The sequence below is a fragment of the Pinus tabuliformis genome, chromosome 8 (genome assembly GCF_031772625.1).
Source record: "Pinus tabuliformis cultivar Carrire ecotype Pingquan chromosome 8, CPIR1, whole genome shotgun sequence".
Taxonomy (NCBI): domain Eukaryota; kingdom Viridiplantae; phylum Streptophyta; class Pinopsida; order Pinales; family Pinaceae; genus Pinus; species Pinus tabuliformis.
This window is the reverse complement of record NC_142294.1, coordinates 1890907790-1890979878: the sequence shown is the minus strand read 5'-3', so window position 1 is coordinate 1890979878 and position 72089 is coordinate 1890907790. Positions and strand designations below refer to the sequence as shown.

Genomic DNA, 72089 nt, shown 5'->3' with positions numbered 1-72089 from the left:
AACCCTATATATAGATCTCTCTCATGAGGTCTAGGGAGGCTGGAATTTTGTGCAAGTAAGGAAGTGTTGTTGGTTTGAGTATAGAGCTATTGGGTGTTTTGCTTGAAGGAGGTGAAGAGGAGATTTCTTTCAGCTGGGAGGTGTTGCTGGATTGGGCCTACTGTGGTTGTAACTCTCTCAGAACTTTACTTCTTCTATAATAAAGTATTTGAGGTTCTTCTATATGCATGTGTCTTGATGATGAATTGATGCTTGTATATTTGGTTTATTCTAATCCTTAAATCGATTATGGATGTATGCTTCTTGTAGTTTCCTTTTCTTGTGCTTTTACAGGATCTGTGTGTAGCTGGGCCGGTGAAAGAGCAAGGAGCTAGGAGAAAGCAGCAAGGAGTGAAAACTGGATCGACTATTAGCGCAAGATAACGGTTAGTAGATCATCCTTTTCTTCCCTCTCTCATCTCATAAAGAAGAATTCTTGAATAGCTTTGCATTCAGTTGTTGCTGAGGTACTATCACCCTTAGAGTGGGATAGGGGCATTCTGCATTAGATACTTTTCCCAACAACAAATTGGAGACTCCGCTGGGGATCGTATATTGTTGATTGGTTGTGTTTCTTGCTATTCATTTCATAAACAAAGGGAGTATCGAATCGAACTGTATTTGGATCCATCAAATACAAAGTAGAGGGCAGCTACTCTAGCTCAGTTTCTGGGCAAGTTTATGATTTGAAGAGCTGATCCACAAGGACTCTAATAAGCTCTTAGTGATAGCTTTTCATCCTCCTTTACATCCTTTAGTGTGTCCTTGACTGATAGCTTCTGATTTGAGCAAAAACTGTGAATTTTTGAGCAATCTGTGACCCGGAAACCAAGACAGACGAAAGTCTCGTTCTTCAGTGCAGGCTGTACAAAGGCTGTCTGCATTTCAGCGCAGTTCCCGAAGGGGCTACCTGCGCTGAAGGTCAAACAGGCAGTGTTCCACCTGCGCTGGACCAGTCTTGGCTTGAGCTACTGGGGTTTCCTGCTGTGTCTTGCCTTGTTTTCACTATTGTTTTTGCTGTTTGTTGCCAGTCAATGGGCCTATCTGAAACCAACCTCCTTTGTCATTATTCTACCTCAGTTGTATAAAGAAATTGTGTTTGTTCTTTTGTATTTCTTGTGTCATTTACAGTTTCCCATAAAGAAAGTGAACCAGTCTTGCTGTGGCCTCTTAGATCTAGACTTGTGATTAAGTGTCGTTTTGATCTTAAGAGTTAGTTTGTTTGCTGTTCATAGCTGATTGAGCTTGTCGCTTTCGTTATATGGTTTGAATTTACATATTTCTAGTGTCAAAACAAGTAAATCTTAAGGTGTCTTTCGATTTTGGACAAACTTGTTTGCTTTCGCTTGAAATTGAATTCAAAGTTATACAACAGCTTTCTTTTTGCATTTCATCAACATTAAGAAAGAGAAAAGAAATACTTGCATTGTGCACGTGCATTATGACGATTGCATGTTGATTTAGGAAAATGCATTAGTGTGTGCTCTATGATCTGTGTGAAAAGGTGTTATCTTCCTTCTCCCTCAGTAGTTAAGGTTTTCAAAGTTGAAAGATTGAAAAGCTTGCTTATCATCTTAGATTGCATTCAGGAGTGTTACTATACATCTTGTGGTGATCCATAAAGGCAAACTGCTAAACAAGATCAACCTTAAAATAAATTGAATTTACATAACAATGCATTGAAACATAACGCAAACATCTAGAGGTCTAAGCTAGAGACGTGTTCCGGCGTCGTTAAACGTGATATCTTAGCGTTGAGTGGTTGGGTGATTCCTCCACAGTGAAGCGATAAGTATCAATACGGACTTGTGCTCCCACGTACTGTCGCGTATATATTGGGAGACCCCTATAGGATCAAATCCTTTATCCATAGGAAACCGTGTCGGCCGCCCTACTGATCGCAATGCAGTGAACACACATTCACGAAGATCGACCACTCGTACCATAAAACGTATTCTATGGTTTTGCGAAAGGTTTGGCACACCCTCTGCCTAGAACTCCAGAGCAGTTTCTTTTGGCCTTTTTCAAACTCTATAACTGAAAAAGTCCATCCAAGCATTTGTCACTTCGGGCTCATTAAAACATCGAAGGAGACTAGAGTCATCTTTAGCTTTTTCTCGACTCTTAAAAAGTGAAAAAGCAAGTTGTGTCTAAGCGTCGTTATAAAATTTATTTAAACGGAACGTAATCACCTCCTATTCCCGCGTTGATCTTTAAGTTGAGAACATGGAACGCCCCGACCAAGGAACTCCACATGATGGAAATCCTGGCCCTTTCTCCTCTTGGGGAGAAGTTGGTGCGCCCCACATGGCCACATTGTCGCTTCCAGGACTGACAATTGGCCTGCCTGTTTGGCTATTCTCAACTAGTGTAGTTCAGAACACCATGGTTCCTGAGCAGTCGAGTCAACAGTTAGATGAGTCTAGAGCCTCCCACCAGCCTTCTACTTCCTCTAACCCTTCCTCCAATCCTTCATCTTCAAAAGGTGGAGCCGGCAAAAGCCAAGCTCCCACGGAGAAGAAGGAAAAGAAGAAGAGAGAAAGGAAGAAGAAGGAGCCTAAGGCGACTGGGGGCAAGCAAAAGACATCTAACAAAAACCCACACACTGCACAGACCGGGCCTAAATCGCCATGTGTCATATGTAGAGGAGACCATTTCCATAGAGATTGTCCCTGTATTCCCCGGATACTAAGGGACTGGTCCCCTCGATTGCACAATTCGGGAGCTTCAACCTCTGATAGCCAGGTTGAGTGCTTACCGTCAACCAGCGAAAGTGAAGGATCAAGACAAAAGGGGGGAGCAAAATCCCCCTGTAGACTGTGTGAAGGCGATCACGCCATCCACCGTTGTCCCTTCTTAGATGAAGCAAAGAGAGTTTTGGAAGATCGTCCGGTTTCACCGTTGAGACTTCCTCCTGGATACAAAAAACTCGTGCCAAGTCCTTCGTTAGTTGAAAACACAGCTGGCCCGCTCAAGTGGTCAGCTGAGGCGTCAGTCATTGAAAGTGAACCTACTGAATCCAGACCAGACGAAAGTCTAAAGGTCGATACGGCAGTTGACCCGGTTCTTCCTTCAGAGGTTTCATCCTCAAATGACACCGTCACTGAAGATTCATCTTCAAATGACACCCTCACGGAAGAGAATAAGGATGACACCATCCAGATTCTTTTCATCAACACAGATTCTGATGAGCATCAGGGCAATGCGCCCATTCCTTTATCGCAGGAAGGAACATCGTCAGGATCGTATCCGGCCGTGTATTCGGTCCCACCACCAAGCAACCTGGTTGTGTCCTTTGATTGGAACCAACTGGGCAGACCCCGGTTACCAGCCAGTATACCATTTAGAATCATAGTCCAAATTTATAGAATGGTGATGGCTGGAACTATCATTGATGAAGGGGCATCTGTGAGTATCTTTTCCTCTATTGCTTGGAAAGCACTGGGTTCCCCGGCGCTTTTGCCTGAGATAAGAAATCTCTCGGGCTTTGATAAAGGAACCATTCGACCGTTAGGGATCCTCCCCAATGTGCCTGTTACATTGAAAGGGAAGACCGTTCAAATGAACGTGATGGTCGTTCAAGGACCCTTGGATTATAACCTACTCCTTGGACGAGACTATATATATTGCATGGGAGCTATAGTCTCCTCACTCTTTAGAGTAATGTGTTTTCCACACGAAGGAAGGGTGGTCAAACTCGTAGACCAACTTTCATTTCCGGGATCACGCATCGCAAATAGTCAAATACCAATCCTCAATGGTCTATTCACTCAAGAAATGTCTCCACCCCCAGTCCTCCTTCCCGATGAGTGCGAGTGATTCGGAAAGATGGGACTGGAACCCAGGGGGCATGCATCCTGGTCTGCTTCGGGCAGAGGAAACCTTGGGTGTAAGGTAGAATTTCCGCGAAAGAATATGACTAGTCCGTACCCCGTCCGTATGTGGAAGAGGGGTTGTTCTGGAATAGGATTCTTTTGTTAAGGTTACTTGTTTGACAAAGGTCATTCACCATTGTCTACTATGGGAGACAGTGCCGAAGAAAGAGATTCATTTGCAGCAGCAAATAGAACCATCTTTGGGTAACCAGAAAGAGGCAAGCCTCACCCTTTAGAACAAATGTTTTATCGGATAAGTAGGGGCAGCCTTGAAATTTTACCTTATACCTGGGGGCATGCAACCTTTTGGAATGCAAGCAAGGGACGACTATTTATTTTTTAAATTTTTAGGTCCTCCCTTTAAACCTGTAGGTCTAACCCTTTAAACTCGTAGGATTAGCCGTTTCCGAACTTGCATAAAGAAAGGATGAGAGGGAGCATAGCTTTGGTAAGGCGCAAGCTCTATAAAAAATGGGATCTTTCGGGAGACATTCTTATCTTATGACTGGTATATTCAAGCAGTTTTAGCATAAAGTTCATGCTCGTTAAAAAATAAACGCAAGTTCGAGCAGTTTTACCGCGGAATTTATGCTCGTTAAAAAATAGAAAAGCGTGAGCAAGGGTTCCACCAGAGTTCAAGCTCATTAAAAAATGAACCTATCCCGGTAAATAACCATTGTGATCGTAAATTTATTAGCCATAAAAGCCTTGGTCGTGTTTGCACCCGCCACCTCCATTTCATTTGGCCAATCGTTCACCTCCATATGATTGTTTACCTATTTTGAGGAACAGCTGCGAAGAGTGATTTCACTTAGCCATCCTTGTGACACTGCCGTGATTGGAAAATTCCAACCTGTACCTGGAATCTGCTGCTATCCCTGTTTATCACTCGTTCCTCAAAAAATGAGTCTTCTTTGAGCTCTTTTCATCTGACTCGTAAAATATGAAAAGTTTGCCGAGTTTTGGCCTTCCAGCTCATTAAAAAGGACCGGAAGAGCTATCCCTCCTCTAGATTTTAATCTTTTTGGACCTGAGGGATTATTGCACAAAAAGGTCGAGCGCTTGTTTTATTCGGCTCGTTAAAGTTATCGAAAATTCATCCCTTTTGTATTGTTTTATACTTTTTCAGACTTAAGGGATTAGATGACGAAAAAGGAATTTTGGAGTTAACTTTCTGTACCTTTTCAGACTCTCTAAAAATGAAAAGGACCGAGATGTCTTTGTCGCTAGACTCGTTAAAATGATTAAATAGCGACAAACTTGTCTTTAGACAAGAACGAGTTTCCCTATCGCTAGGCTCGTTAAAACATAGCAATGGGCTTGCCCGAAGGGCAGGTTATAGAACAAGCATATGTTATCCTCCTCAAGCTTGACAAAAATAAAGAGGTACTGGTCAGAATTGACTGGGGAAAAATTGGGAGAACCTCAAAGCTTTAATGGTAGCAAGTCGCTCTTGAACATGACACTTTGTCCTCCGTACCACATCGGGTTGGGTTGTTTCATTCACCGGTCTCATCACCATGGTCTTCGCCAAACCATCCGTATTTGGGGTAATGCTACCGATCCATCACATCAGTGTCGTTATATGTTCAAGAGATGTGTTCAGAAAGAGTCAACCGTGTCCCATCCACTGCCATACATTATCCTTCATCCACCCATGATCGCCACCCTGAATCATATCTCACAGATTGTTTTCACCTCCACTAAAATCATTAGCTCCGTTTCGCGTCACTGATGTGGGATTCATTAAGGCCCTCCTTCGACGGATCGCTTCTTGTCGACTTCAGCTCATTATCCAAGAAGTTGATCTAGGAACACCCCCCCCCCAGTACTTTGAAGCTTGCATGTCTCAATGGCAAGCTTCTCACTTCCGGTGACAGGTATACATCAATGACCTTCGACTAGAAGATTTTGCGTGGTGTTCGACGCCAAGTCCTTTATTCAGACCACGTGAAATGTACTGCAGTACCTTGAGGGTCATTGTCATTATTGGTGACTCCTCTCGCGCTTGTTAACGGTTTACATTATTGACCGGTAATCAAGCGATGTCTTTCCATGTTCGACTTCAACGCAATTCTCACATGGATCGACTTGTACTTAGAGTGAAGATCGAACGAGATTGAAGACCCCGGATCTAGTTTCATCCATCCGGGCTGCGATATATATTCAGGAAATATAAAGACATTTGATATGTACATCGTTGTAGCAGATGATCATCCTACTCAAAGGATGATAATTTCAGCAGAGAATTATCAGTCTATCATCAGATGGTCGTCTGTTATATGTACCAAAATGAATTTATAAAGCTGAGCATGGGAATGCCCGCCTCAGCTAGATCATGAAAGCAGAATGAAAAATAATGTATTGTATTGTATTTTATTGCAGGGCACCTCTTAGCGATTGAATGAACTTTGGATCCTCCTGATAAATCATTTCACCCGATAAACGACCTCATACTTTAGGGGGCAACTGTTATAGACATTTTTGTTCCTAACAACATGGAGCATGAAATGTCAATAATCTGAGGGATCCAAAGTCCCTAAACATGTTGTTGTTACCCTTAGAGGAACAAGGTCTACAAACCACAGCACTGAAAATCAGTTCTCCACCTGAAAACACTCAGAAACAGGCTATTTCTGGATCATGTCAGCTGCTCCACTGAGCATCTGCGCTGAATGTCAACTGCTCCTCTCTGTAACTGCATTGAAGGTCAAAATTAATGAAGGCTACCTGCGCTGGGCGAGATTGGCCAAGTGGCACAGTCATTCTGCAAGGTTTCAACTGCCCAGGAAGCTTCCAAACTGACACTTGGGTCAAGGAATTCGCCTAATGATGAGTAAGAGGGTCTTGATCTCCAAGTGGAAGCAAGAATCTCCAAGTGGACTCAAGAACTGAAGATTAACTAAAGTGGGAGAGGACACTAGTCAGCTTTATGCCAGTCTCAAGATGACTCATCCTTTCTCCAAAACCCTATATATAGATCTCTCTCATGAGGTCTAGGGAGGCTGGAATTTTGTGCAAGTAAGGAAGTGCTGTTGGTTTGAGTATAGAGCTATTGGGTGTTTTTCTTGAAGGAGGTGAAGAGGAGATTTCTTTCAGCTGGGAGGTGTTGCTGGATTGGGCCTACTGTGGTTGTAACTCTCTCAGAACTTTACTTCTTCTATAATAAAGTATTTGAGGTTCTTCTATATGCATGTGTCTTGATGATGAATTGATGCTTGTATATTTGGTTTATGCTAATCCTTAAATCGATTATGGATGTATGCTTCTTGTAGTTTCCTTTTCTTGTGCTTTTACAGGATCTGTGTGTAGCTGGGCCGGTGAAAGAGCAAGGAGCTAGGAGCAAGCAGCAAGGAGTGAAGACTGGATCGACTATTAGCGCAAGATAACGGTTAGTAGATCATCCTTTTCTTCCCTCTCTCATCTCATAAAGAAGAATTCTTGAATAGCTTTGCATTCAGTTGTTGCTGAGGTACTATCACCCTTAGAGTGGGATAGGGGCATTCTGCATTAGATACTTTTCCCAACAACAAGCCTGCAGTAAAACATTTAAGAGTGTTTGGGTCTAACCCATCTTCCCATATTCCAAAGGAAGACAAAAGAAAACTAGATTCAAAAGCCATTAGATGTACCTTTATAGGGTATTGTTCATAATATAAAGCTTCTAGATTATTTAATCCCTCTACTCATAAGATTTTTGTTAGTAGAGATGTCATATTCTATGAGCAGGATCATGAAGAATCTGATAATTGCAATGAGGAATGGGATATTTCATTCTTGGTGGAAGAAGAAAGCGAAGAAACAGGAAACAATCAGGATCAACAGACAAAGGTAGAAGATGAGGAACAAAAGCAGAAGCAGGAAGGAAAAGAAGATGATGTAGCTATCAAGCCAAGTCTAGAAAATGATGATCATACAATGTTTGAAGCTACCCCACCACTCAGGAGATCATGTAAGAAAGCTTAATTTCCTGCAAGATATAGGGAAAATTCTTTTACAACTAGTATGATGAATGTTGTTGAACCTTCTAGTTATAAGGAAGCAAATGAATGTAGTGAATGGAAAACAACTATGGAACAGGAATATGAATCTATAACCACGAACAACACTTGGGAGCTGGTTGAACTTCCTAGAGGGAAACAAACCATAGGTTGTAAATGGTTGTATAAATCAAAGATTAAGGCAGATGGAACCTTAGATAAATTAAAAGCTAGATTGGTAGCAAAGGGGAATTCACAAAAAGAAGGCATTGACTATGAAGAATTTGTTTCCCTTGTAGCTAAACTAAATACCATCAGAATGTTGATTTCCTTAGCTACTAAGAAACATTGGATGATTCATCAACTAGATGTAAAGTCTACATTTTTAAATGGAGAATTGAAAGAGGAGGTTTATTTAGAGCAACCTGAGGGGTTCGTCTAGAAAGGGAAAGAACATTTAGTCTATAGATTAAATAAAGCTATTTATGGACTAAAGCAAGCACCCAAGTCCTGGTATGAAAAGATTGATTCATTTTTCCTACAACTTAGCTACACCAGAAGTAAAAGCAACCTTAATCTGTATACCATGAAAGATGAAAAGTGGTGCATAGTGTTGATTTCTTTGTATGTAGATGATTTAATTATTACAGGTGATGCTAGTGCTCTAATCAAAGAAATCAAGCAACAAATGTCACAAGTGTTCGAAAAGAAAGACCTTGTTGAATTAAGATATTGTTTGGGTCTTGAGATATGGAGAGATTCAGGACAAACATTTATGTCCCAGGGTAAGTATGTCAGAGGTCTGCTGGAAATATTCAGGATAGATCAGTGTAAGCCTGTAGTAGTACCATTACAGAAGAACATTAAACTACAGAGTGAGGATGGCTCTAAAGAGGCAGATGTGACACTTTACAGACAACTGGTTGGGAGCTTAATATACCTAACCACTACTAGACCAGATTGGCTTATGCAATTAGTGTGCTAAGTCAATACATGTGCAAGCCACTTGAGAGTCAATGGAATGTAGCAAAATGTGTTTTGAGGTATCTACAAGGTATGGTGAACTATGGTATTATTTATACTAATTCCTCTGATGTTAGATTGACAGGATTTACAGATTTAGACTGGGATGGAAATGTAGATGACCGTAGATCCATAACATGCTATGCATTCATCATTGGATCTGGGGTGATTACATGAAGTAGCAAGAAACAAAAAATAGTTTCCTTGTCTTCAGTGGAAGCAAAGTATCAAGCCATGTGTGCAACAACATGTGAGGCAGTTTGGTTGTGGAGACTTCTCTAGGATGTTGGGAAAGAACAGAAAGATGTAGCAACAATCAGATGCGACAACTAGAGTTCAATCAAACTTTCTAATAATTCGGTGTTTCACAAGAACACTAAACACATTAATACACAATTCCACTTTGTTAGGGAGAAAGTGCAATCAAAAGAAATCCATTTGGTATATTGTAATACATGTGATAATGTTGCAGAAATTTTCACTAAGCCTCTTGGCAGGATTAAGTTTGAAATATTTAGGGAGATGTTAGGCATATTTGTGAACCCATTCTCTGTTAAGGGGGAGTGTTAAAGATAATGGATAATATCTTAGAATAGTGAGTTGGTTCATGAGACCTCAGGATAGGAATTAGTTTCTATTTCTTAGGTTATGGTTCTAACTTCCCTAAATCTATGATTGCTATATAATGTGTGATGTACATGGACAATGTAGAGTGTTCTGCAAAGCCAAACTCTCCTGTTTCAGACTCTCTTTTGTAGAGCTGACCAATGGGTTCTTTTTTTATTAACTCCAACATCACTTTTTAACAAAATTCCCTACAAGAAGCCAACCCTCCTGCATTGGCTTCAAGTAATATTCATGCACGAATAGCTTTTTTTATGGTAAAACAACACCCCTTGTCATCAAAGAGTAGCAGTGGAGATTAATCTGGAAACAACGGTTGCAGACCTTTACATCCAAAGCAACAATGATCATGTATTGTTAAAAAATTTCAGCATCCCTGTGGGAAGCTATCAAGGTAGAAATCAATCCTGGTGTTCAACTAAACATATTCTTCATGCTTACAATATTGAAGCAACTTCTTTCCACCACTCTTAAATCAATTTTACTGGGTAACCATAAGTTAGAAGCAAATTTGCAGTGAAATTTTGGTGACAGATCAGGGAACATTTATGGGTTTGGGAAAAGCGATTTGAACATGGCACAACTCCAACAACTACGATTCCATGCTAGTAAAAGAAAATTTCACATATATCATGCCAACTGTTAGATATAATTTTCCCCGTGCCATCATGCCAGAAAACCTCAATTGATAAAAACATATATTCTGACCCGTTAAATCTAAATCTAATCGAATTGCACAAACCAATGTGGTTGATATATTAAGATTACTATTACATTTATATCATTAATGCTTATGTGTTTTATAATCATATTTTCTAATGTGGATGGGTTTATAATATTAACAATTTGTAAGATTTATTAATATTTGGGATTTATAGTATTAATAATTCTATGGGTTTATTAATCTTTTGGGTCTACAATATTAATCATTTAGATTTAAAATATTAATTCCTGGGTTTATAAATCGCTTCTGTCTTTAATATTGATCCCTTAGAATTCTTGATCGCTTAGATTTATACTATTTATTCCATGGGTTTACTATAAATCCTTTATTACTCCCTTCATTCCTCCCGCTTCTGTCAGTAGATAGCGATGAGATCTGGATTTTTTGCAGCGGTTTTTTCTCAAATGAAAATTTCATCTGCTGCGGGTGTTTTTTCCTCTCAGCTTTTGTGAGGATGTGAATCGATTCCTGTCACGGGAGGGGTCTGCTCTCCACTGTCATCACCTTTCATATCTGTCACCTTGCCTTCTATTCCATTTGCCTTCCGATCACTAAAGACCAATAGTCTTCTGATATACTCCCTACTATCAGCTATTGTTATTTATGGCCTGCATATGATTCTAGTTTTTCTTGGGGTCTGGAGAAAATGCAGGTGGCTTGCGAAGGGTGGTCTGTGTGTTCTCGGGGAGGCTCGAAGTCGGCATCACGAGTGAAATGAGGTAAGAAAATTTCTCAGAATCATTTCTATCAGATTTCTCTGTGAAATTTATCTCAGGGAAGTATTATTAATCCTCTGCTGGTTTTATCTGCATTATATTCTTAGTTTTTGGGTCTCTGTATGGCCTATTTTGCCTGTCAAGGACACTGTATGATTTTCTAAGCCTTCTTTCTGGAATAGAATATAAAGTTATCATTATCTTTCTATGCTCCATAGAGCCATTAAAAATTAGTGTAGCTGTGGGGTTACTAGGACGATTCTAGTAAATGTCTTCTTTTTGCCCTTATAGACTCTTGGAAGGTTTTATTGCATCTATTGTTCTCGTGTGTCATCTTCTTGCATTCTCCTCTGTCCTCTGGTTTCTGGTTTTTCCGGGACGGAAAAAGTCCTACCCATCTCTCTGTTTCTTTTACGGTTGGTGGTGTACTTGTAAGGGGTGTATATGTTGTTGTATAAGTCTATCTGGTTTCTCATGAATCTATATGGGTCTTTTGATCTTTGAGAGCATTTCTTAATCTATTGTTCTCGTGTGTTATCTTCTTGCATCCTCCTTTGTCCTCTGGTTTTTCCGGGACAGAAAAAGTCCTGCCCATGTCTCTGTTTCTTTTACGGGACCGGACTTTTCAAAATCTTGATCATTGATTTCCGGGACAGTCGGGGGATTGATATTTTGGAAGGATATGTTAGGTTTTTTATCAAAAAGAAGTTGCCGATTTTTGAACTTCCATATATTAGCTCGATCTTTCCTCCTACAGACGTCATTCCTCTTTAATTGTCTGACCGCCTCTGTCCATTTTTGGCCTTGATTTTTCTTGGAAAAGCGTTTTTTACCTTGTCGAGGCTTCATCTGTTTCTATTTAAGGCTCTAGCTCGTGGAAATCAGCGTTGGATCTTTCTTTCTCCCATTTGAGTCATACTCCAGATCATTAGTTCTTAAACCAGCTTGTGGATCTCGGCACCAAAAACCTACTTGGCAAGTCAGGCTTTAAATCAACTGTCCGCTGAATGGCAATGAGAGAACCATCGGCTGCTCTTATTCCCAGGACAGCCCTGGAATCCCCAATATTCCCAATGAAAAGGTAATCTCCCTGAGATCAGAAACAAATAACAACCCTCAAAATTTGACATTGAAGTTTTGAATTGCAGGCCTGAAACATGAACTAATTACTTATTATTAGAAGGATTAAACATGAACTAATTACTTAACTCTTTAAAATTTAACAACATAAGAGATATTCATTTAGGACAGACATTTGGGTGCACTCAATATTTAACTTCTCCAGAATACAAGTCCAACTGGGATTCACAACAGAAGACTGCATCTGGCTTTGTTTGCTTGCTTGCTAGGACATTATGTGCCAACAGGTCTTATAGTTTTTAGATGTTAATTTTTTGGGCATTGAAAATGTACCATACTTTGCTTATAAATCTAAAACAAAAGGTATGTAGTTTTACCTCAGTACAAGGAACGTATATATCTAATTTCAAGTTAAACAGCAAAAAACAGGACAAAACAGAAAGAAAGGAAATTTCATTCATACCTAATACATATAAAATATATCGACTAATTGCAAATTACCTGTTTAACAACTTCAACTGCAGTGCTTCCACTGCAAAAGCAGTCTATAGTCGGATGAGACCTCAATTCTTTGTCCATTACTTTGTACGCTTTCAGGTAGGTATCTTTCCAGGCAGAAAAAAGACTGGACTCCTTTGTTGAACTGACTTGGCCATCACCACCCAGGTCATTTTGGCCATTTTTTGTCTTCTTTTTGTTATTGTATGTATCGGTAGCATTGATGTTGTTTGCTTTATCCTTGAAGGATTACCAAAAAGAATGCAATTTCACTGGTAATGAATCCCTGACCCTACGGGCAACAAGATGACCATAAAATACACTATGGAAATCAAATGAAGCTTTCCAACGATCCATCTTGGGCCGGGAATGGCGGCCTGAACTTTCGAGGGTGAGCAGAGGTGAGTGCTCCTAGGGTTCCTTCCCTACACTGTTCGATTCTCCCATCAGCACTGGCAGCACACCAACCTCGATTCGAGGTTCTCATACACAGAGGCCGGGCTCTGGCCCAACAGATGACAGAAGGGGGGTCCATGGGGACCCCATCTTACAGAAACGCAGTCATGCAAAAGAACAAAATAGCTGAAGGTTTCAAGATCTCAGGTTATGAAGCCCGGTCAGAAAGTCCTGGTACTAGCATTGGAATGGCAGCCCAGGGGCAGAAAGATCCAAATCATGGATCAAAAACGCCAGAACAGGACAGCAACAAAAAGAAAAAGCATGTGAACAAATCTGTAGCAGGAAAGAGCAGCTCGGTTCCAATCCTTGAACTGTCAGACGAAGATAAGGACCACAGAGAAGGAAAATGAACTACAGAAAAGGAGGATAATGTGGAAGCCCCCAACCTCAGTTCCAAAAACAACCTGCAAGGCAACTGCAAACCAAAAAAGAAGGAAGCTCTTCGAGTGGTCTTCTCCGACCCAGATATCCAGGTCTACAGAGACCACATGATGAAGCATGCAATCATATGCAAGTTCATGGGCCTGTGGCCAACAGAACGAGCTCTTTGCATCTGGATCAAGAAACACTGGAGACCAAAAGGTGATGTCAAACTCCATCTTGGAGCTAAAGGCTTTTTCACTGTTGTTTTTGCTAACCTAGAAGATAAGGATAGGATCTTTGAGGGAGGTCCGTACTTTCTCTCCTTCGCAGGCCTCTACATGAGGCCCTGGAAAGCAAAATTTGCTCCTGAAAAAGAAACTTTCACCCGGGTCCCCGTTTGGATCCGGCTTTTCTCCTTACCTATAGACTACTGGGGTCTAGCAACCCTCAAGAGCATCGGAGACCGCCTCGGCACCTTCATAAAAGCCTCAGAGGCAACCATGCAAAGGAAGTACACCTCCTGTGCCAGGATCTGCGTTGAAATAGATGTCTCAGGCGCCTTGCATGAAGGGTTGTGGCTAGAGTTCAGAGATGACGATTATTTCCAAACCATTGACTACGAACAGATCCCTTTCCGATGCAGGAAATGTCACGAACACGGCCACCTGATCAGGGAATGTCCATTAAACAAACCAGTAGAAGCGGCCAAAACTGAGCAGCCAGCAAAGGACCAAGAGGTCTTTAAAAAGCCAAAACCTCGCCAAAGGGCATACAGGAAAAGAAATAATAAAGCAGCAATGGATCCTAGCAGAACCCTCAATCCGTTCATCATTTTAGATTCAGAAGCAGACTCAGAAGGCAACCAAAAAGAAACTACGCTGCCGGAAGCTCCCCAACAAAATAATACCGACCATGGAATCACGGATGCTGAGGAGTTCACTGAAAACACAGAAACTCAAACTCAGGAAGCAACAGAGGACAGAGACGAAGACATAGACATGCTAACAAGCGATGGGGGAAGTGAAGACCTGGAACTCAACGAAGTTCTAGAAAAAGAAGGAGTAAATTTACCAGCTATGGAAAAGCAATGGAAAACCCACGGGCTGGACAACATCCCCGAGGAAGAAATCAGGAAAATCAGAGATCTCTTCATTGCAAAACAACAAGCTGCATTGGACAAGCAAAAGAAAAGATTGGGAATCATGAAAGGCACAGGTAACCATCCTAAAACCCTGTTTATTCACTCATTAGGACGCAAGCAGAATAAAAGAAGAGGAAGAAGGACAAACGGAGAGGTCCTCCATGACCTGGGTATTTTCTTGATCAATTCAGGGAAAATGAAGGACTTGCACTCCTTCCTATCCCCCCAATAACCTCCTTGTTTCCAATGAAAATCACCTCCTGGAATGTAAGAGGGCTCAACAGCCTCAACAAGCAACGACTCCTCAAAAGGAAGTTACAACAGGAAAAGCCAGACATCATGTTCATTCAAGAAACAAAATGCACCTCTGCCCAGCTAGAGAACATATCCAGGAAGCTAGGAAACTCTGTCAAATACATAGACATTGCAAGCCAAGGATGGGAAGGAGGCATCGCAACTCTTTGGGATTCCAGAACCATCGAAATCACCTCTATGGAAGCTACCAAATCATACATTGCTACAGAATTCCAACTAACAGGTAACTCTGAAACTTACCTCTGTATAAATGTATATGGACCTCAACGCTTAGAAGATAAAGTATTATTTCTGAGCATGTTAACAAAATTAAAGCAGAGATACCAGCATTCCAAGATAATTATGGGAGGGGATTTCAATATGATTACTTCCCTTCTGGAAAAAAAAGGAGGTCTCAGACGCCTCAATAAAGATTCAGAGCTCTTTGTCGACTTCATGGATTCGGCCAAGCTCGTTGACATCCCCCCTAACAATGGGCTATACACTTGGAACAACCAAAGAGGAGGAGAGCACAGGATTGCCTCTCGCCTGGACCGTTTTTTGATTTCAGAAAACATCCTACTGGAAGGAACAACAGTCGCCACTGACATTCTCCCCAGTGGGGGATCAGACCACTGGCCCATTGCCCTGGAAGCTGCGTTCCTTGAGACCCCCAAAAACAGACCCTTTAGGTTTGAGAAATTCTGGCTCACTCACCCAAATTTCCAAGAATTGATAAAAAAATGGTGGGACGAGCCCAGGGCTATCAGAGGGACCAAAATGTTTAAACTTCAGTCCAAACTGAATTTCATCAAACTCAAAATAAAGGAATGGAATTCAACCGAATTTGGCAATATCTTCAAGGATAAACATAATATAGAGGACCAACTAAGTGAAATTCACAAGGATTGGGCCTCAGGGATTAACAAAGAAAGCTCCATCGAACAGGAAAGGACTCTAATGCAGAAATGGCATCTCCGTTGCCAACAGGAAGAAATCCTTTGGAAGCAAAAATCCCGCATCCAATGGTTAAAGGAGGGAGAGCGAAACACAAAATTCTTTCATAGATCGACAATGGATTATAGGGGAGCAAACAAAATCCTCAAGCTCACCAACGCTGCTGGCGAAGTCACTCAGAATCACAATGAGATCTCTTCTCTCCTTACCACCCACTTCAAGCAAATTGCTCAGGAATCTCAAGAAGATCGAGTGGCAGCATGTGAGGAAATAGCGCAGGCCATTCCCCAACTCATTACTCCAGAACAGAATGCCTCTCTGTTAAGAAAGATCTCACTGGAGGAGGTAGAGGAAGTAGTTCAAGACATGCCAAATGATAAAGCCCCTGGCCCAGATGGATTTACAATAAATTTCTACAAAGCATGTTGGAAAACTGTCAAAACTGAGATTTGGGAAGTCGTTGAAGACTCGAGGCGCTCTGGCTCAATTCTCAAAAGCCTGAACTCCACCTTCGTAGCCCTGATCCCCAAAGAGGAGGATGCCCGAACTCCTGAAAAGTTCCGCCCCATAGCTCTGTGCAATGTTATTTATAAAATCATCTCTAAGGTCATCGCCAACAGACTTAAATCTATCCTCCCTAATATCATCTCGGAGGAACAGTCGGGCTTCGTGGAAGGTAGACAGATCCTGGACAACATCCTCCTGGCTCAGGAGATGATTCACACTCTTCAGTAAAAAAAAATCCCTGGAATGATGATTCAATTAGATCTTTCAAAAGCTTTTGATAAAGTTAATTGGAATTATCTGGAGGCCACATTAAAGGCCTTTGGTTTTGACAACAGGTGGACCAACTGGATCCTCGCTCTCATCAAGTCAACAAATTTCTCTATTCTGGTTAATGGATCTCCCTCACCAACCTTCTTGCCATCTCGCGGCATAAGGCAAGGTGACCCCTTATCCCCTTTCCTCTTCGTGATTCTCATGGAAGGGCTTAGCAGATATATTCACAAAGCCAAATCAGAAGGAAGCATTAAAGGTTTGCGCCCTTTCCCTTCCACCCCCGCAACTACTCATCAGCAGTTTGCCGATGATACTATGTTGCATTGCTCTCCCACAGTCAAAGAGGCCAAGGCTGTCAAAGCTATTCTCTCTCTTTTCAGCAGAGCGTCAGGTATGGAAGTCAACCATTCTAAATCAACTATCTTTTTCTTTAACACCCATGTTTCCATTCAGAACCATCTCACGGGCATCCTAGGATTTCGCAAAGGCTCTCTCCCCTCGAAGTATCTAGGAGCTCCGCTCACCACCAAGCCGTGGCAAAAGACCCATTGGGAAAAGCTCATAGCAAACCTGGAAAAAAAGAGCAAACATTGGACCCACAGGGCCCTAAACTTTGCGGGGCGCTTAGTTTTAACTAAAGCTATCCTCCAGGCTATCCCTCAGTACATGCTCTCTATCCTCCCGGCACCCAAAGCCATCCTTCAGCAAATCCGATCCATTCAAAGATCTTTCCTCTGGAGTGGCAGCACAGAAAAAAGGAAATGGGCCCTCGTAGCATGGGATAAGCTCTGTCAATCGAAAAGGGCAGGAGGATTAAACCTAATAGACCCTGATATCAGCAACAAAACAGGAGGTGCCAAGCTGTGGTGGCGATGGATCAAAGAGACCAGCCTTCCCTGGGCCCGGCACTGGAAGGAAAAATACACCCCCAATTGCAGGGACCAGGACCTCATCAGACTCCAGGAGTTGCCCGAAGGATCTCCAATCTGGAACCTCGCTAAAAGAAACCGAAACATCATTCAGGATCACAGTTTCTGGGAGATCCGTAATGGGGAATCAGCCCTCTTTTGGGAAGATGCATGGCAACAACACCCAAAGCTTGAAAATCCAAATCTTGAAAATTACAAATTACACTGTCAAAACAGGGGACTTTTTACAGTACATCAATATTGGATCCCCAATGGTCTCGACCCAACCTGGCGTGAATGGACTCTTCCAGACTCAGGAAATCCCAACGAGGAAGACAACAGTATTCAGGATCTGCTCCGAGTTATACAGCAAAGAAAAATCAGGAAAACTATAGAGACAGACAAGCTGAGATGGGGTATGAAGGGCAATGGAAACTTCACTCTAAAAGAAGCAAGAGAACAATTAGAACACACAGTGCAGGGGGAGCCAGTCCCGTGGCTCAACAAGGTCTGGGATCCCCTATTCTGGCCAAAAATCCAAACCTTCCTCTGGCTCCTCATGCGGCGAAAGACTCTCACCTGGGAGAACCTGAGGAAAAAAGGCTTTGAGGGCCCCTCCTACTGTCCAATGTGTAAGCAAGCTGAAGAAACAATGAATCATTTATTCAATACATGTGATTGGGAAAATCATATTTGGCTAGAGTTTGAGGCCATCATGCAGCAACAGAACAGGGATTTAGATTCAATACAAAGCACCATCACCAATTGGCCAAGCAACTTCTCAGAAAACCCTCAAATCAATAGTATTTGGAAAATCTTGCCTGGTTTCATCACATGGACAATCTGGAAAGAAAGGAACAGGAGAATATTTCAAAATGATCATAGGGATCTCGAGCATTCGAAAATTACCCTAATTGAGAACATTCGTCAATTGATTCTAGTTAAGAGTCATTTCGACCCATCCAACAAACCCTCTGAGGAAGATCTAAGAATTCTGACCTCTTTCAACATTCGCTCCGAGCAAAGTCATCAAATCCCTGCCAATCAGCCGCACTCCAGAAACACGCCTAATAGATGGTCTTGCCCTCCTGATGGATTCCTGAAACTGAACTTCGATGGGGCCTCACGAGGCAACCCGGGACCAGCGGGCATCGGAGGCCTCATTCGTAACCAGAGAGGAGAAATTCTCCACATTTTCAGCCAAGCGTTGGGAGAAGCCACCAACAACGAAATGGAATTTGCCGCAATGGAGACAGGTCTAAAAATATTGCAAAGGAAGCAGGCAGACAACGCAATCATTGAAGGCGACTCTGAAATTGCAATTCTGGTGGCAAGGAAAATCTATGGAGGCACTCCGATTAGCAAAGCAACCAAACACTGGCGTCTGGCCATGGTTACTGAGAGCATAGGAAATTTGCTTCGGAAAATGAAGGGCCTCGTCTTTCAGCCGATAAGAAGGTAAGCAAACTCGGTAGCAAACCACCTGGCAAACCATGGGATTGATAGCCCAAACGGAATGGTGGACAGTTGTTGGCACCAGGTCACGCATAATCAGCTCAAGGAGAGGTGCTCTCACCTCGCACGCTTGGACTTGGTGGCAGATGACGCGGCAGAATGACTGGCCGCCCTTTTCCATCCCTCAAAATTATGGAGAGGACGACGGGACGCGACCTTTCACTACACAGCAAGTCTCAAAGGACCTTGTGGTTGAGGGCAATAATGGAGATTGCAGCTCACACAATTTTGTACAGAATCGGGATCCGGGGTGACATAGGCCACCGTCGTTCCACAGGACAGTGGGACACTTGGCGTGCCCTCAGCCGCGCTGGAAAAGGCCACCGAAATCTTTCTCACTCACCTCACTCGCCTCCCACGACCCTGAATCACAGCATTTATGCCGATCGGACAGGCAATTTGCTTGTAGCGATCCGTTCCTTAGCCCGACATCCTCCCGCCTTCATCTATATAACCCCGCCCGATCTCCATTGGAGCTCCAACTCTTCGAAGACCTCTACTCTGCATCCTTCGAATTCCAATATCTCCCAGAACATTTCCCTCCAGGAGCGTGCTATAATGGCGGGAGACGGGTGTCGAAACAACTCTGCGAATAAGGAGTTGCAGCTTGCTAAAGAAATGTACGAGCGCAGAACCTCTGCGAGAAACAAACGCAAGATCATGGATCTGGAAACTTCGGCCAGAGAGGAAGAAGGAAAGCTCACAGACCAGCAGCTCAGACAGGATGTCGACTGGCTGCAAGACCCTGGGACAGCTAGTACTCGGGCGACCCAGTTCGTCCGCACTCAAGCCGAGGCCTAGCGCACGAAAACCATCCTGGCGAAGGCCATGGATGTGCAAGAAGATCATGCGGAGCAGCTGCGGACTCTTCAGCGTTTTGCTGCCACCATGACTCATGACCATATGGCCGTGGTTGAGAGCAACGAATTTAAGCTTTCTGCAATTCACCAGGAGCTGGGCACAGTCAGCACCAAGCTCACAGAACTGATTAAGCTCCTCAAGAAAGTCATTCAGTCTGACAGCAAGCCTCCTGCGCCTCAGCAGGGTGGCCCGTCGAAGGCCTAGCAGGAATTTACGCTCCACAGCCAAAAGAGTCTCTCAGTGACCTCGAAGCGTCCTCTGTTTTCGCTTCCTCGTCCTTCTGTCTTGCCTATGTCGGCTCGGAATTATATGCCCACTGTCTTTTATGTTCTCTGTCCCTTTCTGCTTTGCCTACGATGGCTCAGTCTTGTATGCTTGAATCACCCTGCGTGGTGTTCCTTTTGGCAGTTTCTCGTCCTTCTCTCAGTCTATGTCTTTTTTGGGGAGTACCTCTTGGCAGCTTTCTTCTAGTCTTTTGCCCCAATTAGTTTCTGTTGGTAAGGCCTGCTTCATAGCGGCCAGTCATCTGCTTCGGCAGACTTTTTGTACTATATATTATTACTGTTAATACCAAAGCTTACTTACACAAAAAAAAAAAACAAGATGACCATAAGGACCATGGCCATCAAAAACCCCACAGAAGATTGAATCATTTGAAACAAAATCCTGTGAATGATAACAAAAGAATAATGAAAATATGAACTTTTTATTTCCAATTAGGACACAACAAAATTTTGCTAAAAATTGAATATCATTTGAGCTGAAAAAGAACGCTGACCCATGAAAATTTGAAAAAATTTCATTTGTGAACTCATGAGAAAAGAAGATTCACAGCATAAATGGCAATGTCCAAGAGTCACATAGTAGCCCTTGTTCCATTCATTACTAAGGGCTAGGATCCTTCTCGCACTAAATAGTGCATGCACATTGTTGTTACAGCATACATGTAGATTGCATATGTTACATTCTACATTCTAAAAAAATACCCTCTTGCATGAGGCACAGAGTGCTATTTATTTTCTGCTGCTGTTTAGGAAGAGATTAGTGGAGAACAGTAAGAGATCAAAAGATACAAACAATTCTCACTAAAACCAAAGACACATATATGAAAATTTAGAAAACTGAAGGAAGTTCTTATTTTTTGAAGAGCAGCATTGTTGGCTTTTTGTGAAGTGCATGGTGAAATTTTTCTGCCTTCCTTGGAAATCCTTGCATGGTTTCGGTTGCCTTAGCTGATAGTTATTGGTAGGTACTTCAAAGAATTCAACACTACAGGAGTTCCCTATTGTTCTCCGTCATCTTCTAACTAGATATTGCCAAAGTTGTGGTTTTCTTTGTAAATTGAGCATTTACATCTCAAACTGCCATGGGGATTAATCTCCTGACTCTCTCTTGATGATTAGAATTATAACATGTGGGCATTCATGCCTTCAACGACACTGATTGAGACTGATCTATATCATTCATATGCAGCATGCCCCCATGGAGATCGATGTAACAACCATCAACCTCAACCTACATAGTGTATGCACATTATTTTTTCATGGCGATTGATCCTATGATTAACTCAAATGCCTCTGTCATTGTCTGCAGAAGCTAGCTCTTATGGGGGTTACCTTCTGAATTGTTTAGATTCCAAACATCATATCCACAGAGGATTGGATCTCTCACAATGGTGATTTCTTCAGTATTTACATATAAACGTCTTCACTGCAATTAACGCCATGACCAAATCAACAAAAGTGACTTCCCCAAGTTGTTGGCAATTTATGTCATATGACAGGACAGAGTGACAAACCTCGCAGCCCACTGGATATATGGACTCTTAGTTCGAAGCAAACCTCAAGAGGACAACAAGTAAAAGGAAAAGGTCATAAAGGTTGCAGGGAAAACGCTAAATATGTAAGCAATTGTGAATCAGGAATCAGGATAGCATAAGTTTATTAATCTTTTATTAAAGGAAGCCTCTCTTTGCACTGCAGCCCCTTGAAGTATGTTTCTGTGAAGCATTCCAATATATATATATATATATATATATATATATATATATATATATATATATATATATATATATATATATATATATATAAACTGTAGATACTAAATTATCTTTTACCCCATTACTAGGTTTAATAATTACATATGACCAGTAATGGAGAAAGCAAATGCAACACCTAAAGCTATATCATTCAGCCATGAAATTTTCTTTTGTGGATGGAATCCTCCGAGAAGACTTAGAAAAAAAGTTCTGGCCCTTTTAAAGGCATCGAATAAGTGGCTACTAGAAAAATTGAGCATAAAGAACAGTCCTAAACCTTGGAAATACTTCAACGTATTAAAAAAAAACTTGTCTCATCTAACGTCTTCCCTTTTTTGAGGTTAGAGACATGAATTAAATGCCACACACACACATATATCTTAGTCGAAGAGGTTAGTTCAGTTGGCCATGGCCAATGTTTTTAGGCATTTATCTAATTTTGTGATAGCAGGTGCCGGATTAAAGCCTTTTTGATCAGGTGTACTAGTCTATGTTGATGGGTTTATCAAGAATGCCATCCAAAATGTGACAAAGCATTCCTCAGGTTCTCATTAAGTTTTGCTTGGAAAAATATATAGATAAATACCTCAGGCTACCAAAACAGTGCCAGAACAAGAAAAATATAACTAATCACATAGTCTAGAAATCATTATGTTATTAGACAATAACAGTTAGAATTTATATTCTAAAAAACTGTGGCTAAACCATATAGCGTAGGTTTACAAGAAATATATAGTTTTAGGCAGACATACCCTAGAGTGCACAGATAAGTATAAATTATCCAAAAAATATTGTGGAGGCCTATCCATTTCATTCTACTCTGAATTCTGCATGTGTGCTGCTTAACATTTCATTGAGTATATATCTACAAATCAGTGATTTTGGGATCAAATCCCTCAAAGCAATTCTATACCTGCTCTTCAAATTCCTTCAAGCTTTTGAAAGCAAAACCAATGAATTATCAATATAATTTTACCATAATAAAAAAACAATTAGAAGGCGTTTAACCAGCTCAAATTGCTCATCCATTAGGCTTGAACCAACATCTCTTCTAGAGAAATTCAACAACTCTAATTTAATAATCCTATCGGCCTCTCTTTGTACCTTTTGGGACAATTGCTAGTTTAATCCCTACTATTTATAATATTAATCCCAAGAGATTATTAATATATTGGAATCAATATTTAAAACATAAAATATTAATACACTAGAGATTAATACACCCCAATAATTAATAAGCCATATAATTTAATAGGTGAGTGTTTAAACCCTAAAATTTAAATTTTATAATATATTATTTTTACATATTCTATTATTAAATATTATATTTATTAGGCCTATATTATTTTGTATCCATCCAACAATTATTGGGCGTCTGCAGTAGGTCGATATTCGTTATCTATCCCTTGAACCAGCTATTGGGTTCACGCAATAAGCCGATATTTATCGTGTATTCATTGAAAGGCTATTATTTTTCTGCAATAGCTTGATATCCATTGTGTATCCATCCGACCAGATATTGGGTGTCTATAATAGGCCGATATTCATTATCTACCCATTGAACCCAATAGCCGATTCATTATCTACCCATTGAACCAGCTATTGGGTTTCTGCTATAAGGTGAAATTAACTGCGCAGCTATTCATTCAGGTTTTGGGTTCTTGAGCACACCCAAGAGTTCGTTTGGTGCTGTGTGGAGATGGCTTACAAAGTCGATGATGATTATGACTATTTGTTTAAGGTGGTCCTGATTGGGGATTCTGGTGTCGGTAAGTCCAATTTGCTCTCCAGATTTACTAGAAATGAATTCAGGCTGGAGTCCAAATCTACAATTGGTGTGGAGTTTGCAACATGGAGCATTAATGTTGATGGGAAAATGATCAAGGCCCAGATATGGGACACTACTGGTCAGGAAAGGTCTGTGTGTGGGGGATTTCTTTTTTCTATTCCATCAAAGATGCGTCATAATAATAATTTTTTCCATGATTTTGCATCATATCATTAATATGAAATATATTTCCATAGCTTTTGCTTTTTTGAAAAAGATGCAAATTTATTTGTTTGCCTGCCTGCCCCTCTCTGTGTAATATTGTGTGTATGCATGTATGCTTTTGTCTGTCCTTAACCTTAGGGATCTGTATTGTAGATATCTTCATGTTTTAATCTATCTTCAATACCTAGGATCTGTGGGTTAAAATTACTGTTACATCTGTATTTGTCTGAGGTGCAAGGAATTGTTTGCTCTTTGGTTCATGCAACAATAAGATTCTAAGATTAAACTGTATTGATTTTGATTTTGTGCTGGGGAAGAATAGGTCTTAAACATTATTCCATGCTTAACAAGCACAAATGTTTTTACTTGTGGCTTCGGAGGATCACACCAGGTGCTTTGTCTTCGATATCTCAGATCTGTGGCATACTACTGTGTCTCTTGATGGGTTACGTTCATTTCTGGTTATTTGTTTGTTTATGGGTACGTTTTGTTGTTGGTGTTGTTTTCAACCTTCTTTCATACTTTTGGCTTATTGGACTGTGAAGTAGCGAGATTACTTTGTTTCCAGTATATTGTATCTGTTGTCTAGAATATTTTTTATGAATTTTCTAGACCCATTAGGAATCTCATTTGTGAAGAGCTAATGGATTCGGCATGCTGCTGTTGTTCTTTGTTCGATTTTGACGTTCATTATTTAACCCTTTGGTATGCTTGAGCATAAAATGGTGAGATTAGTTTGCTTCAGTGTCTTGAATTGTGATATTTATGCAGTTGTTTTTACATTGAAAATTTCTTTATATTCCATATGAGGGTTATGGATGTTCTTGTTTTTTACATTGAAAATATCTTTATATTTCATTGAAAATATTTTTATATTCCATATGAGAATCATGTCTTGTTTTTTACAATGAAAATGAATTATGGATGTTCCTGCCCTTCTATTGACTATATCTTTATATTCCATTGAAAATATCTTTATATTCCATATGAGGATTATGTCCTGTTTTTTACATTGAAAATGAATTATGGATGTTCCTGCCCTTCTATTGACTATATTTATTCTCAACAACAAGTCTCGAAGTCATTACATCAAATCTCATCATGTTCATGTTTCTTTCGAGAATTAAATCTGGATGGGGAAGGCTCTAAGTCATTACATGAAATCTCATCATGTTACTTTCCAGAATTAAATCTGGATAGGGAGGATCCCAATCACCCGAGATAAACCCAATTGACAAATTATTACATCAAATCTCATCGTGTTACTTTTGAGAATTAAATTTGGATAGGGAATGCTCAAAGTCATTACATCAAATTTCATCATGTTACTTTCCAGAATTAAATCTAGATAGGGAGGATCCCAATCATCACTACAAATCAAATCACCCGAGATAAACCCAATTGACAAATTATAAACAGATAGGGAGGATCCCAATCATTACTCCAAATCACCCGAGATAAACCCAATTGACAAATTATTACATCAAATCTGATCGTGTTACTTTCGAGAATTAAATCTGGATAGGGAGGGCTCAAAGTCATTACATCAAATCTCATCATGTTACTTTCCAGAATTAAACTGGATAAGGAAGATTCCAATCATCACTCCAAATCACCTGAGATAAACCCAATTGACAAATTATAAACAGTTAGAAGGTTGTAGGTTTTTTTTTTTTTTTTTTTTTGGTGTAGCCGGTATTTTTATTTTTTTCCTTTCTCTCGCCTAATAAGTTACAGGTGAGAATATATTCCATGAAAATCACATGGCTACCAGCTTATTCAGGAACACCTGTGTCGTTAAGCCTTATGCAAGGGTTTTACTTTCTTTTTTATTCTCTTTATATGTGGGTTTGAATCCCAAATTATGGGGTATGCACAACACAACCACATATGCAGAGACCCATGCATATGTAAATAGATTTGGGTTTCATGGCCTCTCATCATGTTGACAATCCATTACGTGCACACGATGTCTAAGAAGGCTTCTATATTCTTCCTTTCTATATGTTTTTAGGAAGATATGTTTTCTTTTAGGTTCATGAGTTGCAGACATGAAATATCTTTGGGTATTGTTGTCAATGTTTTTCTCATAGATTTAATAGTCTTCTTTTGTGTTTTTCCCTTAGAGTTTCTATATTCTTCCTTTCTATATGTTTTTAGGAAGATATGTTTTCTTTTGGGTTCATGAGTTGCAGACATGAAATATCTTTGGGTATTGTTGTCAATGTTTTTATCATAGATTTAATAGAGTCTTCTTTTGTGTTTTTTCCCTTAGAACTGCCCTTTCTTTCTTTTCTCTTGGGGAATTAGTTTTTGAATCACGGAGTAGTTATTTTTCCTGAATAGGATTTTGATACTGCTTTCTTCCCAGTATATTTCTGTATAATCAATTTCTAAATGAATTAATGGCATTTCATTCAGAAAACTGTTATATCAGGTTTTGGCTTGAGAAACAGTAGTACCTGTTTCCCTTTGTTTAGAGTTGGAGTGGCTTTGCTTGGGGCATAAAATCCAACTCCACTTTGGTAGCATTTCATTTGCCATTTTAGGAGATATTGGAAGAAAATTAACATATATTCATGGACTGAAAAGTAAAATATATTTCTCATTTTATCATCTGAGATATCGATCACCTTAGGAATCCAGATTATGCACCATTTCTAAATTTCTGTCTTTAGTGAAATCTTTTGACTTTACTATGCTGTAGTCTAAATGTGCTATGAAATGGTCCTTTTCCGGCTGCTTAAAGTAGCAAGAAGGGAAACCAGTATTTTTATCCCAAAATCCAGCAAGAATCGTTTTGGTTTTGATGGAATTGCACATATCAGATGTTAATTTTTACAATCTGTTTGCAGTAGAAGTGTTAAAGGGTGCCAAATCCATTTCTGCATTAAAACGAACAATTTTATTGATTCAAACTTGCAATTTTGACAAAGATTGACTGGCTCGATTTGGCTGATGGCAAACTGGAAAAGGATAAAAACATAGTGTTTAGCCTTCTTCCTTTGATATTCCCCTCAAAACCACTTTTGTGCAGAACAACAATAGAGAATGACAAATGTTACTTTTGTTTTGTTTAAGTTAGTGTTGAAATTTGGTACCGGAGGACAGGTGGTTCCCTTAGGATTTGATCTTTGGCCTAGGGAAAAGTGTCCAAAAGAATTTAATTTTTCTCCTAAAGTGACTTTATAATTTTATAAAGTTAAATCTAATTTAAAAGTGACTTTAAGTGATAAAGTTACTAAGTCTAATTTTAAAGTGACTTTTATAAAGTCAATGAAAAATTAGAAAGGAAAAGTGACTTTGGAAATAAATGACTAAGTGGGTCTTTATTAAAGTGCGGTGAATTAAAAAATAGAAAGTGAGATTTAAATGAGCATTTAATCTCAGCCATTGATTTAAATCTATTTCAGCCATTGGATTTAGAGATCACCCAAAAGTCACTTGGATCACCCAAAAGTCACTTGGAGTTATATTAAAGGAGGAAAAGGAGGAAAATGTCATTCATTCTTTCATGAGCAGATTGGGAGAAGGAGAGCAAGAGAGCAAGAGAGATTTCTGAGCAGGGAGGAGAAAGAGACAGCAGCTTGGCACACATTCCAAGGCAGCAGTTGAGCAGATTTATACGGCTGATTCAGCACATAGTGAAAGGCAGATTTTTGCACAAAAATCGAGGAGCAGTTTGTTGATTTTTCTGCACACAAAACGGAGGCCGTACAGCATTTATTGCTGTTCTGTTTGCTGTAATTTCTAGATTGCTGTGAGGCATGGGAAAGGAAATAAGTTGTAAATTTGCTTGCTGATTTTTTGCTGAATAATTCTCACTCTAAAAAGACAATTTTCAGAAATAAAGAAGAGCTCTCAAACTGGTTTTCCCCAAGAGTTGTAGGGGGTTTTTCCAGGGTCAAGTTGACCAAAAATATCAGTGTTTTAATGTGTTTTAATGGTTGTTTTTGATTGCTGATTTTTAATTCTGCAATTTCCAGCATTCTGAAAAATTTCCAGAATTTGTGTTTTCAGCGATATTTATTTTTTTCAGTCTGTTAAATGTATGGTTATGGGAATGGGCATTTAACTACATGGGAGAAATAAGGAGAAACTGGAAACCGGGGTGGGAAAACAGAAATTTCTACATGGTATCAGAGCTTGAGTGCTGAAGGGCAGTTTGGGACAGCAAAAGGAAAAATTACAATTGTTGATTTTTCACTCAGAAAATTCCAGCAAGCTGATTTTTTCATAAACAACAGTTTTATCTTTACAACAGCAGTGCTATTTTTCAGTTTTAGGACAGCAAGATGTCATTGGGATTGAGGGTGGAGGATAGGTTGGATGGGCATACAAATTACAGTGTTTGGAAGGAGAGAATGCAGAGTATCTTTGAGGAGGCAGAAGTCTGGGATATCATGGTGCATACCGCACAGAACCCTGTTGTTGTGCCCACTGATGTTACTCAGTTGGCTGAGTATAAAAAGAAGAACAATAAGGGTAAGAGGCTGATTCTAGACGGAATCAAAGACCATTGCATTACTCATGTGAGAGGAAAGAGCAATGCCCATGAGATGTGGACAACATTGTCCAATCTCTATCAGAGTACCAATGAGAACCGGAAGATGGTCCTGAAGGAGAAGCTGAAGAACATTAAGATGGGGAATGATAGTGCAGCTGGATATCTCACAAAGATTACCAATGTGAGAGATGAGTTGGCAGCGATTGGAGAGGCCATTCCACCCACTGAGTTGGTGCGGATTGCAGTGAATGGCCTCCCCCGTTCATGGTTGAAGTTTGCTGATGGGGTTTGTGCACGTGAGACCCTTCCCACATGGGAGAGGTTTTGGGATGATTGTATTCAGACATAGATCAGGAAAGGACATCTTGGGGCAGCCAAGCCAGTTGAGCAGGATGAGGACGTAGCACTGGTGGCAGGAGGAAAGAAAGGAAAATGGAAGAAGCAGGCTTCCACAAGCGGTGGTGAAGGCAAAGGTAAAGGTAAACAGGGTAACACACAGAAGGACTATTCCAAGGTGAAGTGTTGGAATTGTCAGAAGATGGGACACTATGTAGTTGTGTGTCCGGAGAAGAAGAAGAAGAAGGGGAAGAACCAGGACGTGGCAGCTTCAGCAGAGATTGAGGACTTTGCAGGTCGTTTTGACCGGGAGTTTGCGTTCACTACGTGTGAATCCTCTAGTGCAGGATCACCTGCCACACAGGTTCAGAGGGAGCATGCTTTTCCCTCGATTAGCGGAGCATCTTCAGGTATCTGATATGTGGACAGTGGGGCTTCACGTCACATGACAGGAGTCCGTGAGTACTTCTCAGAGCTTTCAGAGAGTGGCACTGATATTGAGGTAGTAATCGGTGATGACAGAGTTGTTAGAGCGGTCGGGGTGGGGACAGTGACATTTCAGAGGGATTCCAAACCTCCCTTGAAGGTGTCAGAGGTTCTTTATGTGCCAGGGATGAGGAAGAACCTCATATCTGTCTCAGCTTTGGAGGACAGAGGATATGAGGTACTGTTCAGGGGAGGACAGGTGTTGATGTATCCCAGGGGCGCTCCAGCTGATTCAGTTAGAGTGATAGGTGTACGCCATGCAAAGGTGTACAAGTTTGCATTTCAGCCCCTTTTGGAATTGAGTTGTAGTACCGACAGCAGAGCTAGCAGTTCTGAGCTGTGTGAGAATTGGCACCGCAGGATGGGACACATGTATCATGGAGCCTTGAGTACATTGCGGGAGATCACTACAGGTGTGCCAGATTTCAGTACTAATCACTTTGATACTTGCAGAGGTTGTGCGATGGGAAAGTTTGCCAAATCCCCTTTTCCCAGCAGTGACAACAGAGCGACGGGGATACTTGATTTGATTCATTCCGATGTGAGCGGTCGGATGTCTCATGTTTCCTTGAGTGGATATGAGTACTATGTGTTATTCATTGATGATCACTCCAGGAGGACCTGGATTTATTTTTTGAAGACCAAGAGTGAGGTCTTCAAGCGGTTTCAGGAGTTCAGAGCTCTTGTGGAGACTCAGACAGGTCGAAAGATCAAGTCCCTGAGGTCGGACAATGGAGAAGAGTACACCCTTGGAGAGTTTTTTGATTATTGTGCGGAGGCAGGCATTAGGAGGGAGTTCACTGTTCCTTACAACCCCCAGCAGAACGGGGTTGCGGAGAGGAAGAACAGATCCATCATAGGGGCTGCCAAAGCCATGATACATGATCAGGGGTTGCCATTGTTCTTGTGGGCAGAGGCCTGAAACACAGTTGTTTACTTGCAGAACAGGAGTCCGCATCGTGCCTTGGGGCACATGACTCCGGAGGAGGCTTTCTCTGGGAAGAAGCCTGATATTGGTCATCTTCATATCTTTGGATGCATTACATACTCCTATATACCCAAGGAGAAGAGGACCAAACTAGAGCCCACCGTAGAGAAGGGTATCTTTGTGGGCTACAGTGAGACCTCAAAGGCCTTTCGGATTTACATTCCTGCACAGAGGAGAGTTGTTGTCAGACGGGATGTGAAGTTCGAGGAGGACAGGGCCTTTAGGAGGTCACGGGAGTTAGAGTATCTGGATCAGCCAGACCCTCAGCAACAGTTGAGTCAATCGCAAGGATCCAGTGGGCAGGGATCAGAAGGATCAGGAGGTACATCTATGAGGATGTCAGGTCCGTCAGTGAGCAGTGGCTCATCGAGCCAGAGTGGTGGTGCTCCGGGCAACATGCAGAGCAGTTCACAGAGCAGTTCACTAGGGAGTCCATTGATGGACAGTTCACACGGTACCTCAGCTTCTACAGGTTCAGGTCCAGACAGGAGGATAGCAGACAGACAGTCAGGAGTTCAGGCTACTGATGATGATGAGGAGGAGGAGTTTCATTCTCCGGTGGGAGAAGTGCGCTCAGGAAAGAGGAAACCCAAGTGGCTTCAGGACACCTTGAGAGATGCCACATCTGTTGCTGAGCCGAAGAGGCCGGTCAGAGAGAGTAGACCACCTGAGAGGTTTTGTAGCTATATGGCGATGGTTACCAGCATCCTTGACTCTGAGCCTTCTAGCTATGAGGTGACAGCTAGCCAGCAAGTCTGGGGAGAGGCCATGCAGGAGGAGTATTCTTCTATCATGAAGAATGATGTTTGGGGGGTGGTGCCGAGGCCTGAGGGAAAATCCATGGTTACTTCCAGATGGCTTTACAAGGTAAATCATGCTGCAGATGGCAGCATTGAGAAATTCAAAGTGAGGTTTGTGGCTAGAGGGTTCTCCCAGGTAGAGGGAGTTGATTATGAGGAGACCTTCGCTCCCGTGGCTCGATATACTTCGATCCGCTCCATTATATCGATAGCAGCAGAGATGGGTTGGAAGATCCACCAGATGGATGTGAAGACCGCATTTCTCAATGGCTTTATACAAGAGGAGGTGTACATTGAGCAGCCACAGGGCTTTGAGGTGCATGGGAAGGAGTCCCATGTGTGCAGATTGAAGAAGGCCCTTTATGGCCTGAAGCAAGCTCCCAGAGCTTGGTACTCCAGGATAGATGCATACTTGCAAGGGATGGGTTTCACAAAGAGTGAGGCAGATTCGAACCTTTACTTTATTGTGATTGGTGAGAAGCCTCTCATTCTGGTGTTGTATGTGGATGACTTGATCATTACAGGTGCAGAGAGACTCATAGAGCACTGCAAGAGAGATCTTGCGGCGGAGTTTGAGATGAAGGACATCGGCTTGATGCATTACTTTTTGGGTTTGGAGGTGTGGCAAGAGGAGGGGCATTTCTTCCTGGAAGTATATTGTGGACATCCTTAGCAGATTCCACATGGAGGATTGTAGACCCATGTCGACACCGATGATCACCAACTGGAAGAAGCTTCATGCTTCGGATTCCGAGTTGGTGGATCCCACATTGTACAGGCAACTGATTGGTTCCTTGATGTATTTGGTCAACACTAGACCAGACATCTGTTTTGCAGTCAACACGATGAGTCAGTTTATGTGTGAGCCTAGGAAGGTTCACTGGGTAGCTGCAAAACACATTTTGCGGTACTTGCAGGGGACAGTAGATTATGGTCTGGACTATAGGCAGGGAGATGGAGTGAGATTGGCAGGATACACAGATTCTGATTGGGTAGGTTGTGCTTCTGATAGGAAGAGCACTTCAGGGTGCTGTTTTGGGTTGGGTTCAGCAGTAGTGTCATGGTTCAGCCGGAAGCAGCAGTCAATAGCACTGAGTTCAGTGGAAGCAGAGTATATGGCAGCCAGTCTAGCTAGTTGTGAGGTTATCTGGCTTCGCAAGATGTTGTTTGGCTTATTTGGTCAGCCGTTGAGGCCTTCAGTGATTTACTGTGATAATCAGAGTTGCATTAAACTCACGGAGAATCCAGTATTTCATGACAGGTCAAAGCATATTGGGATCAGATATCATTTCATCAGAGACTATGTTCAGAATGGAGCTGTGAAGCTTGAGTATATTTCCACTGATGAGCAGGTTGCATATATTCTTACCAAAGCCTTACCATGGGGCAAGCATGTCTACTTCAGAGACAAGATGGGTGTGGTGAGGAACACCTTCCTCGGTAAGAGGGAGTGTTGAAATTTGGTATCGGAGGACAGGTGGTTCTCTTAGGCTTTGATCTTTGGCCTAGGGAAAAGTGTCCAAAAGAATTTAAATTTTCTCCTAAAGTGACTTTATAATTTTATAAAGTTAAATCTAATTTAAAAGTGACTTTAAGTGATAAAGTTACTAAGTCTAATTTTAAAGTGACTTTTATAAAGTCAATGAAAAATTAGAAAGGAAAAGTGACTTTGGAAATAAATGACTAAGTGGGTCTTTATTAAAGTGGGGTGAATTAAAAAATAGAAAGTGAGATTTAAATGAGCATTTAATCTCAGCCATTGATTTAAATCTATTTCAGCCATTGGATTTAGAGATCACCCAAAAGTCACTTGGATCACCCAAAAGTCACTTGGAGTTATATTAAAGGAGGAAAAGGAGGAAAAGGTCATTCATTCTTTCATGAGCAGATTGGGAGAAGGAGAGAAAGAGAGAAAGAGAGATTTCTGAGCAGGGAGGAGAATGAGACAGCAGCTTGGGACACATTCCAAGGCAGCAGTTGAGCAGATTTGTACAACTATTTCAGCACATAGTGAAAGGTAGATATTTGCACAAAAATCGAGGAGCAGTTTGCTGATTTTTCTGCACACAAAACGGAGGCCATATAGCATTTATTGCTGTCCTGTTTGCTGTAATTTCCAGATTTCTGTGAGGCACGAGAAAGGAGATAAGTTGTAAATTTGCTTGTTGATTTTTTGCTAAATAATTCTCACTGTAAAAAGACAATTTTCAAAAATAAAGAAGAGCTCTCAAACTGGTTTTCCCCAAGAGTTGTAGGGTGTTTTTCCAGGGTCAAGTTGACCAAAAATATCAGTGTTTTAATGTGTTTTAATGGCTGTTTTTGATTGCTGATTTTTAATTCTGCAATTTCCAGCATTCTGAAAAATTTCCAGAATTTGTGTTTTCAGCAATATTTATTTTTTTCAGTCTGTTAAATGTATGGTTATGGGAATGGGCATTTAACTACATGGGAGAAATAAGGAGAAACTGAAAACCGGGGTGGGAAAACAGAAATTTCTACAGTTAGTCGATTGTGAAGTGCATTTCCATGTGTGGGTTTTCGTTCTACAACTAATGCTTTTGCATGGTAACTTTGGAAGATTCTCAGTTTAGGTGAAAACTTAAAAGTCAGAGCCAATATTGGTATATGGAATAGTTACCTTTGTACAGGATGATATTTTTTCTTAATTTAAGAGACTAATTGTATGTCATGATGTTGATCTAAGTTATCTCTATATGAATATCTGTCATATCTATTTTCCCTGATGAGAGTTCACAGGAAATGTTGGAAAAGTTTCAAAATTCTACAGATTATACTAAAAAAGATATACGATATCTGTTAGTACTGTTTCAAGAAACGTTTGCCTTGAAAGCAATAGTGGTAATATGATTCCCACAAGTGGCTGAGGTCAGTTAGATTGGGTGTGTGCAAAAGTTATCTGATTCATTGGGGTATGAGCTTTGACACGGGGATGGCTAAAACAACCTGGAGTCCGCAGACTGGTAACTTCCAGTTTGTTTTGTTTTCTGTTTCTTAATGACTTCAGGGATTCGAAATTGAGTTTCCTGAATGAATATGTTTGACTTGGAAGTAATATTTTCTGAACAGTAAAACATGACTCTTTTCCCCCTTGCGCTTTTTTCCCAACTTTCAATTCTTTTGCTGAAACTCGGGTCAGACCTGACTCAGGTCTGACTGCTCTCATATGGGAGTTCTTGAGAGTATTTGCTGAGTCTGCAGCAGACTTAGGAGCCTCAACATCTAGACTCCAACAACATTTTTTGGATGTTTTTGAAACCATTGAGTGACATTTTTTTTAATCCCCATTTTTGCACTGCTTTCTGTTCTCATTTTATCATCTGAGATATCGATCACCTTAGGAATCCAGATTATGCACCATTGCTGGTAAAATCATTACTGTTGTTTTATTTCTGTTGATGCTGCTGTTGGCACTTTCAGTTTCCAGATTTTTATTTCAAAACAATTTTAAAATTACAAAAGGATCAGATTAAAAGTTTTGGAACATAACAACGAGCCTTGATATTGCAATATGTCTTCGGCAATGTTAGTCAAATCTTGAGTAGTTATAGATTGTAATATTGGGCTGGTATTAAGCAATTTTTCAGGTGTGAGACCTGATATCACATATGCTATCAGTAATATAGTTAAATTCTTGAGAGGTCCTTATTCACAATAGTCAACAGCAGTTTAGGAGATTTTCAAGTATTTTATGTCCAACGGACTTCAGCATCACATCAGTGGGAGTTTGGACGATGCATTGCCGCTAATCAGATATTGTGATGTGGATGGGCAAGAGATTTTGATGTCGTGAGCCTACAAGGAGCTAGCCCGTCCCAGGTTACTTTCCGGCAAATACTTGCAAATCTTAGGAATGGAATATCTACACTTGAAGATTGGAAACACCTAATGTCAAGAACAAGTTCATCTCTTACACATGAAGAGAAATGCACATTCGACGAGTCCATGCACCTATTCGCAACAAACAACGCAGTTGTCTTGCATAATAAGAAAATGCTCAAAAAATTGAACATCCCAGTATCACTTTGCTCTGCGGAACAACAAAGGCAGAAAACTCCTACTACAACAGAAGATGAGCACCTGCCTGCAAAGGTGCTCTTATGCAGTGAACAAAAAGTTATGCTCACCAGCAACTTATGGGTACATGCAGGCCTTGTCAATGGCTCGCTTGGGAAGGTCATCTCAATATTTTATTCAATTGACTCAAAGCCCCCAGCATTACCATCCTTTGTGGTTGTTGACTTTCGACAATACAGAGGAACACCGTGGGACATTTCACACCCAACATATGTACCCATTCCTCCCATCACAAGGGGTGCACGCCGTTAGATACCACTTCAAGTGGCATGGGTTTTAACGATACACAAGTCACAAGGAATGACATTAGACAAAGCAACAGTGGACATCGGCACTAGAGAATGCCAAGGACTAACATTCACTGCAATTTCAAGAGTGCGGTCACTAGCAGACATACACATCAATCCAACATTCCCATTCTCACGCATTGCACAAAAGCACAAGAATCCATATATTAAGCGTAGACAGCAAGAGGAATCATTCCTTGCATCAAAATCTATTCAGGATGATACACTTTAGCCAATCGTACAACCTGTCTTCCAGAATTACCCACATGGTAAACACCACTCACTACATAACGAAGTTTCACATAGATTTGCTTGCTATTACATTTAGTTTCATATGATTTTATACTCGTTTGGAATCGTTTAATTTATTTTGAATATTCAAACAAAATCGTCAAACATATTCATTGTCACTTACAATGTTTCCTTTTTGGATGGCAACAGGTATGAATAAATGCTACCTACGAAGGTTGTATGAGTGTTGCGAAGAAATTCAGCAACATGAACTTACGTTACAAGATATGCAGACAAGGATCCTGCCACAACAATCAATGCCACTTTACCGTTGCACGCCCAGCCATTAAGTTGTTAAAGAAAATAAGGAAAATACTTAAGATAACAATTCACATCCCAATTGTCAACACTTTTACTCTGCTCCGTTCGATCAGGTGAGACACTTTCAACCATTGATTTGAAGTCCCGCGGATCTGGCAAGCATGCACTGCGCTTTGACTGCTTTTTCGAAATATCGGTAGAGTTGCCTTCTTTTCACCTGTTGTGCATTGAACCTGGTCACTATCATCTCCTTAACTGGTCATCATCTTTATTTTCTTCGCCACTCTCATATATGATGAACAATCTTTCGATTCTTACCTGGTGAGCCATCCTGCTCTTCATTTTTCTCTTATTTTCACCGACTCATGTTAATCTGTTTTCTTTTGATTCCTTTTCTTTTCTGCGTTTGTATTGTGCTGCTGCTTTGGGCCACAGAAAATACGGATCGACCCCCTCCTGCAAAGCTTCTCTCCGCCTTTATGTGCTGCTTTGGGCCAACAAGCAAACTCACCTAAAATTAAAAAAAAAAAATTGAAAAAAAAACAATTTTCTAAACACTTTTCCGGAAGCTTTTCTGGAAGCATACGCTTCCTCCTCCGAAGCTCCACGCTTCCTCCTCCGAAGCGCCACGCTTCCGAATTCGGAAGCGTCGCTTCCGGCCAAGCTTCCTAGGCGCTTCCGTACGGGACACGCTTCGGGGCTTGGAACCGTGGGGGGGGGGGGCGCTTCGTGCAACACTGCTTCCAATTCCGTGTCCTGAAAATATGTGGACTTATTGAATTTAGCTCGGGACTCACCCATTAAAAATATTGGAGTCTTTTTTCCTCTGTGCTTCCACGATATTACTCAGTTCCTTCCATTTTTATATTTCTAGGATATTACTCGGCTCCTTCCATTTCTATATAAAGAAAGAACCCATTGGGTATTTTCAGCTTTGAGATCCGAGACCATTGTGAAGTAAATCCAGTAGCAATAGCAGGCCATGGAATCAGAAACGAAAACTCCACAGTAAGCATGAGCTTCCACAATCGTTTTCTCTTCTCTTTGCACGATCTGCTTGTTTTTGTCATAGGCTTCCCTGTGTCAATCTTGAAATTAATTTGTCAGAGTGGAGGCTGGGAATGTTTTTTCATTTATATTCATTAGCTTCAACACCTAAGTTTTTCGCTTATTTTAATTACATTTTTATTTATTTTACTAATATATCATTTTCAGTTTTTATTTGTGCATTATCATTACCATCAAATTTTATTATGCCGTAAGGCGTTTCCTTCTGAAATGAACTCCCCCAAATGCCCTTCTGTGCTAATTGTAGCCGTTAGATCTTTTGTTAAACGATTGAACAAAAATCAGCTGTCTAATTTAATAAAACATTAAAATACCCTAAAAAAACTCAGCTCTACATCTGTGCGCTTTTTACAGAGGAGTTACAGGTAGAGTCCGTTTGAATTCTTAGTGGAGTTTATGGAAATGAACCATGCTCTGCTCTCCGCTCCACATCTGTGCGCTTTTTACGCAGCAGTAACATATTTTCATTTGATCAGTGTCGTTTTCGTCATTCTCGAATTTGAAATAAATCCGCCTATATTCGGTAGATTTATGGAGCAGGGATGCCATAGATTTGAACTTTAACATATTCATATGAACAGGTTGCTAAGGAGATAGCCATTAAGAAACCTGAAAAAGAAGAAGACTGTAATGCTCGTTGGGTTCGTGCTTAATCTTCAAGTTAGGCAGTCTGCCATTGCTGTACTTGAAACAGGAGCTAACACAAACACTCCGTCTGTACAGAATGGGGTAACACTGCGTGAAGTGGGCCTGCTAAAAGACGCCCTCGGCTTCTTGCATGCTACCGACAACGTTGTAGATAGAAGTGCATGTGTTTCTCTCCCACAGGGCTGCGTTAAGCTTAAGGCCTTATCGGGCGGCAAAATATTCCACGCCCAAATGCATCAGAGGGGTTTTGTCGGAGATAGATTCTTACTTAACACTCTTATCACTATGTATGCTACGTGCGGGAGCCCGGAGGATTCTCAGCGAGTGTTCGACTAGATGACAACACGAGACGCCTTTTCATGGAATGCCATGATTTCAGCATATGCCAGACGTGGATTTTCCCAGGAAGCTTTGGTTCTGTTTCGTCAAATGAAAAAACAGAGTGAAATTCAACCCGATCAATTCACCTTTACTGGTGTTCTTGCATGTAACACCTTGGAAACCTTCGAGGAAGTTCATGAGTCCATAGGCAGACGAGGGTTTCAGTATGATGTTTTTGTAGGCACTGCCCTCTTGGACATGTATGCAAAATGTGGTATTATTGAGAAAGCACGCGATGTGTTTGACAAAATGCCTGAACGAAATATTGTTTTCTGGAACGCCATGATTACGGGATACCTGCACAATGGATACATAGATGAGGCATTGAAGCTTTTGAGAGAAATACCCCAACGTAATGTAGTCTCTTGGACTGTGATGATTGTTGGGTACGTGCAGAATGGACTCAGTTTGGAAGCCATGGAGATGTTTAGGCAAATGCATCTGGCAGGCGTTAAGCGGGACGCAAAAACTTTTGCCAGTGTTCTCCCAGTGTGTGCGAACTTGGGAACTATGCAGCAGGGTATAGAGATACATGGAGAAGTAATCAGAAGTGGTTTGGAATCTAATGTCTTTGTGGGAACTACCCTTGTAGACATGTATGGAAAATGTGAGAGAATAGACATTGCACGCAAAGTGTTTGACAAAATGCCTCAACAAAATGCTGCATCCTGGACTGCCATTATTGCAGGTTATGCACAGAATGGGCACAACATGGAAGCTCTGGAGATTTTTCGACAGATGCAACAAGCAGCAGTGCAGCCAAATTCGAAAACCTTTGCCAGTGTTCTCCCAGAATGCGCTAATTTGGCAACTCTGGAACAGGGCATGGAAATCCATGAAGAAATAATTAGAAGTGGTTTTCAGTGCAATGTATTTCTGTGTAATGCGCTTCTGGACATGTATGCAAAATGTGGAAGCATAGACAAGGCAAATGAAGTTTTCGACAAAATACATGGAAAAGATGTGGTTTCATGGAATTCTATGATTGCAGGATATGCAATGCATGGATGTGGCAAGGAGGCCCTGAAACTATTTCAAGAAATGCAACAATCTGGTATGAAACCAGACAGTGTTACCTTCGTCAATGTGTTGTCGGCATGCTGTCATGCAGGCCTAGTGGATGAGGGCCGAAAGTACTTTAATTCTATGAGTCAATGTGACCAGATCACACCTGTCATAGAACACTATGGCTGCATGGTTGACCTTGTTGGCCGTGCTGGGCACCTGGAAGAGGTTAAAGACTTGATAAGCAAAATGCCAATAACCCCTGATGCTACAGTCTGGGGGTGTTTGCTTGGTGCCTGTATCATACATAACAATACAGAGTTAGGAGAATACGTTGCAGAACACCTTTTTGAGTTGGATTGGAAAAATGCAACAACTTATGTTGTGCTCTCAAATATCTATGCTTCAGTGGGCCGGTGGGATGGTATTGAAAAGCTGAGAAAAACCATGAAAGATAGGGGGATTAAACCAACGGCTGGATGCAGTTGGATTGAATTCAACAAGCGGGTGCATGCTTTCCTTGCACGAAATGGGTTGCACCCGCTATAACATAAAACGCTGGAACTAATCCATGGTCACAAAATAATTTTAAGCAGATCATTGCAACATGATTTGTCCAGCATGCTGTGGAGAATCAGAGATGAAGTTTAAAGGGCAGGGTATTCCTTTTTATGGAAAAGGCTTTGCCATTGGGAAGAAGTTAACCTGTTAACTCCAAAAATCAATAATAATATTCACGGTCCAAAAAGTGAAAATCAAACCAATATCTCCTACCAATTGGAGTAAAATTCAAATGCAGCTTTTCTAATGGAGGGGAAATATTCATGATTGATCTATGAAGAGCGAAATGATAGTTGGAGGTTATTGAAGTCTTCAAATTCAATCCTCGAGGAGCTGAATCAACAAATTCTTTTTGCAGCGAGATTTAAGCATATCTGGGTTTTAACTAACAACACTTGGGGACAGGATGTTGGGGATCTAATAAGGAAGAGAGCTCCCTTATTTGCACTACAGATGAAATTGTTCATTGCGTGCAAAAGATGGCCACCATTTTTAGCATGGATGATATCTTTTTGAACTAAAGGGCATTCAAAATAACAAGCAGTAATCAAAAGGCTAGGAAATGTTTTCCATGTATGTACTTTAAGTGATGTGCTATTCGCTAGAATCTAAGCATTTTTTTCCCTTTTCTAACTCCTATTAGATGGCATTATAAATGATGCGCTATTCAGAAGAATCTAAATACTTTTTCCTTTTGTAACTTCAGAGTGAAGCCCTTGGAGAAGAATGAAAAGTGGCAACCAAGATGAGATTTATCTTCAATAATTGCTGTAAATGAATCAATATGAATTAAAATCTCTAAAATTGGTACGACTTCATTGTAGTGCACTTGTAATAAATATTGAGTATTCTTTCAGAGTATGGGCTTGTTTATGCAAATGTGAAATATCAACCCCTGAGTACTTTTAACCTCTCTTAATCATTTACAAGCATTTAGCAATACACCATGGATTAATCCAACCCGTGCACCATTTCGCTAGCACCTATGAGAGGCCACAGAGGCGATGTACAAGTTGTATATAGAAATCGATAGGCGAGATTAGTAAACAATTTTGCTTGTGACCCTCCCAGGAAAATTTGTAATTTCTATTGATGAGGTGTTGGCTTCGTTAGATCTCATCAATTATATTAGTTGATGGGATCCAAAAAGATGAGTTGTTGTCGATAACTTGATTAGCTCCAGAGATAACCTCCACAAACTGAGTTGGAGATTAATATTACATCATTGCAGTACTCTGTTGCTTAGAGGGAACCTTTACCAGACTACCAGTACACCATGGTAAATCCATGTCATCCCTCTGAAAGGCCAACTACAAGTTGTCTATGGAGCCCAATAGGTGAGATTAATAAACGATTTTACCTTGATATACTTGTACTTTCTATTGATTGGAGTGCTTTGATCTTTGTTCACCTTAAAACTGTTAGCAGTTTGACGAAGTGTATTCAAAACAATAGAATGAAGATGTTTGGATAATACAAATTGTTTCTATTTCCATACAGATCAAACTCTATGAAATTGACACAAGCAGTCACAAATGCTTTGCTAAACAGAATGCAGTCCTCACCAATTAAAAACCAATGTAGCTATAGACCCCAAAATTGGCTCCCCTGAAATAAAGATTTCCACTAAAGATCATTATGAAGGGCTGCAGGCCCCCAAAAAAACCATCTACAACACTAATATGATTTCACTTACTGACAATCCAAGCCTAATATAATTACAAACTAAGAATTTGTTATCATATTAAAACCTATCACACATGTGAGATCTATAGTTCCTTGAATTCAAATGATCAAGCACGCTCACCATCTTCAGTGTACAAGGGCCTCTTCCTATATGTCAGATGATAAGGAAAAACAAGGCAATATCAAAATTGTTGTTTCTTCGTGGAATAAATTTCCCAATTGGAAAATGTCGATCAACTCTAGGAAAATCAATCTATTTTTCACCCACGGCCATATGGAATCAATAATCAAATCCCCCATCTTTTCAACCTTCTCTATGAAATTAGATGCATCTTGAAAAATATAGCTAATATTTGCATCATCAACATTATACATCCCAATTTTTTTATACTAAAAAAGGTCTCGATATTGTGCTTCTGATTGACTAAATTGATTAGCACAAAAGCATAGAACATGAGTGACATCCAGAAACTGTAATGTAGTTATAGACCTTGAAGCCAAAGATCCACCAATAAAAAATATTCTGTAACATGTGATGGCCGCTCTGAGCTGACAGCCTAAGAGAGCAAAGCCATCTTTTCCAAAATGTGTTCACTATCAAGCTTTGAAATCTTGTTCAAATATTTCAATTTAACTCTCAGGGATATACTGTGACATGAATCACAATTTCCTTTTGGATATTTTCCATGATAGTTGTCCTGGAAAAATGGTGGCATTTCTAAGTTATCCTTATAAGGTGATTTTGTAGTATATGCAAGATCTTGTGGTTTTGTGTTTTCCCCATTTTCAAGCATTCTTTACCTACAACATTTAACTGGAAAGAAAATAATTGAAATGATGAGTGCAAGTGACCTAATTTAGTGGCCCTGGAATCTTCTTTCTCGTCATCCCTTGGAAGATATTTTCTTAGAAATTTATTTATCAAAACATCCAATTTATGGTGAAGTTCGAATATGAATGGTTGCAACTTCATCATTTCTCTTGATCCTCCACGAAAGCTAGCTTGAACTCATGCACAAATTTGTTTTGGTCAATATCTCCATAGATAAATTGATCCATTGATCCAATTGTTGTTTCTAAAATGTAACAACCAAGCTTTTCCCCTATTATCTCATGCAACAAATTTGAAGCAATTTCTGGACTATTTAGAAAAAGTTCGACTAGTCTTGGATGTTGTGAAATATCAAACGATATTTTTCCACAGGATGTTGGGGATCTAATAAGGAAGAGAGCTCCCTTATTTGCACTACAAATGAAATTGTTCATTGCGTGCAAAAGATGGCCACCATTTTTAGCATGGATGATATCTTTTTGAACTAAAGGGCATTCAAAATAACAAGCAGTAATCAAAAGGCTAGGAAATGTTTGCCATGTATGTACTTTAAGTGATGTGCTATTCGCTAGAATCTAAGCATTTTTTTTCCCTTTTCTAACTCCTATTAGATGGCATTATAAATGATGCGCTATTCAGAAGAATCTAAATACTTTTTCCTTTTGTAACTTCAGAGTGAAGCCCTTGGAGAAGAATGAAAAGTTGCAACCAAGATGAGATTTATCTTCAATAATTGCTGTAAATGAATCAATATGAATTAAAATCTCTGAAATTGATACGAATTCATTGTAGTGTACTTGTAATAAATATTGAGTATTCTTTCAGAGTATGGGCTTGTTTATGCAAATGTGAAATATCAACCCCAGTACTTTTAACCTCTCTTAATCATTTACAAGCATTTAACCACGAACAACACTTGGGAGCTGGTTGAACTTCCTAGAGGGAAACAAACCATAGGTTGTAAATGGTTGTATAAATCAAAGATTAAGGCAGATGGAACCTTAGATAAATTAAAAGCTAGATTGGTAGCAAAGGGGAATTCACAAAAAGAAGGCATTGACTATGAAGAAAGTTTTTCCCTTGTAGCTAAACTAAATACCATCAGAATGTTGATTTCCTTAGCTACTATGAAACATTGGATGATTCATCAACTAGATGTAAAGTCTACATTTTTAAATGGAGAATTGAAAGAGGAGGTTTATTTAGAGCAACCTGAGGGGTTCGTCTAGAAAGGGAAAGAACATTTAGTCTATAGATTAAATAAAGCTATTTATGGACTAAAGCAAGCACCCAAGTCCTGGTATGAAAAGATTGATTCATTTTTCCTACAACTTAGCTACACCAGAAGTAAAAGCAACCTTAATCTGTATACCATGAAAGATGAAAAGTGGTGCATAGTGTTGATTTCTTTGTATGTAGATGATTTAATTATTACAGGTGATGCTAGTGCTCTAATCAAAGAAATCAAGCAACAAATGTCACAAGTGTTCGAAATGAAAGACCTTGTTGAATTAAGATATTGTTTGGGTCTTGAGATATGGAGAGATTCAGGACAAACATTTATGTCCCAGGGTAAGTATGTCAGAGGTCTGCTGAAAATATTCAGGATAGATCAGTGTAAGCCTGCAGTAGTACCATTACAGAAGAACATTAAACTACAGAGTGAGGATGGCTCTAAAGAGGCAGATGTGACACTTTACAGACAGCTGGTTGGGAGCTTAATATACCTAACCACTACCAGACCAGATTGGCTTATGCAATTAGTGTGCTAAGTCAATACATGTGCAAGCCACTTGAGAGTCAATGGAATGCAGAAAAATGTGTTTTGAGGTATCTACAAGGTATGGTGAACTATGGTATTATTTATACTAATTCCTCTGATGTTAGATTGACAGGATTTACAGATTTAGACTGGGTTGGAAATGTAGATGACCGTAGATCCATAACATGCTATGCATTCATCATTGGATCTGGGGTGGTTACATGAAGTAGCAAGAAACAAAACATAGTTTCCTTGTCTTCAGTGGAAGCAAAGTATCAAGCCATGTGTGCAACAACATGTGAGGTAGTTTGGTTGTGGAGACTTCTCTAGGATGTTGGGAAAGAACAGAAAGATGTAGAAACAATCAGATGCGACAACTAGAGTTCAATCAAACTTTCTAATAATCCGGTGTTTCACAAGAACACTAAACACATTAATACACTATTCCACTTTGTTAGGGAGAAAGTGCAATCAAAAGAAATCCATTTGGTATATTGTAATACATGTGATAATGTTGCAGACATTTTCACTAAGCCTCTTGGCAGGATTAAGTTTGAAATATTTAGGGAGATGTTAGGCATATTTGTGAACCCCTTCTCTGTTGAGGGGGAGTGTTAGAGATAATGGATAATATCTTAGAATAGTGAGTTGGTTCATGAGACCTCAGGATAGGAATTAGTTTCTATTTCTTAGGTTATGGTTCTAACTTCCCTAAATCTATGATTGCTATATAATGTGTGATGTACATGGACAATGTAGAGTGTTCTGCAAAGCCAAACTCTCCTGTTTCAGACTCTCTTTTGTAGAGCTGACCAATGGGTTCTTTTTTTATTAACTCCAACATCACTTTTTAACAAAATTCCCTACAAGAAGCCAACCCTCCTGCATTGGCTTCAAGTAATATTCACGCACGAATAGCTTTTTTTATGGTAAAACAACACCCCTTGTCATCAAAGAGTAGCAGTGGAGATTAATCTGGAAACAACGGTTGCAGAACTTTACATCTAAAGAAACAATGATCATGTATTGTTAAAAAATTCCAGCTTCCCTGTGGGAAGCTATCAAGGTAGAAATCAATCCTGGTGTTCAACTCAACATATTCTTCATGCTTACAATATTGAAGCAACTTCTTTCCACCACTCTTAAATCAATTTTACTGGGTAACCATCAGTTAGAAGCAAATTTGCAGTGAAATTTTGGTGACAGATCAGGGAACATTTATGGGTTTGGGAAAAGCAATTTGAACATGGCACAACTCCAACAACTACGATTCCATGCTAGTAATAGAAAATTTCACATATATCATGCCAACTGTTAGATATAATTTTCCCCGTGCCATCATGCCAGAAAACCTCAATTGATAAAAACATATATTCTGACCCGTTAAATCTAAATCTAATCGAATTGCACAAACCAATGTGGTTGATATATTAAGATTACTATTACATTTATATCATTAATGCTTATGTGTTTTATAATCATATTTGCTAATGTGGATGGGTTTATAATATTAACAATTTGTAAGATTTATTAATCTTTGGGATTTATAGTATTAATAATTCTATGGGTTTATTAATCTTTTGGGTCTACAATATTAATCATTTAGATTTAAAATATTAATTCCTGGGTTTATAAATCGCTTATGTCTTTAATATTGATCCCTTAGAATTATTGATCGCTTAGATTTATACTATTTATTCCATGGGTTTACTATAAATCCTTTATTACTCCCTTCATTCCTCCCGCTTCTGTCAGTAGATAGCGATGAGATCTGGATTTTTTGCAGCAGTTTTTTCTCGAATGAAAATTTCATCTGCTGCGGGTGTTTTTTCCTCTCAGCTTTTGTGAGGACGTGAATCGATTCTTGTCACGGGAGGGGTCTGCTCTCCACTGTCATCACCTTTCATATCTGTCACCTTGCCTTCTATTCCATTTGCCTTCCGATCACTAAAGACCAATAGTCTTCTGATATACTCCCTACTATCAGCTATTGTTATTTATGGCCTGCATAGGATTCTGGTTTTTCTTGGGGTCTGGAGAAAATGCAAGTGGCTTGCGAAGGGTGGTCTGCGTGTTCTCAGGGAGGCTCGAAGTCGGCATCACGAGTGAAATGAGGTAAGAAAATTTCTCATAATCATTTCTATCAGATTTCTCTGTGAAATTTATCTCAGGGAAGTATTATTAATCCTCTGCTGGTTTTATCTGCATTATATTCTTAGTTTCTGGGTCTCTGTATGGCCTATTTTGCCTGTCAAGGACACTGTATGATTTTCTAAGCCTTCATTCTGGAATAGAATAGAAAGTTATCATTATCTTTCTATGCTCCATAGAGCCATTAAAAATTAGTGTAGCTGTGGGGTTACTAGGACGATTCTAGTAAATGTCTTCTTTTTTCCCTTATAGACTCCTGGAAGGTTTTATTGCATCTATTGTTCTCGTGTGTCATCTTCCTGCATTCTCCTCTGTCCTCTGGTTTCTGGTTTTTCCGGGACGGAAAAAGTCCTACCCATCTCTCTGTTTCTTTTACGGTTGGTGGTGTACTTGTAAGGGGTGTATATGTTGTTGTATAAGTCTATATGGTTTCTCATGAATCTATATGGGTCTTCTGATCTTTGAGAGCATTTCTTAATCTATTGTTCTCGTGTGTTATCTTCCTGCATTCTCCTCTGTCCTCTGGTTTTTCCGCGACGGAAAAAGTCCTGCCCATGTCTCTGTTTCTTTTACGGGACCAGACTTTTCAAAATCTTGATCATTGATTTCCGGGACAGTCGGGGGATTGATATTTTGGAAGGATATGTCAGGTTTTTTATCAAAAAGAAGTTGCCAATTTTTGAACTTCCATCTATTAGCTCGATCTTTCCTCCTACGGACGTCATTCCTCTTTAATTGTCTGACCGCCTCTGTCCATTTTTGGCCTTGATTTCTCTTGGAAAAGCGTTTTTTACCTTGTCGAGGCTTCATCTGTTTCTATTTAAGGCTCTAGCTCGTGGAAATCAGCGTCGGATCTTTCTTTCTCCCATCTGAGTCATACTCCAGATCATTAGTTCTTAAACCAGCTTGTGGATCTTGGCACCAAAAACCTACTTGGCAAGTCAGGCTTTAAATCAACTGTCCGCTGAATGGCAATGAGAGAACCATCGGCTGCTCTTGTTCCCAGGACAGCCCTGGAATCCCCAATATTCCCAATGAAAAGGTAATCTCCCTGAGATCAGAAACAAATAACAACCCTCAAAATTTGACATTGAAGTTTTGAACTGCAGGCCTGAAACATGAACTAATTACTTATTATTAGAAGGATTAAACATGAACTAATTACTTAACTCTTCAAAATTTAACAACATAAGAGATATTCATTTAGGACAGACATTTGGATGCACTCAATATTTAACTTCTCCAGAATACAAGTTCAACTGGGATTCACAACAGAAGACTGCATCTGGCTTTGTTTGCTTGCTTGCTAGGACATTATGTGCCAACAGGTCTTATAGTTTTCAGATGTTAATTTTTTGGGCATTGAAAATGTACCATACTTTGCTTATAAATCTAAAACAGAAGGTATGTAGTTTTACCTCAGTACAAGGAGCGTATATATCTTATTTCAAGTTAAACAGCAAAAAACAGGACAAAACAGAAAGAAAGGAAATTTCATTCATAACTAATACATATAAAATATATCGACTAATTGCAAATTACCTGTTTAACAACTGCAACTGCAGTGCTTCCACTGCAAAAGCAGTCTATAGTCGGATGAGACCTCAATTCTTTGTCCATTACTTTGTACGCTTTCAGGTAGGTATCTTTCTAGGCAGAAAAAAGACTGGACTCCTTTGTTGAACTGACTTGGCCATCACCACCCAGGTCATTTTGGCCATTTTTTGCCTTCTTTTTGTTATTGTATGTATCGGTAGCATTGATGTTGTTTGCTTTATCCTTGAAGGATTGCCAAAAAGAATGCAATTTCACTGGTAATGAATCCCTGACCCTACGGGCAACAAGATGACCATAAGGACCATGGCCATCAAAAACCCCACAGAAGATTGAATCATTTGAAACAAAATCCTGTGAATGATAACAAAAGAATAATGAAAATATGAACTTTTTATTTCCAATTAGGACACAACAAAATTTTGCTAAAAATTGAATATCATTTGAACTGAAAAAGAACGCTGACCCATGAAAATTTCAAAACATTTCATTTGTGAACTCATGAGAAAAGAAGATTCACAGCATAAATGGCAATGTCCAAGAGTCACATAGTAGCCCTTGTTCCATTCATTACTAAGGGCTAGGATCCTTCTCGCACTGAATAGTGCATGCACATTGTTGTTACAGCATACATGTAGATTGCATATGTTACATTCTACATTCTAAAAAAATACCCTCTTGCATGAGGCACAGAGTGCTGTTTATTTTCTGCTGCTGTTTAGGAAGAGATTAGTGGAGAACAGTAAGAGATCAAAAGATACAAACAATTCTCAGTAAAACCAAAGACACATATATGAAAATTTAGAAAACTGAAGGAAGTTCTTATTTTTTGAAGAGCAGCATTGTTGGCTTTTTGTGAAGTACATGGTGAAATTTTTCTGCCTTCCTTGGAAATCCTTGCATGGTTTCGGTTGCCTTAGCTGATAGTTATTGGTAGGTACTTCAAAGAATTCAACACTACAGGAGTTCCCTATTGTTCTCCGTCATCTTCTAACTAGATATTGCCAAAGTTGTGGTTTGCTTTGTAAATTGAGCATTTACATCTCAAACTGCCATGGGGATTAATCTCCTGACTCTCTCTTGATGATTAGAATTATAACATGTGGGCATTCATGCCTTCAACGACACTAGTTGAGACTGATCTATATCATTCATATGCAGCATGCCCCCATGGAGATCGATGTAACAACCATCAACCTCAACCTACATAGTGTATGCACATTATTTTTTCATGGCGATTGATCCTATGATTAACTCAAATGCCTCTGTCATTGTCTACAGAAGCTAGCTCTTATGGGGGTTACCTTCTGAATTGTTTAGATTCCACACATCATATCCACAGAGGATTGGATCTCTCACAATGGTGAGTTCTTCAGTATTTACATATAAACGTCTTCACTGCAATTAACGCCATGACCAAATCAACAAAAACGACTTCCCCAAGTTGTTGGCAATTTATGTCGTATGACAGGACAGAGTAAAAAACCTCGCAACCCACTGGATATATGGACTCTCAGTTCGAAGCAAACCTCAAGAGGACAACAAGTAAAAGGAAAAGGTCATAAAGGTTGCAGGGAAAACGCTAAATATGTAAGAAATTGTGAATCAGGAATCAGGATAGCATAAGTTTATTAATCTTTTATTAAAGGAAGCCTCTCTTTGCACTGCAGCCCCTTGAAGTATGTTTCTGTGAAGCATTCCAATATATATATATATATAAACTGCAGATACTAAATTATCTTTTACCCCATTACTGGGTTTAATAATTACATATGACCAGTAATGGAGAAAGCAAATGCAACAGCTAAAGCTATATCATTCAGCCATGAAATTTGCTTTTGTGGATGGAATCCTCCGAGAAGACTTAGAAAAAAAGTTCTGGCCCTTTTAAAGGCATCGAATAAGTGGCTACTAGAAAAATTGAGCATAAAGAACAGTCCTAAACCTTGGAAATACTTCAACGTATTAAAAAAAAACTTGTCTCATCTAACGTCTTCCCTTTTTTGAGGTTAGAGACATGAATTAAATGCCACACACACACATATATCTTAGTCGAAGAGGTTAGTTCAGTTGGCCATGGCCAATGTTTTTAGGCATTTATCTAATTTTGTGATAGCAGGTGCCGGATTAAAGCCTTTTTGATCAGATGTACTAGTCTACGTTGATGGGTTTATCAAGAATGCCATCCAAAATGTGACAAAGCATTCCTCAGGTTCTCATTAAGTTTTTCTTGGAAAAATATATAGATAAATACCTCAGGCTACCAAAACAGTGCCAGAACAAGAAAAATATAACTAATCACATAGTCTAGAAATCATTATGTTATTAGACAATGACAGTTAGAATTTATATTCTAAAAAACTGTGGCTAAACCATATAGCGTAGGTTTACAAGAAATATATAGTTTTAGGCAGACATACCCTAGAGTGCACAGATAAGTATAAATTATCCAAAAAATATTGTGGAGGCCTATCCATTTCATTCTACTCTGAATTCTGCATGTGTGCTGCTTAACATTTCATTGAGTATATATCTACAAATCAGTGATTTTGGGATCAAATCCCTCAAAGCAATTCTATACCTGCTCTTCAAATTCCTTCAAGCTTTTGAAAGCAAAACCAATGAATTATCAATATAATTTTACCATAATAAAAAAACAATTAGAAGGCGTTTAACCAGCTCAAATTGCTCATCCATTAGGCTTGAACCAACATCTCTTCTAGAGAAATTCAACAACTCTAATTTAATAATCCTATCGGCCTCTCTTTGTACCTTTTGGGACAATTGCTAGTTTAATCCCTACTATTTATAATATTAATCCCAAGAGATTATTAATATATTGGAATCAATATTTAAAACATAAAATATTAATACACTAGAGATTAATACACCCCAATAATTAATAAGCCATATAATTTAATAGGTGAGTGTTTAAACCCTAAAATTTAAATTTTATAATATATTATTTTTACATATTCTATTATTAAATATTATATTTATTAGGCCTATATTATTTTGTATCCATCCAACAGTTATTGGGCGTCTGCAGTAGGTCGATATTTGTTATCTATCCCTTGAACTAGCTATTGGGTTCACGCAATAAGCCGATATTCATCGTGTATTCATTAAAAGGCTATTATTTTTCTACAATAGCTTGATATCCATTGTGTATCCATCCGACCAGATATTGGGTGTCTATAATAGGCCGATATTCATTATCTACCCATTGAACCCAATAGCCGATATTCATTATCTACCCATTGAACCGGCTATTGGGTTTCTGCTATAAGGTGAAATTAACTGCGCAGCTATTCATTCAGGTTTTGGGTTCTTGAGCACACCCAAGAGTTCGTTTGGTGCTGTGTGGAGATGGCTTACAAAGTCGATGATGATTATGACTATTTGTTTCAGGTGGTCCTGATTGGGGATTCTGGTGTCGGTAAGTCCAATTTGCTCTCCAGATTTACTAGAAATGAATTCAGCCTGGAGTCCAAATCTACAATTGGTGTGGAGTTTGCAACATGGAGCATTAATTTTGATGGGAAAATGATCAAGGCCCAGATATGGGACACTGCTGGTCAGGAAAGGTCTGTGTGTGGGGGATTTCTTTTTTCTATTCCATCAAAGATGCGTCATAATAATAATTTTTTCCATGATTTTGCATCATATCATTAATATGAAATATATTTCCATAGCTTTTGCTTTTTTGAAAAAGATGCAAATTTATTTGTTTGTCTGCCTGCCCCTCTCTATGTAATATTGTGTGTATGCGTGTATGCTTTTGTCTGTCCTTAACCTTAGGGATCTGTATTGCATATATCTTCATGTTTTAATCTGTCTTCAATACCTAGGATCCGTGGGTTAAAATTACTGTTACATCTGTATTTGTCTGAGGTGCAAGGAATTGTTTGCTCTTTGGTTCATGCAACAATAAGATTCTAAGATTAAACTGTATTGATTTTGATTTTGTGCTGGGGAAGAATAGGTCTTAAACATTATTCCATGCTTAACAAGCACGGATGTTTTTACTTGTGGCTTCGGAGGATCACACCAGGTGCTTTGTCTTCGATATCTCAGATCTGTGGCATACTACTATGTCTCTTGATGGGTTACGTTCATTTCTGGTTATTTGTTTGTTTATGGGTACGTTTTGCTGTTGGTGTTGTTTTCAACCTTCTTTCATACTTTTGGCTTATTGGACTGTGAAGTAGCGAGATTACTTTGTTTCCAGTATATTGTATCTGTTGTCTAGAATATTTTTTATGAATTTTCTAGACCCATTAGGAATCTCATTTGTGAAGAGCTAATGGATTCGGCGTGCTGTTGTTGTTCTTTGTTCGATTTTGACGTTCATTATTTAACCCTTTGGTATGCTTGAGCATAAAATGGTGAGATTAGTTTGCTTCAGTGTCTTGAGTTGTGATATTTATGCAGTTGTTTTTACATTGAAAATATCTTTATATTCCATATGAGGGTTATGGATGTTCTTGTTTTTTACATTGAAAATGAATTATCGATGTTTCTGCCCTTCTATTGACTATATCTTTATATTCCATTGAAAATATCTTTATATTCCATATGAGGATTATGTCCTGTTTTTTACATTGAAAATGAATTATGGATGTTCCTGCCCTTCTATTGACTATATTTATTCTCAACAACAAGGCTCGAAGTCATTACATCAAATCTCATCATGTTCATGTTTCTTTCGAGAATTAAATCTGGATAGGGAAGGCTCTAAGTCATTACATCAAATCTCATCATGTTACTTTCCAGAATTAAATCCTCTGGATAGGGAGGATCCCAATCATTACTCCAAATCACCTGAGATAAACCCAATTGACAAATTATTACATCAAATCTCATCGTGTTACTTTTGAGAATTAAATTTGGATAGGGAATGCTCAAAGTCATTACATCAAATTTCATCATGTTACTTTCCAGAATTAAATATGGATAGGGAGGATCCCAATCATCACTACAAATCAAATCACCCGAGATAAACCCAATTGACAAATTATTACATCAAATCTGATCGTGTTACTTTCGAGAATTAAATCTGGATAGGGAGGGCTCAAAGTCATTACATCAAATCTCATCATGTTACTTTCCAGAATTAAACTGGATAAGGAAGATTCCAATCATCACTCCAAATCACCCGAGATAAACCCAATTGACAAATTATAAACAGTTAGGAGGTTGTAGGTTTTTTTTTTAATTTTTTTTGGTGTAGGCGGTATTTTTATTTTTTTCCTTTCTCTCGCCTAATAAGTTACAGGTGAGAATATATTCCATGAAAATCACATGGCTACCAGCTTATTCAGGAACACCTGTGTTGTTAAGCCTTATGCAAGGGTTTTACTTTCTTTTTTGTTCTCTTTATATGTGGGTTTGAATCCCAAATTATGGGGTATGCACAACACAACCACATATGCAGAGACCCATGCATATGTAAATAGATTTGGGTTTCATGGCCTCTCATCATGTTTACAATCCATTACGTGCACACGATGTCTAAGGAGGCTTCTATATTCTTCCTTTCTATATGTTTTTAGGAAGATATGTTTTCTTTTGGGTTCATGAGTTGCAGACATGAAATATCTTTGGGTATTGTTGTCAATGTTTTTCTCATAGATTTAATAGTCTTCTTTTGTGTTTTTCCCTTAGAGTTTCTATATTCTTCCTTTCTATATGTTTTTAGGAAGATATGTTTTCTTTTGGGTTCATGAGTTGCAGACATGAAATATCTTTGGGTATTGTTGTCAATGTTTTTATCATAGATTTAATAGAGTCTTCTTTTGTGTTTTTTCCCTTAGAACTGCCCTTTCTTTCTTTTCTCTTGGGGAATTAGTTTTTGAATCACGGAGTAGTTATTTTTCCTGAATAGGATTTTGATACTGCTTTCTTCCCAGTATATTTCTGTATAATCAATTTCTAAATGAATTAATGGCATTTCATTCAGAAAACTGTTATATCAGGTTTTGGCTTGAGAAACAGTAGTACCTGTTTCCCTTTGTTTAGAGTTGGAGTGGCTTTGCTTGGGGCATAAAAGCCAACTCCACTTTGGTAGCATTTCATTTGCCATTTTAGGAGATATTGGAAGAAAATTAACATATATTCATGCACTGAAAAGTAAAATATATTTCTCATTTTATCATCTGAGATATCGATCACCTTAGGAATCCAGATTATGCACCATTTCTAAATTTCTGTCTTTAGTGAAATCTTTTGACTTTACTATGTTGTAGTCTAAATGTGCTATGAAATGGTCCTTTTCCGGCTGCTTAAAGTAGCAAGAAGGGAAACCAGTATTTTTATCCCAAAATCCAGCAAAAATCGTTTTGGTTTTGATGGAATTGCACATATCAGATGTTAATTTTTACAATCTGTTTGCAGTAGAAGTGTTAAAGGGTGCCAAATCCATTTCTGCATTAAAACGAACAATTTTATTGATTCAAACTTGCAATTTTGACAAAGATTGACTGGCTCGATTTGGCTGATAGCAAACTGGAAAAGGATAAAAACATAGTGTTTAGCCTTCTTCCTTTGATATTCCCCTCAAAACCACTTCTGTGCAGAACAACAATAGAGAATGACAAATGTTACTTTTGTTTTGTTTAAGTTAGTATTGAAATTTGGTACCGGAGGACAGGTGGTTCCCTTAGGATTTGATCTTTGGCCTAGGGAAAAGTGTCCAAAAGAATTTAATTTTTCTCCTAAAGTGACTTTATAATTTTATAAAGTTAAATCTAATTTAAAAGTGACTTTAAGTGATAAAGTTACTAAGTCTAATTTTAAAGTGACTTTTATAAAGTCAATGAAAAATTAGAAAGGAAAAGTGACTTTGGAAATAAATGACTAAGTGGGTCTTTATTAAAGTGGGGTGAATTAAAAAATAGAAAGTGAGATTTAAATGAGAATTTAATCTCAGCCATTGATTTAAATCTATTTCAGCCATTGGATTTAGAGATCACCCAAAAGTCACTTGGATCACCCAAAAGTCACTTGGAGTTATATTAAAGTAGGAAAAGGAGGAAAAGGTCATTCATTCTTTCATGAGCAGATTGGGAGAAGGAGAGCAAGAGAGCAAGAGAGATTTCTGAGCAGGGAGGAGAAAGAGACAGCAGCTTGGCACACATTCCAAGGCAGCAGTTGAGCAGTTTTGTACGGCTGATTCAGCACATAGTGAAAGGCAAATTTTTGCACAAAAATCGAGGAGCAGTTTGCTGATTTTTCTGCACACAAAACGGAGGCCGTACAACATTTATTGCTGTCCTCTTTGCTGTAATTTCTAGATTGTTGTGAGGCACGGGAAAGGAAATAAGTTGTAAATTTGCTTGCTGATTTTTTGCTGAATAATTCTCACTGTAAAAAGACAATTTTCAGAAATAAAGAAGAGCTCTCAAACTGGTTTTCCCCAAGAGTTGTAGGGGGTTTTTCCAGGGTAAAGTTGACCAAAAATATCAGTGTTTTAATGTGTTTTAATGGTTGTTTTTCATTGCTGATTTTTAATTCTGCAATTTCCAGCACTCTGAAAAATTTCCAGAATTTGTGTCTTCAGCGATATTTATTTTTTTCAGTCTGTTAAATGTATGGTTATGGGAATGGGCATTTAACTACATGGGAGAAATAAGGAGAAACTGGAAACCGGGGTGGGAAAACAGAAATTTCTACATGGTATCAGAGCTTGAGTGCTGAAGGGCAGTTTGGGACAGCAAAAGGAAAAATTACAGTTGTTGATTTTTCACTCAGAAAATTCCAGCAAGCTGATTTTTTCATAAACAACAGTTTTATCTTTACCACAGCAGTGCTATTTTTCAGTTTTAGGACAGCAAGATGTCATTGGGATTGAGGGTAGAGGATAGGTTGGATGGGCATACAAATTACAGTGTTTGGAATGAGAGAATGCAGAGTATCTTTGAGGAGGCAGAAGTCTGGGATATCATGGTGCATACCGCACAGAACCCTGTTGTTGTGCCCACTGATGTTACTCAGTTGGCTGAGTATAAAAAGAAGAACAATAAGGGTAAGAGGCTGATTCTAGACAGAATCAAAGACCATTGCATTCCTCATGTGAGAGGAAAGAGCAATGCCCATGAGATGTGGACAGCATTGTCCAATCTCTATCAGAGTACCAATAAGAACCGGAAGATGGTCCTGAAGGAGAAGCTGAAGAACATTAAGATGGGGAATGATAGTGCAGCTGGATATCTCACAAAGATTACCAATGTAAGAGATGAGTTGGCAGCGATTGGAGAGGCCATTCCACCCACTGAGTTGGTGCGGATTGCAGTGAATGGCCTCCCCCGTTCATGGTTGAAGTTTGCTGATGGGGTTTGTGCACGTGAGACCCTTCCCACATGGGAGAGGTTTTGGGATGATTTTATTCAGACAGAGATCAGGAAAGGACAGCTTGGGGCAGCCAAGCCATTTGAGTAGGATGAGGACGTAGCACTGGTGGCAGGAGGCAAGAAAGGAAAAGGGAAGAAGCAGGCTTCCACAAGCGGTGGTGAAGGCAAAGGTAAAGGTAAACAGGGTAACACACAGAAGGACTATTCCAAGGTGAAGTGTTGGAATTGTCAGAAGATGGGACACTATGCAGTTGTGTGTCTGGAGAAGAAGAAGAAGAAGGGGAAGAACCAGGACGTGGCAGCTTCAGCAGAGATTGAGGACTTTGCAGGTTGTTTTGACCGGGAGTTTGCGTTCACTACGTGTGAGTCCTCTAGTGCAGGATCACCTGCCACACAGGTTCAGAGGGAGCATGTTTTTCCCTCGATTAGCGGAGCATCTTCAGGTATCTGGTATGTGGACAGTGGGGCTTCACGTCACATGACAGGAGTCCGTGAGTACTTCTCAGATCTTTTAGAGAGTGGCACTGATATTGAGGTAGTACTCGGTGATGACAGAGTTGTTAGAGCAGTCGGGGTGGGGACAGTGACATTTCAGAGGGAGTCCAAACCTCCCTTGAAGGTGTCAGAGGTTCTTTATGTGCTAGGGATGAGGAAGAACCTCATATCCGTCTCAGCTTTGGAGGACAGAGGATATGAGGTACTGTTCAGGGGAGGACAGGTGTTGATGTATCCCAGGGGCGCTCCAGCTGATTCAGTTAGAGTGATAGGTGTACGCCATGCAAAGGTGTACAAGTTTGCATTTTAGCCCCTTTTGGCATTGAGCTGTAGTACTGACAGCAGAGCTAGCAGTTCTGAGCTGTGTGAGAATTGGCACCACAGGATGGGACACATGTATCATGGAGCCTTGAGGACATTGCGGGAGATCACTACAGGTGTGCCAGATTTCAGTACTGATCACTTTGATACTTGCAGAGGTTGTGCGATGGGCAAGTTTGCCAAATCCCCTTTTCCCAGCAGTGACAACAGAGTGACGGGGATACTTGATTTGATTCATTCCGATGTGAGCGGTCGGATGTCTCATGTTTCCTTGAGTGGATATGAGTACTATGTGTTATTCATTGATGATCACTCCAGGAGGACCTGGATTTATTTTTTGAAGACCAAGAGTGAGGTCTTCAAGCGGTTTCAGGAGTTCAGAACTCTTGTGGAGACTCAGACAGGTCGAAAGATCAAGTCCCTGAGGTCGGACAATGGAGAAGAGTACACCCTTGGAGAGTTTGTTGATTATTGTGCGGAGGCAGGCATTAGGAGGGAGTTCACTATTCCTTACAACCCGCAGCAGAACGGGGTTGCGGAGAGGAAGAACAAATCCATCATAGGGGCTGCCAAAGCCATGATACATGATCAGGGGTTGCCATTGTTCTTGTGGGCAGAGGCCTGCAACACAGTTGTTTACTTGCAGAACAGGAGTCCACATCGTGCCTTGGGGCACATGACTCCGGAGGAGGCTTTCTGTGGGAAGAAGCCTGATATTGGTCATCTTCATATCTTTAGATGCATGACATACTCCTATATAACCAAGGAGAAGAAGACCAAACTAGAGCCCACCATAGAGAAGGGTATCTTTGTGGGCTACAGTGAGACCTCAAAGGCCTTTCGGATTTACATTCCTGCACAGAGGAGAGTTTTTGTCAGACGGGATGTGAAGTTCGAGGAGGACAGGGCCTTTAGGAGGTCACGGGAGTTAGAGTATCTGGATCAGCCAGACCCTCAGCAGCAGTTGAGTCAATCGCAGGGATCCAGTGGGCAGGGATTAGAAGGATCAAGAGGTACATCTATGAGGATGTCAGGTCCGTCAGTGAGCAGTGGCTCATCGAGCTAGAGTGGTGGTGCTCCGGGCAGCATGCAGAGCAGTTCACAGAGCAGTTCACTAGGGAGTCCACTGATGGACAGTTCACACGGTACCTCAGCTTTTACAGGTTCAGGTGCAGGCAGGAGGACAGCAGACAGACAGTCAGGAGTTCAGGCTACTGATGATGATGAGGAGGAGGAGTTTCATTCTCCGGTGGGAGAAGTGTGCTCAGGGAAGAGGAAGCCCAAGTGGCTTCAGGACACCTTGAGAGATGCCACATCTGTTGCTGAGCCGAAGAGGCCGGTCAAAGAGAGTAGACCACCTGAGAGGTTTTGTAGCTATATGGTGATGGTTACCAGCATCCTTGACTCTGAGCCTTCTAGCTATGAGGTGGCAGCTAGCCAGCAGGTCTGGGGAGAGGCCATGCAGGAGGAGTATTCTTCTATCATGAAGAATGATGTTTGGGAGGTGGTGCCGAGGCCTGAGGGCAAATCCGTGGTTACTTCCAGATGGCTTTACAAGGTAAAGCATGCTGCAGATGGCAGCATTGAGAAATTCAAAGCGAGGTTTGTGGCTAGAGGGTTCTCCCAGGTAGAGGGAGTTGATTATGAGGAGACCTTCGCTCCCGTGGCTCGATATACTTCGATCCGCTCCATTATATTGATAGCAGCAGAGATGGGTTGGAAGATCCACCAGATGGATGTGAAGACCGCATTTCTCAATGGCTTCATACAAGAGGAGGTGTACATTGAGTAGCCACAGGGCATTGAGGTGCATGGGAAGGAGTCCCATGTGTGCAGATCGAAGAAGGCCCTTTATGGCCAGAAGCAAGCTCCCAGAGCTTGGTACTCCAGGATAGATGCATACTTGCAGGGGATGGGTTTCACAAAGAGTGAGGCAGATTCGAACCTTTACTTTATTGTGATTGGTGAGGAGCCTCTCATTCTGGTGTTGTATGTGGATGACTTGATCATTACAGGTGCAGAGAGACTCATAGAGCACTGCAAGAGAGATCTTGCGGCGGAGTTTGAGATGAAGGACATCGGCTTGATGCATTACTTTTTGGGTTTGGAGGTGTGGCAGGAGGAGGGGCATTTCTTCCTGGGGCAGGGGAAGTATATTGTGGACATCCTTAGCAGATTCCACATGGAGGATTGTAGACCCATGTCGACACCGATGATCACCAACTGGAAGAAGCTTCATGCTTCGGATTCCGAGTTGGTGGATCCCACATTGTACAAGCAACTGATTGGTTCCTTGATGTATTTGGTCAACACTAGACCAGACATCTGTTTTGCAGTCAACACGATGAGTCAGTTTATGTGTGAGCCTAGGAAGGTTCACTGGGTGGCTGCAAAACACATTTTGCGGTACTTGCAGGGGACAGTGGATTATGGTCTGGACTACAGGCAGGGAGATGGAGTGAGATTGGCAGGATACACTGATTCTGATTGGGTAGGTTGTGCTTCTGATAGGAAGAGCACTTCAGGGTGCTGTTTTGGGTTGGGTTCAGCAGTAGTGTCATGGTTCAGCCGGAAGCAGCAGTCAATAGCACTGAGTTCAGTCGAAGCAGAGTATATGGCAGCCAGTCTAGCTAGTTGTGAGGTTATCTGGCTTCGCAAGATGTTGTTTGGCTTATTTGGTCAGCCGTTGAGACCTTCAGTGATTTACTGTGATAATCAGAGTTGCATTAAACTCACGGAGAATCCAGTATTTCATGACAGGTCAAAGCATATTGGGATCAGATATCATTTCATCAGAGACTATGTTCAGAAAGGAGCTGTGAAGCTTGAGTATATTTCCACTGATGAGCAGGTTGCAGATATTCTTACCAAAGCCTTACCACGGGGAAAGCATGTCTACTTCAGAGACAAGATGGGTGTGGTGAGGAACACCTTCCTCGGTAAGAGGGAGTGTTGAAATTTGGTATCGGAGGACAGGTGGTTCTCTTAGGCTTTGATCTTTGGCCTAGGGAAAAGTGTCCAAAAGAATTTAATTTTTCTCCTAAAGTGACTTTATAATTTTATAAAGTTAAATCTAATTTAAAAGTGATTTTAAGTGATAAAGTTACTAAGTCTAATTTTAAAGTGACTTTTATAAAGTCAATGAAAAATTAGAAAGGAAAAGTGACTTTGGAAATAAATGACTAAGTGGGTCTTTATTAATGTGGGGTGAATTAAAAAATAGAAAGTGAGATTTAAATGAGCATTTAATCTCAGCCATTGATTTAAATCTATTTCAGCCATTGGATTTAGAGATCACCCAAAAGTCACTTGGAGTTATATTAAAGGAGGAAAAGGAGGAAAAGGTCATTCATTCTTTCATGAGCAGATTGGGAGAAGGAGAGCAAGAGAGAAAGAGAGATTTCTGAGCAGGGAGGAGAATGAGACAGCAGCTTGGGACACATTCCAAGGCAGCAGTTGAGCAGATTTGTACAGCTATTTCAGCACATAGTGAAAGGCAGATTTTTGCACAAAAATCGAGGAGCAGTTTGCTGATTTTTCTGCACACAAAACGAAGGCCGTATAGCATTTATTGTTGTCCTGTTTGCTGTAATTTCCAGATTTCTGTGAGGCACGAGAAAGGAGATAAGTTGTAAATTTGCTTGTTGATTTTTTGCTGAATAATTCTCACTGTAAAAAGACAATTTTCAAAAATAAAGAAGAGCTCTCAAACTGGTTTTCCCCAAGAGTTGTAGGGTGTTTTTCCAGGGTCAAGTTGACCAAAAATATCAGTGTTTTAATGTGTTTTAATGGCTGTTTTTGATTGCTGATTTTTAATTCTGCAATTTCTAGCATTCTGAAAAATTTCCAGAATTTGTGTTTTCAGCAATATTTATTTTTTTCAGTCTGTTAAATGTATGGTTATGGGAATGGGCATTTAACTACATGGGAGAAATAAGGAGAAACTGAAAACCGGGGTGGGAAAACAGAAATTTCTACAGTTAGTCGATTGTGAAGTGCATTTCCATGTGTGGGTTTTCGTTCTACAACTAATGTTTTTGCATGGTAACTTTGGAAGATTCTCAGTTTAGGTGAAAACTTAAAAGTCAGAGCCAATATTGGTATATGGAATAGTTACCTTTGTACAAGATGATATTTTTTCTTAATTTAAGAGACTAATTGTATTTCATGATGTTGATCTAAGTTATCTCTAAATGAATATCTGTCATATCTATTTCCCTGATGAGAGTTCACAAGAAATGTTGGAAAAGTTTCAAAATTCTACAGATTATACTAAAAAAGATATACGATATTTGTTAGTACTGTTTCAAGAAACGTTTGCCTTGAAAGCAATAGTGGTAATATGATTCCCACAAGTGGCTGAGGTCAGTTAGATTGGGTGTGTGCAAAAGTTATCTGATTCATTGGGGTATGAGCTTTGACACGGGGATGGCTAAAACAACCTGGAGTCCGCAAACTGGTAACTTCTAGTTTGTTTTGTTTTCTGTTTCTTAATGACTTCAGGGATTCGAAATTGAGTTTCCTGAATGAATATGTTTGACTTGGAAGTAATATTTTCTGAATAGTAAAACAGGACTCTTTTCCCCCTTGCGCTTTTTTCCCAACTTTCAATTATTTTGCTGAAACTCGGGTTAGACCTGACTCAGGTCTGACTGCTCTCATATGGGAGTTCTTGAGAGTATTTGTTGAGTCTGCAGCAGACTTAGGAGCCTCAACATCTAGACTCCAACAACATTTTTTGGATGTTTTTGAAACCATTGAGTGACATTTTTTTTAATCCCCATTTTTGCACTGCTTTCTGTTCTCATTTTATCATCTGACGTATCGATCACCTTAGGAATCAAGATTATGCACCATTGCTAGTAAAATCATTACTGTTGTTTCTGTTGATGCTTTTGTTGGCACTTTCAGTTTCCAGATTTTTATTTCAAAACAATTTTAAAATTACAAAAGGATCAGATTAAAAGTTTTGGAACATAACAACGAGCCTTGATATTGCAATATGTCTTCGACAATGTTAGTCAAATCTTGAGTAGTTATAGATTGTAATATTGGGCTGCAATTAAGCAATTTTTCAGGTGTGAGACCTGATATCACATATGCTATCAGTAATATAGTTAAATTCTTGAGAGGTCCTTATTCACAATAGTCAACAGCAGTTTAGCAGATTTTCAAGTATTTTATGTCCAACGGACTTCAGCATCACATCAGTGGGAGTTTGGACGATGCATTGCCGCTAATCAGATATTGTGATGTGGATGGGCAAGAGATTTTGATGTCGTGGGCCTACAAGGAGCTAGCCCGTCCCAGGTTGCTTTCCGGCAAATACTTGCAAATCTTAGGAATGGAATATCTACACTTGAAGATTGGCAACACCTAATGTCAAGAACAAGTTCATCTCTTACACATGAAGAGAAATGCACATTCGACGAGTCCATGCACCTATTCGCAACAAACAACACAGTTGTCTTGCATAATAAGAAAATGCTCAAAAAATTGAACATCCCAGTATCACTTTGCTCTGCGGAACAACAAAGGCAGAAAACTCCTACTACAACAGAAGATGAGCACCTGCCTGCAAAGGTGCTCTTATGCAGTGAACAAAAAGTTATGCTCACCAGCAACTTATGGGTACATGCAAGCCTTGTCAATGGCTCGCTTGGGAAGGTCATCTCAATATTTTATTCAATTGACTCAAAGCCCCCAGCATTACCATCCTTTGTGGTTCTTGACTTTCGACAATACAGAGGAACACCGTGGGACATTTCACACCCAACATATGTACCCATTCCTCCCATCACAAGGGGTGCTCGCCGTTAGATACCACTTCAAGTGGCATGGGTTTTAACGATACACAAGTCACAAGGAATGACATTAGACAAAGCAACAGTGGACATCGGCACTAGAGAATGCCAAGGACTAACATTCACTGCAATTTCAAGAGTGCGGTCACTAGCAGACATACACATCAATCCAACATTCCCATTCTCACGCATTGCACAAATGCACAAGAATCCATATATTAAGCGTAGACAGCAAGAGGAATCATTCCTTGCATCAAAATCTATTCAGGATGATACACTTTAGCCAATCGTACAACCTGTCTTCCAGAATTACCCACATGGTAAACACCACTCACTACATAACGAAGTTTCACATAGATTTGCTTGCTATTACATTTAGTTTCATATGATTTTATACTCGTTTGGAATCGTTTAATTTATTTTGAATATTCAAACAAAATTGTCAAACATATTCATTGTCACTTACAATGTTTCCTTTTTGGATGGCAACAGGTATGAATAAATGCTACCTACGAAGGTTGTATGAGTGTTGCGAAGAAATTCAGCAACATGAACTTACATTACAAGATATGCAGACAAGGATCCTGCCACAACAATCAATGCCACTTTACCGTTGCACGCCCAGCCATTAAGTTGTTAAAGAAAATAAGGAAAATACTTAAGATAACAATTCACATCCCAATTGTCAACACTTTTACTCTGCTCCGTTCGATCAGGTGAGACACTTTCAACCATTGATTTGAAGTCCCGCGGATCTGGCAAGCATGCACTGCGCTTTGACTGCTTTTTCGAAATATCGGTAGAGTTTCCTTCTTTTCACCTGTTGTGCATTGAACCTGGTCACTATCATCTCCTTAACTGGTCATCATCTTTATTTTCTTCGCCACTCTCATATATGATGAACAATCTTTCGATTCTTACCTGGTGAGCCATCCTGCTCTTCATTTTTCTCTTATTTTCACCGACTCATGTTAATCTGTTTTCTTTTGATTCCTTTTCTTTTCTGCGTTTGTATTGTGTTGTTGCTTTGGGCCACAGAAAATACGGATCGACCCCCTCCTGCAAAGCTTCTCTCCACCTTTATGTGCTGCTTTGGGCCAACAAGCAAACTCACCTAAAATTTAAAAAAAAATTGAAAAAAAAAACGATTTTCTAAACACTTTTCTGGAAGCTTTTCTGGAAGCGTACGCTTCCTCCTCCGAAGCTCCACGCTTCCTCCTCCGAAGCGCCACGCTTCCGACGCCCGAAGCACCGTACGAAGCGCGCTTCGGTGCTTCCGAATTCGGAAGCGTCGCTTCTAGCCAAGCTTCCTAGGCGCTTCCGTACGGGACGCGCTTCGGGGCTTGGAACCGTGGGGGGGGGGGGGGGGGGGGGGCGCTTCGTGCAACACTGCTTCCAATTCCGTGTCCTGAAAATATGTGGACTTATTGAATTTAGCTTGGGACTCACCCATTAAAAATATTGGAGTATTTTTTCCTCTGTGCTTCCACGATATTACTCAGTTCCTTCCATTTTTATATTTCTAGGATATTACTCGGCTCCTTCCATTTCTATATAAAGAAAGAACCCATTGCGTATTTTCAGCTCTGAGATCCGAGACCATTGTGAAGTAAATCCAGTAGCAATAGCAGGCCATGGAATCAGAAACGAAAACTCCACAGTAAGCATGAGCTTCCACAATCGTTTTCTCTTCTCTTTGCACGATCTGCTTGTTTTTGTCATAGGCTTCCCTGTGTCAATCTTGAAACTAATTTGTCAGAGTGGAGACTAGGAATGTTTTTTCATTTATATTCATTAGCTTCAACACCTAAGTTTTTCGCTTATTTTAATTACATTTTTATTTATTTTACTAATATATCATTTTCAGTTTTTATTTGTGCATTATCATTACCATCAAATTTTATTATGCCGTAAGGCGTTTCCTTCTGAAATGAACTCCCCCAAATGCCCTTCTGTGCTAATTGTAGCCGTTGGATCTTTTGTTAAACGATTGAACAAAAATCAGCCGTCTAATTTAATAAAACATTAAAATACCCTAAAAAAACTCAGCTCTACATCTGTGCGCTTTTTACAGAGGAGTTACAGGTAGAGTCTGTTTGAATTCTTAGTGGAGTTTATTGAAATGAACCATGCTCTGCTCTCCGCTCCACATTTGTGCGCTTTTTACGCAGCAGTAACATATTTTCATTTGATCAGTGTCGTTTTCGTCATTCTCGAATTTGAAATAAATCCGCCTATATTCGGTAGATTTATGGAGCAGGGATGCCATAGATTTGAACTTTAACATATTCAGATGAACAGGTTGCTAAGGAGATAGCCATTAAGAAACCCGAAAAAGAAGAAGACTGTAATGCTCGTTGGGTTCGTGCTTAAACTTCAAGTTAGGCAGTATGCCATTGCTGTACTTGAAACAGGAGCTAACACAAACACTCCGTCTGTACAGAAGTAACACTGCGTGAAGTGGGCCTGCTAAAAGACGCCCTCAGCTTCTTGCATTCTACCGACAACGTTGTAGATAGAAGTGCATGTGTTTCTCTCCCGCAGGGCTGCGTTAAGCTTAAGGCCTGATCGGGCGGCAAAATATTCCACGCCCAAATGCATCAGACGGGTTTTGTCGGAGATAGATTCTTACTTAACACTCTTATCACTATGTATGCTACGTGCGGGAGCCCGGAGGATTCTCGGTGAGTGTTCGACTAGATGACAACACGAGACGCCTTTTCATGGAATGCCATGATTTCAGCATATGCCAGACGTGGATTTTCCCAGGAAGCTTTGGTTCTGTTTCGTCAAATGAAAAAACAGAGTGAAATTCAACCCGATCAATTCACCTTTACTGGTGTTCTTGCATGTAACACCTTGGAAACCCTCGAGGAAGTTCATGAGTCCATAGGCAGACGAGGGTTTCAGTATGATGTTTTTGTAGGCACTGCCCTCTTGGACATGTATGCAAAATGTGGTATTATTGAGAAAGCACGCGATGTGTTTGACAAAATGCCTGAACGAAATATTGTTTTCTGGAACGCCATGATTACGGGATACCTGCACAATGGATACATAGATGAGGCATTGAAGCTTTTGAGAGAAATACCCCAACGCAATGTAGTCTCTTGGACTGTGATGATTGTTGGGTACGTGTAGAATGGACTCAGTTTGGAAGCCATGGAGATGTTTAGGCAAATGCATCTGGCAGGCGTTGAGCGGGACGCAAAAACTTTTTCCAGTGTTCTCCCAGTGTGTGCGAACTTGGGAACTATGCAGCAGGGTATAGAGATACATGGAGAAGTAATCAGAAGTGGTTTGGAATCTAATGTCTTTGTGGGAACTGCCCTTGTAGACATGTATGGAAAATGTGAGAGAATAGACATTGCACGCAAAGTGTTTGACAAAATGCCTCAACGAAATGCTGCATCCTGGACCGCCATCATTGCAGGTTATGCACAGAATGGGCACAACATGGAAGCTCTAGAGGTTTTTCGACAGATGCAACAAGCAGCAATGCAGCCAAATTCGAAAACCTTTGCCAGTGTTCTCCCAGAATGCACTAATTTGGCAGCTCTGGAACATGGCATGGAAATCCATGAAGAAATAATTAGAAGTGGTTTTCAGTGCAATGTATTTCTGTGTAATGCGCTTCTAGACATGTATGCAAAATGTGGAAGCATAGACAAGGAAAATGAAGTTTTCGACAAAATACATGGAAAAGATGTGGTTTCATGGAATTCTATGATTGCAGGATATGCAATGCATGGATGTGGCAAGGAGGCCCTGAAACTATTTCAAGAAATGCAACAATCTGGTATGAAACCAGACAGTGTTACCTTCGTCAATGTGTTGTCGGCATGCTGTCATGCAGGCCTAGTGGATGAGGGCCGAAAGTACTTTAATTCTATGAGTCAATGTGACCAGATCACACCTGTCATAGAACACTATGGCTGCATGGTTGACCTTGTTGGCCGTGTTGGGCACCTGGAAGAGGTTAAAGACTTGATAAGCAAAATGCCAATAACCCCTGATGCTACAGTCTAGGGGTGTTTGCTTGGTGCCTGTATCATACATAACAATACAGAGTTAGGAGAATACGTTGCAGAACACCTTTTTGAGTTGGATTGGAAAAATGCAACAACTTATGTTGTGCTCTCAAATATCTATGCTTCAGTGGGCCGGTGGGATGGTATTGAAAAGCTGAGAAAAACCATGAAAGATAGGGGGATTAAACCAACGGCTGGATGCAGTTGGATTGAAGTCAACAAGCGGGTGCATGCTTTCCTTGCACGAAATGGGTTGCACCCGCTATAACATAAAAAGCTGGAACTAATCCATGGTCACTGTTAGCTACCTATACCAATAGGTTTCATATTTCATGATTGGCAAGAGAAGTTCCAAATATGCTCTGCTTTGGCTATGCAAAGATCCCATATTTCCTGAAGGAGACAAGGTAGGAAAAGAGCTCGACCTGGTTCCAAATTTTGATGGATGATTCAACAGTTTAATCTGGATCATGCAATGTTTGAATTTTCTGTTGTAGAATAGAGAAGGAAGTCTGTCCAAACTGTTTAATCTTGGCAGACAAAGTAGTTCAGGTAGAGAAAAGAAGGCTCCCAACAGCTTAATCTGGGACCTTGGAAGAAATAAGGGCAAAAGTAGATAGAAAACAAAAGAAAAAAGCCAAAGAAAAGAAAAGGCAAGTAAGGGTCTGCAAGTCCAAATGCACCCTCCAAGAAGGAATAAAAAATGCTAGGCAAATAGATGGGTAGGCAGTTGGAGTTGCAGAAAGGTCATTTCCTACAAGTTGCATGTGTGCTGACTTGGTTGACCAAAGCAAAGTCAATGAAATTCAGATGGAGTTACTCTTCATCAAGTTACAACAATCAAGAGGCATGTCTAACCTCCCTTCTCCCCCTCTCCATTTCATTACTAACAATCCCTCAACATCTCAGATTCATGGGATAGATTATGGTTTCATAGTGGTTCTTAATCTTTTAGAAGCCACATTTCTTGTCTAAAAATCTTTTCATTTTGATCTATTCTCTAAACTAAGTAAGTTTCAAATAAGCTTAGTGGTTTCCCCTCCATTTACCCCTTCATCCATATTAACTCTAACACTACTATGTAAACCCCCTACATTACCTTTCCCCTACTAGTATTAACACCATGGTGTATAAACCCCAAAATTTGTATAAATATCCCTCCCTTTGGCATTATAGCCAATAAGTTCTCTGTCAGGGATCAAATGGCATCTGGTCACTTTGATGAACCTAACCCTAACCCCCTCCCCTCCTCTGAATTCATTTGGCCCCTTGAAAAGCTTCATTTGCTAAAAAGAGTCTCACAAATGACCTGGTTTTGCCTATACCCACTTCATTTACAAAAATAACCCCTAAATACCCACTTTGTTCTCTTATCCAAAGTATTGGGGCTGTCTTATTGCACATCGGAAAAACCTTACAAAACCCCTTTACCCATGAAACCCCTTTGAAACTACCAAAAAACCCCGAAAAAACCCACTTTCCGCTGCTTAACCAAAGTTGATGCACATATTCGATTTTTCGGAATATATTGAAAAGACATTAAAAAATATATATTTATTCCTCCGCCCGCGGCCGTATCCACCTATCATGTCATCATCCCATCCACCGTCGGATCAGATCCAAGAGATCCGACGGTCCTTATGGATATCGGAGCAGCCCCCACGACAGAGGTTTAGCGCCCGAGAAAGTGACGTTGCGTTACGTCAGTGCGTGGCCACGCGTCACCCATTGAGGGCTCTGTTAGCTACCTATACCAATAGGTTTCATATTTCATGATTGGCTATGGAAGGTCCAAATATGTTATGCTTTGATCATGCAAAGATCACATATTTCCAAGGAAGTACAAGGTGTGTAAATAGATTAATGCATCCCAATTTTGATGGATGGTCCAACAGTCTAATCTGGATCATTCCATGGTTTAAATTTTGCAGTTGTAGATTAGAGAAGAAAGTTTGTCCAAACTGTTTAATCTTGGCAGACAAGTAGTTCAGGTAGAGAAGAAAAGGCTCCCAACAGCTTAATCTGGGACCTTGGAAGAGATAAGGGTAGAAGTAGATAGCAAAAGCAAAAGAAAAGCCAAAGAAAAGAAAAGGCAAGTAAGGGTCTGCAAGTCCAAGTGCACCCCCCAAGAAGAAATAAAAAATGCTAGGCAAAGTAGCTGGGTAAGTAGTTGGGGTTGCGGAAAGGGTATCTTTACCATTGCAGATGTATTAACTGTGTTTACCAAAGCAAAGTCAATCAATTGACAAGGTGTTCTTCTGCATCAAGTTGCAGCAAGCAAGGGAGCATGTCTAACTTCCCTTTTCCCTTTCATGTCATTTACTAACATCCCCTCACCAGTTGGGATCCTTAGAAGAATTCATGGTTTCATGGTGGTTCTTATGGCTGTGAAAGCCACATTTCCTATGTAAACTTCTTTTCATTTTGATCTACTCTCTAAACTAAGTGAGTTTCAAACAAACTTAGTGATATCCCCTTCATTTGCCTTCCTCATCCATATTAACATCTAATTCTACTATATAACTCCCCTATCACCTTTCCCCTACTAATATTAACACCATGGTGTATAAACCCCAAAATTTTGTATAAATATCTCTCCCTCTGGCATTATAGCCAATATGTTCTCTAAAAGGGATCAAATGACACCTGGTCATGTTGAAGAACCTGAGTCTAACCTTCCTTCCCCTTTTTGATTCCATTTTAACCCATTACCCCCATTTGCAAAACCTGAACCTTGTAAATATCTTTCTTTACCCTTAGCCGCTTTAAAATTGCCAAATATGACACAAAAACCCACTTTTTGTGATTAACCAAAGTTTTGGCGCATATGTGTTTTTTGCAAATATATTAAAAAACTTGGTTAAAAAACCATACCCCTATGACCCTCCGCCTAAGCACGCATTCCAAAAACAAATATTAAATAAATGCCGCGCCTTTGCATTATCCACCGATCACTTCACGGCCCCGATAGCCGTCGGATTGAGGCCTCCAGATCCGACGGCCATCATGGATATCGGAGCGGTCCCCGGGGCAAAGGTTTAGCGCCCGAGAAAGTGACGTTGCGTCACGTCACGGCGCGGCCACGCGTCGATCATTGTGCTATCTCGGAGCGTCCTCTGACAGATGCGGGGCCGTATCCTAACCGCCCCGAGAAACCGCCACGGTTAGGGCTAAACCGTAGCCGTCAGGTCTTTCACCGCCCGGTTTGCGGGTACAGTGCCGTCCCCACGTCATCACCGTGTCTGCCACCGCATCGTATTTTTGTCCGCATCCATGCCAACGTGCCTGCCACCTCACTGCCCCATCGACCAATGGCTGCCCGCCACGTCACCTGATGACGTCAGCTGACGTCATCCGACCTTGACCCCACCAATGACGTCATGCTGACATCATCACAAAGAGGCGCCAAATTTGTCAAAAAACCTATATTATGGCCAAAATGCGTTTTTACGTTCTTTTCACTCTATTTTTTCCGCTGCATACTGTTCACGCCCGATTTTCGCCAACCTGCTGAAAATCAACCAGGCGACCTCCAGAGCACCAATCCAGACTGCTCGTACAACCTCTGCTCGCTATTTTACCAGGTATTTTTTCATCATTCCTCCTTCGCACGCCTGCAGTTGTCTGTAAATACTCTTAGAAGGCCTAAAGGACATTGAAATTTACATATTCACCAGTGAATTCCTCTACAGAGCCATTATTTTCAGCCACCACCTCGAAAAACACTAGCTAAGCCTTAAATTCTCGAGGTTTTGTCAGAACAATTGAAACTACTCGCGCAATCGTGAGACAGTAGGTTGTGCGCGTTAAAAACTTACTACAGGTGACAAAGTGAGGCCTGACAGTGTTACAGTCCCCAATTCAAACAATATTTCACTTGCTCTTGGGCTAATTCCCCTCTGATACCTATAACTCACTTGCATTGTGGTAAATCACCCCTGAACTGGTCTGCCTACTGCAAATAGTTCAATCACAATTTACAAGACTCAAAGAAGACCATGGACACTCCCATTGCTCTGAACATCAAGCCTCTCAATGCCCCTCACCAGGAGTTAGAATGGAAAGCCCTGGGAGATATGGATTATCAAATGCTAGACTGGTTTCCATTAGGCTCCAAATATAATATTCAGATGCTGAATGAGTTGAAAGCCCAGCACCTTAGTGGAGCAGACATCTTGGGAATTTGGGACTCAAACTTGCCCATCTACAACCTCCCCCAGGTAAATCCTATGCCAGAGTTGGTCTACAGATGCCAGGAGTGCTATGACCCAAGCCAAAGAGCTGTCATTAGCCCTACAGGCTCAATCCTGTTCCATATCACCCCAGAGAGTATAAATGAGATGCTGCAATTCCATACTGCAAAGCTATTGACCCCCCTCCACATGCAGGACTTGATAAAGAAGGGGAGCAAGTTGTCAAATGACCAACTCATCAAAATCAACCAGCTGTTTGTAAAACCAGGCTCTGAAGCCATCAGAACTCCTCCTATTGGATATCAGTACTTGAATGAATTGGGCAGGATGTTAGTGGATTTGATCAGCTATGTCCTAGGGTTCAAGGGACTGGAGGATGTGGATGAAATCATAATGGCAATGGTGTCTCTATTTTCTCCTGGTAAGCCCCCAGCTGTACATTATGATTATGCTACATACATTGCAGATAAGATCCATGACCAGTTTATGAACTTGAAGAGGGAAAGACTGTTCAGGTATACCTCATACATATACCACCTATTCTTGTTTTATCAGCCAGCCAGCTTCTCTATTCCCTTGAAACAAGTGAATGCCCAGGGAAATCCAAGGTCAGTTGTGTTTTGGACCTCTGTCTTTCATTGTGCCTCTGTATCACCTTACACATACTCCGAGTTCATTGACTTATTCATTCATCCAGCCATGACAGTATTGCATGGTGTTCCTCCTCCAAGGCTAACTGATGAAATGAGGAGAATTCTCCACCTGAACAAAACCTACAGCATTGGTAATTGGTACCTCTACCAAAACCACACAGTCATCAGAATATATGGCTGTGAGTTGAAGCCTTTTAGGTTGCCAAGGTATGTCCCCATGAGGCTTTTTGCCTTAGAATATTTCAGGTAGTTTGGGAATGCCGACTACCTCCACTTTCAAAGCAAGAACAAGAAGTCACAGTTAAAGGTAAGGAGCCAACTCGGTCCTTTCCTATACAACAGAAAAGAGGAGGGGTGGAAAGAGGCAAACAGTATCCTAGAGGCCCTCAGACTGCAAACTAGCTTTGAATGGATACCCTATGACCCCAATCACTTTGTCTCCCTCAGGAGGATAAAATACAAATTGGGCAGCTATTCACACGTAAGGCAGCCTGAAATTGAACAGCATGCCAATGCATTAAGCTGGGAAGAAGGTACCCTAGAAGAGGAAATTACTAGTGAAGAGTTGCTAGAGAGAGAGGCTAGAAATATTCAAAAGGAAGCTGACTTAGAAACTTGTGGACAGGTTCCCCTCTCATACAAAAAACAACTTGGAGCAGCTACTTCATCATCAA

At 40.3% G+C, this 72089-nt stretch overlaps 3 pseudogenes across 1 annotated transcript; 2 read left to right on the top strand and 1 right to left on the bottom strand.

Annotated features, from left to right (window-relative positions):
* Positions 1–37971: 37971 nt before the first annotated feature.
* On the top strand, positions 37972–39570 carry LOC149243945 (putative pentatricopeptide repeat-containing protein At3g23330 pseudogene; annotated as a pseudogene).
* Positions 39571–46902: 7332 nt separating this feature from the next.
* On the bottom strand, positions 46903–47730 carry LOC149243944 (putative protein phosphatase 2C 52 pseudogene; annotated as a pseudogene). Its single transcript, XR_016245814.1, has 2 exons — positions 47556–47730; positions 46903–47064 (listed from the first exon to the last, which is right to left on the bottom strand). The product of XR_016245814.1 is annotated as a putative protein phosphatase 2C 52 pseudogene (transcript).
* A 17970-nt stretch (positions 47731–65700) lies between these two features.
* Positions 65701–66567, top strand: LOC149243943 (putative pentatricopeptide repeat-containing protein At3g23330 pseudogene; annotated as a pseudogene).
* Positions 66568–72089: the final 5522 nt, after the last annotated feature.